This window comes from Zeugodacus cucurbitae, chromosome 4, assembly GCF_028554725.1.
Source record: "Zeugodacus cucurbitae isolate PBARC_wt_2022May chromosome 4, idZeuCucr1.2, whole genome shotgun sequence".
In the NCBI taxonomy this organism is placed as follows: Eukaryota; Metazoa; Arthropoda; class Insecta; order Diptera; family Tephritidae; genus Zeugodacus; species Zeugodacus cucurbitae.
Genome location: NC_071669.1, coordinates 23851579 through 23912526, shown reverse-complemented (window position 1 = coordinate 23912526; position 60948 = coordinate 23851579). Strand labels below are relative to the sequence as shown.

The 60948-nt window shown below is 35.4% G+C and overlaps 1 protein-coding gene across 4 annotated transcripts; it reads right to left on the bottom strand.

The window, feature by feature from the left end:
* Window positions 1-816: 816 nt before the first annotated feature.
* LOC105214770 (protein Teyrha-meyrha) lies at window positions 817-40682 on the bottom strand. 4 transcript variants are annotated; one of them, XM_054229384.1, is made up of 9 exons: window positions 39642-40682; window positions 18732-18971; window positions 17519-17669; window positions 5355-5977; window positions 5091-5252; window positions 4424-4796; window positions 2774-3026; window positions 2350-2644; window positions 817-2024 (listed from the first exon to the last, which is right to left on the bottom strand). In XM_054229384.1, the coding sequence occupies exons 1-9, from the start codon at window positions 39756-39758 to the stop codon at window positions 1815-1817; spliced, it is 2424 nt and encodes an 807-aa protein (XP_054085359.1). In that variant the 5' UTR covers window positions 39759-40682; the 3' UTR covers window positions 817-1814. The 4 variants fall into 4 exon arrangements, with proteins under 4 accessions (XP_054085359.1, XP_011186680.3, XP_054085360.1 ...); XM_011188378.3 differs by having other exon boundaries at window positions 2293-2644; window positions 39642-40681; XM_054229385.1 differs by lacking the exon at window positions 39642-40682 and adding an exon at window positions 19153-19293 and having other exon boundaries at window positions 2293-2644.
* Between the last annotated feature and the right edge of the window lie 20266 nt (window positions 40683-60948).

The following is a 60948-nucleotide window of genomic DNA, read 5'->3' as shown; positions in this document are numbered from 1 at the left end:
AAGAACATTCACTGGTACTATATGTATTTCAAACAATTGAATTAAAACCTTGGAACCGCTGTGGAATTTATATGTTTGTATATAAATGTGTGAATGCTAGGGATGTTCTTATATTCCAAATATATTTTGTTTGTTTAGTGAAGTGTTACATTCAATAAATACCAAGTCAATAAAAAAGTTACGAAAATAGATCATTTGAGTTGAAAAATTTATCGGTTTTTGTGTATGTGATGCACGGGCATTATTAGGGCAGAAGGAGTTGAGTTCGAACTCTTGCATAATGATCCAAGTATAGGTACTTTTTTCAGTAGATGTTTTTAACAGATCACGCGTAAGTGGTGTCAAGCTGTCATGTAATTTTGTTCAGTATTGTTTGGCATTTCACATGGCAAGACTTACGCTTGTACAACGTTTACAAATTGTTCAACTTTATTACGTGCATTCACTTTCTTCAAAGAATGTGTTTCGAACTCTTCTGACACGCTTTGCACTATGGGCTCTTGAAAAGTTCCAAAAAGATCCGACGTTTTCGAGCCAAATTCTGTTCAGCGATGAGGTCCATTTCTGGCTCAATGGGTAAGTAAACAAGGAAAATTGTCGCATTTGGATGGAAGAAGAAGAAGAGACAACGGCTTGTAGTGGTTTGTGGGCCGGTGGAAACATCAGTCTATATTTCTTCAAAAATGAAATGGTGACTGTTACCGCGCCATGATAACCGACTATTTGATGCCTGAAGCTCATGATCTCGGCGACATTTGATTTCAACAAGACGGCGCCACTTCCCACAAATCGTTTCAATCAATTGATTTATTGAGAGAGCACTTCGGTGAGCAGATAATTTCACATTTTTTCCGGTCTATTGACCTCCAAGATTGTGTGATATCATACCGTTAGACTTTTTATGAGGACAATCCCGCTTCGATTCATGCTTTGGAGCAAAACATCACAGTTGAAATACTCGAACGAGTCATCGAAAATTGGACTCAACGGATGAATCATAGTATTTGTCAAGAAAGTATTTATTGGTCGTTCACTAAGTAATTTCATTTGATGACATCAGCTGATCTTATTGAATACATATTTGCATCCAACTTTACATCTAACTGCTTTACCGTTATATTATATATATGAACAATTGATAAAGTAGGCCTTTTTAGGAAAAAAACTTTTTTGGTATAGTTTTAGTTTGGTGCCCTGTTGAAGATGGGTAATTTAAAACAGTATTTTCGGCATATTTAAAGAATAAAAAACCAGTTCAAGCAAGGCGAAAATTATGTGATGTGTATGGAGAAGATGATGCTAATGCCAAAGTTGGTTTGATCTTAATGATCCTCCACTTCCTTGAAGGCCTCTTGAAGCCGATGTGGATAAAAAAATCGTTGATCGGTGTACGTCGTCGAATAACAAATCGAGAGATTGCTGAAAGGTTTAATTAGTCTACTGCGACCGTTCACAATCATAAGGAACGTCAAGGATTAATTCTTCCAGAACGAAATGGGATGTGCTATCACTCCCACCATTTTCTGAAGATTTACTTCCTACTTGAACAATTTTTTGGTTGGGAGTAAATTCACCTCAAATCAGGACGCCAAAAATCACAAGGCAATCTTTCAAAGCAAAAAAATAAAATTATAATATAAGAACATCCCTAATGTTTATACAGACAACTACAGTCAGATCATACGCAATTTTAGATGTATATCGGTACAGTTATCAGTTGAAATCATAGTTATCATACATATTTGACGGGTTCCACGTGTGTTTTCTTATAACGATATATACTATGTATGTGTTTGAGATTGTTGCATAAATTCTTAAAGATTCACCAATTGTTGTGGTGATGGCGATTTTCGTACCTCCTGTTGTTGTTGCTGCTGCTGTTGTTGTTGTTGTAGCAGATTCTGCTGCTGCTGCTGCAAGTCCTTACTCAGCCGATAGCTGCTCATTACATTGGCACAACTTTGATGGAAATATAAATTCCGTCCGCGGAAGAAGGACTCCGTTGCAAAGTCCTTTATACCTGTCTTAAAGAGAAGAGCAGAGAAAATTTGTGATTGCATTACTACCGTAAAAACATACTGAGTGTAAACATTAATATTGTACAATATTTATGAACAAAGTAATATACAGTGGTGAGTATATAAGAAGTTGTGTGTGTGCAATATAGAAATTATAGTAGGGTAAAGAAACAGCAAGTATTTTAGAGATTAGTGCAGCGTTTTCTCATATTAATTTAATTATTATTTTTTTTTTGTTATCAAGACGGAAGACAGAAACTCAAATTATTCGTACCTTACAAATGAAACATTTGTTTTCATCGTCCGGTTTATTATCCGAACTAAATCCCACCTTTAAGTCCATTTGCGTATGCGCCGCTGCCATTAGATTTGCATTGGCGCCACAATTGCCACCGCTAACACCACCGCCGCCGCCACCACCCATACTGTGGGCATTATCTGCTTCCGCTTGTTGATGTTGTTGCTGCTGCTGTTTAGCGCGCAACTCCTCGAAGGTGCTATACTTGGAATTATTGTTGTTGTTATTGTTATTATTAGCTAACTCAATGTTTGGCTCGGTGCTGGTCACTTGCGGTTCCGAACGTGGTCGCTCCTGTTCAACCATCGGCGAGTGATTATCCGAAGTCCTTTAAGAGAACAAAAGTAAAAAACCAAAATATAAATTTAGATATTTATTTTAGTAAACCCGCTAAAAATATTTTTTAATAGTTAAATATCCCCCTCAAAAGATGTTTTTCTTTTAATTGCCTGATTACCTGCTACTAACTACAGTTTCATCGTACTTTCGTTTTTTGCTGCTGCAGAGATTCGTCATTTTAATAGAATCATCGTCATCCACAATGACATCCTCGTCGCTGTCGTTGGCATTGCATGTTTCCATCGCAACATCCTTGCCGTTACAATTTGCGCCGCCCGCAGCACCGCCGCTGGAGCGCTCATCAACGGCGCCACACGAGTCCGCGTTGTAGAAGTGATGAGTTGTCGATGACAGTTCGCTGACATTTTTCACTGTAATTGGTGGTGAGAGGAAGTAAAAAAATTAATCAAATATGTGAGACATATTCAGAACAAAGTTGGATTTATTTGTTTTGCATTAATATTTTTTGTTTCCTGAGAGTTTTGGGTTTACAGGGAGGTTATAATATATAATGCAGCATCGAAGGGCCCAGAAAAAGAATTGAATAAATCACAAAAAAGAATTGAACAAATAAGGAAATTGAGCATGAAACTTGTCCTATATTAACAGGAACTTTCGCCATTTCAGCTTCATCTTCTGAAAATTATGTATTTTTCTTGTATTAATGTTTTTACCGAACAATGGATTTAACTACAAGTCGATTGAATACAATAATATATTATTGCGACTACGAAAGTAAACTGCGCATGATCCAATTATTCTCCAATTTCTTCCCACTCTTATCATCTTTGGAGTAACGGTAAGGATACAAGTATCCATCATCTAAAGAGATTGAATATTTTTTGTTTAATTGTCCGCTGATTAGTCGACTGTTCCAGCCTAAATAGACAGATTTGTGGAACCTGAGATTTTATTATTAAATTCTCAATATTTGATTTTTAAACGATTGGAGGGAGCTGTTTTTAGATATAAATATACGGCTTCTGACAACCAGATCACTCTAGTGTCTTTACAGTGAAGGTTACTGGAATTAAAAAAATTAATTGGAATTAAGAATTAAAGAAAGTCTTCTTGTTTTGACAAGTCACAAATAAACAATCGGCTTTAAAATCTCTTATGTCTCTAAGGATGTCTTCAAAGTTGGTAAGATAATGCCTTGAGCTGTTAGTATTACTAACTTCCTATCTCTGTTAGAGTTTCTAACTCTGTTAGGAGTTCTAACGGGATACTGTTGATTGGTAGACATGCCTGCAGATCGGAAATACCATGCAATGATTACTGCAGAAGCTGTCAAGAAATAGAAGAAGAAGAAATCGTAGAACATCTTCTATGCGGATACAAGGCATTATACAGGAAAATAATGGCAACTATCGATCGCGGTTTTCTCGACGATGTCTCGGTTCAACTTTTGTACAGTTAAAACTTTTGGTATTAAGTAATTTCAACAAGACCACTGATTGGTTCAATGAGGACATGGTAGTGTGAGGGCATATCAGTTCCGGTGGTATCACAATGGGCCTCCTAAGGCATCCACTATATGTACATACCTACTCCCCTACAACATTTCATTTTAAGAGAGGAGGAACATAGTGTAAAAACATCAAATTCAAGGACCCATAGCTTGTCGACTGACGTCAAAAGACAAACCTCTTAATTTATGAACCCTTATATTTCTGATGAAAGGCAATATGATTCGAAAAATATAAAACTATCCTTCTCCATTATTAAATGTAGATTCATATATATGTAACTCTCGAAAGTGACTCACCACTGATATGTCCTTGCGGCGCTGTAATCGTGGACGCTGGATGGTGTTGTGGCTGATTCCACGCTTGCGTTATATTACCGCCACCGCCGCCACTGGTGCTGGTTGCATTCAAATCATCCTCATTACTACTCGTATCCTTATTCATAACACATGCCGTTCGAAATAAGATGCCATCCAGTTTTCCTGGTTGACTATTGCTACTATGCATATTGCTGCCTAATGTCGTATTGACAATGTTGTTGTGGTGACCGTGACTCATGCTGTTCACACTGAGTTGAGAGTGCGTCGTCAATTCGGAGCCGGAGTCGGGCACATCATCATTACAACTCTCAACGTCGACCGTTTCAATTTCTTCTTGCATTTTGGTATCCTCCTGTAAATTGTTTTTTGTTTTTTTTTTTTTTTTTAAGAAATGGAAAAGGAATCTATATTTAGTAAGGATTGTAAGGTATTGTAATATATAAAAACAAAAACAAATTATTCAAAACATTATTTGATAGAGAGATCTCTAATCTTATTATAATATTGTGATCAATTCCTTGGCGAAACCACCGCCTCTCAGAAGCTCTCAATCGGATCCCGAATGGGAACCGTAATTTCGGAAGCCTAGTTTGGTACTCAGCGTCTATTGAAACTATTTGCATAGCCAAACAAGCCAGAAACTCACCTCGGGTGGCATTTTTCCGGCTTCAATCGCATATTTTCGCTTGCATATCGGACAGGAATTACAGAACAGATTCTCCATAAAGTATAAATCGTTGCCATATTTTCGTTTTCGTCCCTTTATTCTCAAACGATTTTGCCTGTTATTGCGTATCCGCTGAAAAGTCTAGATACATATAAAATTGACACTATTTAATATACCGTTAACTTTTAGAAATTTAAATTATATTAATTATTGTATTTAGCACAGTGGCAATACTACACTCACCTCCCAACGATTATGGCTGGTGCGTATGGCATTCTCCTGCGCCGGACATGGCGGCGCAAACATATAGGATGCCTGTAAATTCGTACGTTCCATACCCGAGCTCAGCTTATAGAGTCGGTCTAGTTCGGTTAGAAAGTGTGAATTCCATTCTTCTGCCGAAATTTTTATACCACAGATTGGGCAAATATCCGGCACATGACCCGGCGGCAGATTGAGCACACTCGCTAGTCCACCGCTACTATTGCTGCCACTCGAACTGCCACCGCTGCCAATGCCCACACCAACTCCACCGGCTGTGGTCAAGCCACTGAGACCACTCGCCACACTACGCAAACCCGCACAGCTCACGGGTATACCAAGGCCGCCCATACCGCCCAGACTCGCTGCGGCCAACAGACCACCGTTCGGATGATGGTGATGATGATGTGTGTGATGATGGTGATGGCCGAGATGACTTACTGACGCGGGCGAGGATGTGGTCGACGCCACTGAGGCGGCTACAGCAGCGGCGGCGGCCGCCATGGAAGTGGCCGTTGAAGCTGCTGATGACGCTTTGATGCCAACCATGCCACCACCGCTACTGCTACTGCTGCTGCTGCCACCGCCATTGTTGTTGTGTACATCTGTGGTGAAAGACGAAAGTGTAAAAAATCAGTTGGATTGTGTTTTTTTTTCAAGCGCAATGTTTTTTGTTGTGGTCTGTTACAATTGTGTGTGAGAAGGTGGGTAGTTGAAATTTCGCATTTAAATGTGTGATGAATGGGCAGGAGTTGGTAAATTTTTTCGTGGTTTCGTCGCTCGTTTGTATGCCATGCTGCTGAGGCATGTCAAACGACAGCGCGGACAGTAATGTGTGGGCATTTAATTAAATGTATGTTAAATTGATTTAATTGGCCATTCGACACGTTTGAATGAGTGCAGTTAAGTGGAAAATAATTGAGGTGCAAAGTTATGAAAACATATTTAATAAAATATATTACTGAGCGAAGTTTAAAGCCCCTGTAATTGCAGCATTTGTGGCACAGGTAAGAAAAAATATCCCTGTATGGTCTTTGTCGTAAAATTTAAATTAAATGTAATCTGAAGAAAAGTGAGCTATTATTTGGTACTTTGCTAGTTGATGAAGTACCAATGGAACTAACTTTACTTTTAAATATAACTTAAGATTAGATTTGTAAGCTAGCATGAAAAATTTTTTTCTATGTTTAATGACTCAGTTCATAAAGTAAGCTACTGAAAACTGTGCTGAAACAAACGAAAGCACCCAAGAGAGCAAAATTCTATCTTCATTATACCATGTTTGCGCAGGTTAATTAGATGAGGTGATTAAGTTCAACAAAGTAAATAGTAAAACCTCTAAATGAATAAATTTGATTTTTTTTAATTTTTAATGAAAATATTAAATATTTTCAATGTTCGAGGTGTGTTCAAAAAATAACGGGAATTTGAAATTTTGAGTAATATTGACAATATTTTTTTTATTTTTAATGAAAATATTGAGAATTTACGTTATACGAAGTATGTTCAAAAAAATAACAGGAATTTTTATTTCTTAATATTTATTTATTCGTCTTCATTAATGTTGTCGCATTTAAATGGTCGCCGTTCGATTTATGCACTTATTTTGAACTCGTTTTTGGGGAAGCCCTTAGCTCTTTCAGGTTTGCGCGTAAAACGTCGGGCCTTTAAGGTTCTCATTATTTTTGGAAATAGGAAAAACTCACACGGAGTTATGACTAGGCAGGTCATCGTTACATTGTAGTTTTTGGCCAAGAATTCGCGAACAAGCTACGAAGTGTCAGTTTTTCACAAGTTCATTAAAATACGTCTAATTTTAGTGGCTGCTACAGACAAAGTTAGCAATGAATATAGCTGAAAAATGTATCGTACATCAGGGGCGTATACTGATATATCAATAAAAAAATAAAATAAAATAATAAAAAATACAATTGGTATTTTCAATAATTGGAAATTTTAAAATTCCCGTTATTTTTTGAACATTAATTTTTTAGTTTGAATCTGCCTTTATATACTAAAATAAAATAATATATAACTGATACATTTAACATTTTTAACATATTTCGCAAAATATTTTGGATTACTGTCATTCCTTTACATGACAATTTTCCAAAATTCTCAGTTAATTGATTCACAGTATGTTAACATGTCAAATGCCATTACCTTTTTATATCATACACATATCACCTTTTTTTACATTCATAAAAAAATTAAGCCCTGTTTAGCTCTAAACTATAGATTCCAAAGGTTTGCAAATTATTTATCTGTAAGAGTTAATATCGCTTACAACCACATTTAATTGTGGTTTCGCCAGCATTGTTACTGAAATACAGCTGTAAATTGCACTACTAAGCACCCAACTATACTAAGTCTGTATTTTAGGCTTTGTGGTGTAGTCGTGCATGAACTGTACTTACAAACAAAAAACAAATAAATTTGGTCACTGTTTAACCAACATAATATGAATTGCAGTTGACGGCAGAGTTGCACAAACCTTTTATTCTAATTCATAAGCTTGAAATGACATACAAAACAGTAAATAGTGGTGTGCTTTTTAACAAACATGTACATATGTCTGCTTGTGTATAATTTGCGCAAAAAGTTATTTTATTTTTATTTTCCAACCGTTTCAACTGTTATGAACAGTCACATTCGGACTCATTGGTTGCCCTTAACAGCGACATTTTGTTTTGCGGTTTTCTGCTCAGAAAAGCAGAGCTTTGCTCGTGACAGTTGACACTTTTTTGTGGGTTTTAAAATTATTAAAATAAATCGCTGTTTTTGGTGTTAAAATAACAAAACTTGATCTCTTGGTATTTTCAAAAGAATTTAATTAGACAAAGCTAACTGAAATTATATAATTTATTCATGAATTTGGAATCCCCGCAAAACTAATACGATTGTGTAAGTTGACGTTGAGCAACACCAAAAGTTCCATCAGGATCGGGAAGGACCTCTCCGAGCCGTTCGATACCAAACGAGGTTTCAGACAAGGTGACTCACTATCCTGTGACTTCTTTAACTTGATGCTGGAAAAATTAATACGAGCTGAACATCATTGACATAGTTCAGCTAATAAAAAGACAGCGGCTACGCTGGCTAGGTCATGTTGTCCGAATGGACCAAAACACTTCAGCTTTGAAAGTGTTCGATGGAGTACCCGATGGAGGAAGCCAGATGGCGCCAAACTGCAAAACGGCGGAATGTTTGGCGCGCACTGCTGGATTCGCCTATAACTTGCTAAACGGTTTCAACGCCAATTACATACATACTACAATCAGTTCAACTTTATGTTTTTATAACACAGCCACACAAAAAAAATCGTTATGACCTGGGGGTCTTACTATGTGTACTATATGATTTTGGGGTCCCAGAATCCAAATTTGAGGTCCATGATCTGCATGAGATCAGGGTTTTGACATAACCCCGGAAAACCAATATGGCGGCCAGTGATTTTTAAAAGTCATCGGATTCGCATGGAACTCGCTACTTGTTTAAGGATTACGAATCCGGTGTCGGCTTTTTTTTCAAAATTCAAAATGGTTTACACTTTCAATATTATATAACACACCAAATGTTTTGGAAACACTACCCCTTCGCAGGACCTCAATCCGATTGAACGCTTGTGACCAAATTTTGAACGTGGAATTCGGGAACATGGTAATTACCTCAAGGGAGAAAAATAGATTTTTAATATTTCTTTTTATAATTAAAAAAAACTCCGAATATTTTTGTCTTTTTGTAAATATTGTACTTTAAATAGTCATATCAAAGACTAATTCTAAGTGCTCGTTATGGAAAGCAGCTTTTGCGGTATTTCATATATACTTTTTTGGATTATAATTTGTGACGCCATGAATGGAAGCTGGGGAAAGCTTGGATTTCAATTATTATCACAATTTGACAGTTCGTTTTTTTAATGACGTAACGAAGTTATTTTTCTCTATCAGTAGTGTTTCACCCGACGAATTGTGCTATGTTAATCTTACTATGGGCTTAACTATTTATTTTATTTTTTGCCAATAATATTTGAGAGTTATTAAATATTTAATATATTCTTGAAAAGCTGATATTCGGTAGCTAGATTAATTATTATAATGAGACATATAATTTATTTTTGAAAAACTACTTTTTTGAAAAAAAAAAAACTTTTTCGAAAACCGCTTACAATCACCGAAATTCAAATATTTATAAAATACCCAAAAAAGAGATCACATAAGATTTACTTTCACTAAGCAGAAACAATAAATCGAGTTTATTGGTATTCATTTCAATTCGAATTAAACACCATAAATTATAAAGACTACAAATATACCCCTTCCCTGAACAATAGTAAACACACTTTCATAGATATCCACATACATACATACATATGTATACATGGGTACAAATCGCACATTTTTTCGTATTGTCAAATTCAAAGCAATTAATTACACCAATTCAAACATGTAAAATACGTGTTAAAAGTGACTGAGACGCCACCACTCGCGCCTCATTGATTCCATTCGGCCACTTATAATACTTTCCGCCACAAGCCAAACCAGGAAAATTTATCACCTCCATACTCTTACACACTCGCATGCATATTTGTTGAATCAGTTTTATTTTAAAATAGCTAAAACGATTGCCCCTTGCCATAATCAAATAAAGAAATTTGTCTATAATGGGAAATAGCTGGACTGAAGTCGTAATTCCTGTCGTATCTCCCCCTAACCATTGCTTGGCTATTTACCGCCCGCCACTCGCAACAACTTATGCATATTTGAACACACCCACTAACACACCCGCAGCATAGCGTTGCTTTTGGGGGGGCCAGTAACGCGGGTGTGAGTTTTATAGATTTTCAAAAATGTAATGAAAACAATTTTCAAATTCCAACGGCACACTTTTGTTGGCATTCCAATTGCTGTTTTTGTTGCTTTTGCTGTGCGTTGCCTGAAATTTGGTGGGGAGTAAATTTTTAAAGCCAAATTTACCGCATATTTGCCTCTTGAATGAGCAGACGATTAATTTTTATTACTTTGTTAAATGGCGTTTAACAAGCGTATCCCTCGCTTCGCTACTCTGCTTTCGTAGATTGTTAGTTGTTGTTTTTTGTTTGTTTGTTAGTTGTGCTTATGTCAATACAATAGATGATTGATAGATTATAATATGAAATTTGAAAATATTTCTTTATAAATACAAGGAGGTTTCTCTCTTTTTGAACGTTTCTATATCATAAATTGGTTTTTTATATAAACTCTTTTTAGAACCAATATCTGCGTTCAGGACTTTAATTCCGAAAGTTTCAGGAATTTCGAACGTTTTCTAAGAATTTCACCAAAATATTGGCGTTTCGAAAGGCATTTTTAACATATTTCTAATGCAGTTTTGGTTAGGTTTGGTTATGGGCTGATCTTGACAGTAGTCATGAAGGATCTCACTTGACAACTATTAACGCCGATCATTTGTGATGCCAATAATTCTTAAGTACGGTAAAGGATTGTGATATATTGTTCAATCGCGTTAAGTCCATAACTAATTTAATGGTTGCATAGATTACTAATTTTTATAGTATTTGAAGAGAAATAACAATTTGAGCTTGAAAGCCGAGCTTTAGAGATCTAATACGTTTTTCTTTTGGAAGCCAAATATCTCTTCTTCATGGCCGGACCACCCAAAACTTTGTTTTTGTAGAAAATTGATAAAATGTCAAATGGATTAGCAGGTTGATTTTTTGACTAAAGCTTTATCAATCAAACTTTCTGGAAGTATTTACTTTTAACTCTTTATTATGTGGCATGAAAATGGATGAAATCAAATTATAACCTCCCATACAAAGGTTATGTTGTAAGCTGCTAGAAGTGGTTCAATTCACTAAGGAAAAACATTAGAAACTTTAAATATTATAGTAAAGATGGTAAAGAAGGTAAAGAAGAAAAGCTGCACTAAGATTGTTATAAAAATATACCAAAGGCGTGGCACTGCCCACTTATGGATCAACTCGACCAGTCTCGTTTTAAACTTCCGGTGGACTTTATACCATATATATCGCTTAATATGTGAGATATTTCGTAAAATTAAGTGAGCGTAGGGTCTTACATATAGTAATGTAATTTTGTAGTAAAAATATTTGAATTGATCCAGGAATTCTTCCAACTTCTTTATTCTATATCTAATGATTTTTCTTATATTGGTGGACTTTATGCCGAATATATGGGTCAAATTATGTCTTATCTTAATAAATTTATATAAATAAATTGCCAGGTTACGTCCGACCTTAGCACTTTCTTACTTGTTAAATTTGAAAATAAATACTTTTTTAATTCTCATTTACAATATTATTTGTTAGAGATATTGTACTTTATACACCCATTAATAATAACCAAGTGTACTTATAATATCAAAGAAATATCATATTTAATACAAGGCTTGTCGGCACGCTCGCAAAGAAACGCTATACTTGCAACATTTAACTGTTGCCAAAATCCACCAGAAAACTCAAGTGCCTGGAAGCGGTTGAATGAATGGCTAATTTTGACGGTTGGCAAAAGAAAAGTGAGCAACTCAAAGGGTTGTAAGCAGAGTATAGAGCTAATTTTTTGCAAAGAGTGCAAGCGCAAGTGGCGTTATGAAGCGCCGCTACAATAACAAAACATAATTGCCACGAGCACACTCGAAATGCATAATGGCAATGAAGAAGCGTTTATTTGTGTCGGCTCGACGCATCGCAGCCCACAAGTATGACAGTCACGTGCACTGGCCATACTCATTATATATACAATAAATATGTATAATAAATGTATAAGTATGAATGTATGTATGTATGTTTGTGTGATTTACCATATGTAAATCGTTTGATGTTGACATTTGATGGCCTAATTTAGCTATAAAATGTATGAGCAATGAAATAAAATATTTGTAAATCCTTCAACGAAATTGATGTGGCAAGCCAATTAAAGCATTTCAAAAATTCACGCATTACAGCATCCTCATGCCGCGCACACCCTTTCATACATATACACTTTCATATATAGATACATATGCCTACACCCTGCTATAAATCACTTGCGCTCCCTCCCCAATTTTTTGTACATTGCCACCGCCTGCCTGCTGAAAGGCTTAAATAAACGCATACACACATTCGTACATATATGCCTACACATATTTACAGTTGCACGCATTCACCTTTCCCCCTTTTTGGTGTAACTTTTGACTTTTGACGCTTTCTGCGTGTGGCCACACTTTGAAACTTGTGACTTTTGTCTGCCACGCCGCTCCACACACTCTTCTGCTCTGTCATTGGTCTTTGGCCTTTTCGTGACTTTGTTTATTTGTAGGCGAGCGCTGAGGTTGCAGCAACCGTATGATTGCAGCTTGCATTTGTATAATTTACGGTATTTCATTTTAGTGAGCGTTGCCATATGGTCGCACACTGCCGTCGGCATAGCATAGCATAAACATAACACTCAATGCGTTATTTTATCAAAGTGTTAATTTATTGCACTTCAACATTTATTTTGATAGTTTTGTGTTTGTGATCCAAAAGAATTTAGAAATTGACATTCCAAATCGGGGAGCATAAAAATATGGATGAAGAGAATTAGAAAATACATATTTCTATGTAAATAAATGAATTAATTTGAATTGTTTCCAACCACAATTTTCTTCGGTTTCAGAGCTGAATAAGGAAGGACACTTTTCATTGACGAAGTAAGGTTATATTGAACACATGAGAAAAATTTTTACACTATTGCCAATGTTTTCGCAAGATTTGAATCGTTCTCCAGTTATTGGGCGCAAAGGTAATCTACTTCTCATATATTTGTAATGAAAAATTAATTTCCGGTGTAGTAAAACAGTCGTGGAAAACAAAAATGCTGACTAAAATATTTAGGCAATTCATAAGCTATGTTGTATGTCTTACGTCTTATTTTAATATTCTTAAAAAATACGACACTTGTGAGCACCCTTAATTGTTGTATGTCATATTTTGTCATATTTCTACACTTAATCATAGCGATTTTTGCTGAGGCCAAAACCAGATATATGTACGTATTTTCCAGATATATACAATGTGCGGTATAAATCGGTTGAGAAGTGTTCGGGCAGAAGGGCACGAGGAAAATTGACCACTGACCGACCCAAAAAACCGGTTCTTCACAGAAAACCGACTACCCACTCGTCGACAACACGCAGTATTGTATCAGTCATATTTTAATTTTGCATGTGAAACAACAACAGTGTTGGTATGACAGTCATAAAAAAATATGACAATATGACGATATGACCTTGTGAATGCCCTAAATATAAATGATTATTATAAGGTATTTCCATAGAATAGGAATTTTTCAAAGAATTTGAAATTATTGGCCAGGAAAAACACAGTTTTGATCATATTGCTCATGATTGTTCAGTTGTGGGGCTGATCGTTACGATAAAGGTTATGAAGAATCCCACTTGAACAGCTAAGGAACCCGGTCCTTTGTGAGAAGATCTCATTAGAAAACTCACAAAATTTTGATGGGTGAATGTGAAATAAACAAAGGGAAACTAGAATTTCAAAGCACAATCTGACACTGATCAAATGAAAAAAGGGTTTTGAGTTTCTGATCCGATTTATGATAATGGATGAAACACGACACACTCATACATCCTGAGTCCAATCTAAAGCGCTTGATTTTTTTGGGATTCACATTGAATATATTTTCATATTTTCATATTTTCATTGACTACCTCGAAAAAAGCAAACAACAAACAATATTGCCATCAAGTTCGTCATTGGATAATTTAGACATCGAGATTATACAAAAACGCTTTTTTTAAAGACAACACTCCAACTCATTCAGTTTATGATAGGACTCATAGCTGGAAGGAATATTTGTCACATTTGGTCTCCAGGGACTATTTTTCATTTCAGATTCAAAAGCTGCCTTCATAATAAAAGATCTCATGATGAGGTCAAAATGTAAACAAACGGCTATTTTGACTTCGAAGATTTCAAGACTTTACTTTATACAACCCGATTCGAAACGTTGCAAGACCGTTACAATAATTAAATGTTGCAGATTGAAATTACAGTAGAACTTGGCTAACTTGAATCATTATAATCCACAAAAAACTGAGAGCTACTCAGAAGCTTATTGACTTATCTAGCCGTGCTCGTACAAATAAAAACAATTTATTGTTGGCAATATTTCCACATTATGTATAATATATATAAATAAACTTGAACATTTCAATCCTTTTTATAAGTAAACATTTCCGCCACTAAAAGAGTCCGCAGTCAACGCCGATATCCATATGTTGCCAAATCGCATTACACGAATAGCCGCCATATTGGTTTTCCACCAGCAGTAGCTAAAGCATTATTTTGCATACAAAACCAGCAGTTCACTGAGCATTTGGATTATGAAACCAGTTTGAAATTGTGTAAAATTCCACAATTGAATTCGCTGGCAGCCAACCGTCACGCCGCGGCGGCCACAATTAGCCATGGTGTAAGCATTGAAGCATTGCCAAGCAAGCTTTGTACTCGTATATATTAAATGACCGTCTATTTATTTAAATATAAATGATACGATTTTAATTAGCTTTGGTTTGGCAGCGTAACAGTAATACTTTTTAGGCATACACACGACGCTGTTCGGGCGACAGTTGGTACAAATTGCCGTGAAATAAAATATTGGAAATACTATTTATGCATTGGTTCTACGAGTATGTATGTGTGACATAATAAATATGTGGGATGTGGGCGTGCTATGAATTATGATTGTAAATAATATAGTTTCATACTATAGATGTATGTATGTTCATGTGTGTGTTTGCAATTAAGCTCAAAAATTGGTCACGTTCGCAAATGTTTGACAAACTTTTCTAATTACTCAAATAATATTTTCTATAAACAAATGTTAGTTGAAATAAATCTGTGGTACATGAACTTGTTGTGTTTTAACCACTTTGTGTTGGAACTGGAAGGGTTTGAATAGTTTGTGTGGCACCACAATGAATTTAAAGTCCCATGTTTGCTATTGAGGAAGACTCATGTACCTTAAAACGAAAGCGTGGCGACTTTGCATTGCCAACTGACATTGTTAACTATAGTTTAGCTATTTTCTTATAGAGAATCTTGCTTTAAGAAGATCAGTTGTATGGAAGTAGTGGAACCATTTATTAGTTTAGTTTCTCAATAACTAGCGTTGATCTTCGCTACTTCGATAGCTATAATGTTTAGTTACTTCGTTACTGCTATCTCAGGCAATAGTTGCTATCCCGATAATTTTATATGAGGCAATATTGTCAATAATTATTGCTTATGGCTTACAAATTTCAAATTATTGACAATAAATAATTCTTTTTGGCTTTCCTTGTGAATTAGCTAAATATTTTTTAAACAACAATTTGCTCTAGATTCTAAATAAACAACTAATTAAGAACCTTGTGAACACCTGATGTTTTAATAGGGTATAAAAAATGGAGGTACTGAATTAAAATTAGTTAATACAAGTAAGGGCTAAGTTCGGTTGTGACCGAACATTTTATACTCTCGCAATTTATTTATTTAATTTTATTAATATTATAAAATACACAATTTTACCAACTTATTTCACCCACATATTTTTCATATATATTGTATAAAGTTCATTGAAAGTTGGAAACCCTAATATTAGGTTTGAAGCACCGAGGTGCTCATGTTCTTGGGGCCTTGAAAACCTATGGTCCGATTTCGACGATTTTTCGAAAGGTTCTGTTACACTATAAATGTAGTATTTATGCAAAGTTCTGTTCCAATATCTTCACTAGTGTGTACTTTACATATTAAAATAAACTATTCAGATCGACTTCAAAGTTCTGGTATGTAGGAAGTAGGCGTGGTTGCGAACCGATTCGGCCTATTTACACAACATATCATTGGGATGCAAGGAAAATATTACAAACCAAGTTTCATTGATATTGGTCCAGTAGTTTCGGAGATATGTTTGTTTATCTATAAGTAGGCGGAGCCACACCCACTCAAAATTTTGTATATCAATTTGGATGGAGACTTTCTATACCTTTATAATGCAATTTAATGCTTCGTGTGTTTTCCCCTACTGAATTAAAGTATTTTTAGCAGTTTTCAACATAAACTTTGTATGGGAGGTGGGTGTGGTTATAGTCCGATTTCCTCAATTTTTGGACTGTATAAGGTAGTACCTAAAAGAAACGATTCTATAAAGTTTGGTTGATATAGCTTAAGTAGTTTACGAAATATGTGAAAAAAACTTAGTAGGGGTGGTGCCAAGAAACAAGTGTGCCAACTTTCATCAAGATATATTAGTTTTTACTCAAGTTACAGCTTGCACAGATGGGCGGACGGACGGACAAACAGACATCCGGATTTGAACTCCACTCTTCACCCTGATCACTTTGGAATATATAACCCTATATCTAACTGAACAAAACTATAATACTCTCTTAGCAACTTTGTTGCGAGAGTATAATGATTCTTTGAGGAGTTTTTTTATTGCAGTATTTAACCACATACATATGTATATAATCAGTGAACAGTCCGTGTATTAGCCCGTCAATTGTAAGAAAAAATTAAATACTTTGTTTTTAACAAAATTGTATAAAAAACCGCTGTTACTATTATATGCGTGGATAGTCATACCTAAATATTTATAAATTTAAAAACCTAACATATAATACATCTAAATACATATGTGCACATTAACAGCATGTGAATAAGTATTTACACACGTACACATGTAAATATTATATTCAAGAGGGATGTGCGTTGATTTTTTTGAGTGACGTATCACTCTAAAAATGCATTCAACCGTTAAAATTGCTCAGTATGCTGGAGATCAAAAAATTTAATACAAAATTTGCGTTGTACCTAGTGGAAAAATGTCCAAAATCAAAGTCGAAATATTGCAAACAAGCTGTTGATTTTTATCAAGCCACATTTTTTCTCTCCTCACTGCACTCACTGGGTCGCAATTTTTTTGAACATGCAAATTTCGTATTTTTTTCCTTCTTTATCCCATTTCACATTTCCATCTCACAAGTAAGTAAGTAAATAAGTAATCAAATGCAAATACGCCCACAAATTCTCTAGCGCGCATTAGCTTAGCGTGAGGCAAATGTGAAAAGCATTTGAACTGAAAGTAATACAAACTTACGCCTTAAATCCCTCGGATCGGAGTTGTTGCTGCGCGGACTTTCACCCTTTTCACCGTTGTCGTAATCGTTTGATCCTTCCATCGATTCGTGTGAAGTGCATGTGGGACTCGCCGAGTCTGTGCGAAATGAATCGTTGCCATTGAAGAGATTCTGTGGAAGAGGAATTAAGAAAGTAGATGCTTGATGAAAAGTAATTTTTTGTGCGAAAATACATCACATATCTTAGATAGAGTTTCATATCGTTTTGGGTAATCGAGATAGGAATAAAGCCAGAAGCTATCTAATTTAGTTTAACAAGGTGACTAAACATTTTTTGGACCTTTTGTGGGCGTGGTCTCACATATCGGATCTATATTAGCAACTTTTTTAGAGAACTCTGTGGTTAACTATCTAACGGTCTATCAATTTGAAAATCCATATTTTCTGACATCATTCCGACACCGTCCATTCGTAATACCAACATATTTTGGAAAGGAGCGAATATGTAGGTTGAAAGAGCGGCCAGACTTAAGTGCTTATGTCCTCATTAATTCAACATTTCATTGGATTTGGCAATAATAGCTTTTTGATCTATACAGTCTCAACTGGTATTCACGAAGGAAGTTGCTAAAGTTTCGTCATCCTCCGCTATCTGCCAACACTCTGCTACTAAGTTTTTGAAGGTGAATATCTATGGTTTAAGGGTTCTTCATATTTCCTTTTCCTTAAAATTATTCTTGTCCAACACTTACTATTTTACAAATTTGTGGTACGCTTTGTATTGGTTGTGTTCCAAGACTTTATCTGTTCCTCTAATATACTTTACTTCAAGCAGCCACTGAAGGACTTAATTAAAACTTGATATTTAGGTAACAATACGCTGTGACACTTCGGGCACAGTGGATCGCTTTAATTGTCACTTGACTTTCCACAAGAGAGATAATTGACTTGCTGGTTATTGCAGAAGACCTTGCGCCTTTGATTTGTAATCTTCTAGTTTGGAACTACCTTTCGTTTCAGGTTATGATTCATTGGTGAACATATAAGTTTCTCTGTCGATACTCTGGATAACAGTACAATGGTTTCATTGGTGAATGTGTTAATAAATAATTTCAAAGCGTTTTGCTACAACATACTATAAGTTTAAACCGATTTTGAGCTACTTCGTAACTTTTATGAACAGTCAGAACTGTTTGAAACTACGATTCCTGTGATATTTATTTCAAAACTCACCTGATCCAGTGATATGCCAATATATTTTGGTGGTGAAAACGCCGACGGCAATTGGAAATTCGATAATACCGATGGTTTGCCGAGTCCCCGGTCGCTGGCAAAGTAACTCGCTGGGCCGCCATTCGCCGCCAACATGCCATGGTTGAGCGTCTGTAGCAGGTGGGGATGGAAGCTGTGCAGCAGGTGTGTGCCGTAGCTACCGACAAGTGACATATTGTGCAGATCTTTGGCGTCGGGTAACTGTAAGAAAAAACGAGACACACAAAATGTTACTTTCTTCTTTAGCATGCGGAAATATAATGCAATGCAGATAGATTTTATGAAAATGCAATAAATACTATAAAAAGTAGTCTTGGTTTAGATATATGTACATATGTACATATGTTTGATTGTTAGACTTTTTTTTATGGAATATACATACTTTGGTTATACAAATATATATAGTTTAAGGATTGTAGTTTTTTTTCGTTTATAGCACACTCTTCATCCTTTTGTTACGGTCACTTTGGCGTGTAAATAAACTATCACATTTGATGCATCCGAAAATATGAAAATATTTACAATATTCGAGCAAAATATTTTTGTATGCATGACATAAAGTGTTGTTTATTGGCATTTCTGCTGTGCAGGGTAATGACACGTTAAGCTCGGGTCACTCTTGTCTTGTCTACGTCTCACAAAAAATTACGTTGCTAATATTGCGGCCAAGGATTTGTTGTGGGTCAGTTGGCGACCATTGGCGATTGCTTCAAGTGGAAACTTTATTACATTTGAATGGGTTGAGTTGAATTTTTTTTTATCATTTTATGAGCAAAATCAAATTGTCTAGAAAAGCTGTCAATGTGGCAAGGATAATACCGGGACTTTTAGAGGTTTTATAAATGTAAGCTTCGAAGAAGTTTGATTGTGTTTTGAATAAAAAGTGGTTTAGAAAGTAAAAATAACAAAAAAATAAACAAAAAAAAAAATAAAAAGAAAAAGAAATAATGAAAAAGAAATAAAGGAAAAATAAGAATAAAAAGAAAATAAATGAAAGAAAAAGTAATTCTACAAAATTCCTAATGTAAAGCCCAAACAACCTAATATGAAACTACATTAAGCCTCCCATCTACTCTAGTACTCCACTTTCAAGTGACAGAGCTGTTTCTTAAAGCAAAATTTTCTCATATAAATTTCCACTAAATTACACTTTACATATTCATTTGTCATGTAGTTTAAACAACAACAATGCAAATATTATAACAAATTTCACACATTTTCACAAAATATGTATGTTAATTTGGCAAAGGAAAAAATATTTGACAACTTTTAAAACTAAATCAACAAAGCTGTACACCCCACAGTCGGCACCCCTCACTGTCAACCAGGCCACACGCCGTACACTCGAGGGTGGGTTGAGTGACACACATGTTATGCTGCCGACGCTTCGATTTAGCATAAATGTCGTTATCCTGACTGCGTCATCAGCCTGACGGAGACTCGTAATCACACACACCCACACCCACATATGTATACACTCACATCACATGTGTGTCGTGTGCTTGCCACATATCATTTACACAAATGACGTGTGTAATACTCTTGTAACTCACTCCATTAGCCCTCGTAGGCGGTGGTTTTCGTAATTTATGTGTGTGTTGGATAAGTAGAAAATTTAAATAAACTCGTTCATTGACAAGATTTTTGAAAATTGCTAGACTAAATGTCGCGTAAATGCGCCGTAAATTATGCAAAGATTATTACATAGTTAAATGGCTGAAGGTTATTGGCAAATCCGCGACACATGACTGGTGTAATGCATTGAAAAAAATTTGCAATTTACAATATGTATGTATATGTACATGAATGCATGTATATATCTATTTTACAGCTACAAATCGCGGTTAATCGGTCTTTTTATAATCATAAGGCTATGGCTTATAAAAATATATTATAACTAACAGACTTCAAAATCCAATTTCATACAAATTTAGGCTTATACTCAAGAGCAATAAAGATTTGCCGAGAAAATTCGCATGGATTCAATACATAATTAAAAATCACTTATATGAAAGTCCACAAAATCCATTCCAAAGGTCCATTGATACAGTGCTAGAGCATAAGAGGACAGCAACTCGTTTCCAGCATAATGAAATAGGACGACGGGTGCAATTTCTTGGGAGCACATCCGCTCCGCAGATCCCAGCGATTCCGCTGTGAACCGTCACCCAGCCTAGTCTGATAGTGAAATAGCTTGACGCTATCGATAATGACTTAAGGCATTCCTTAACTAGCATTGAGCATACATTCAGCGAGCTCAGGCCCGTAATTGCCGCTCTGCTATCGTAGTGGATACTCACCTACCTGAAGGGGCTACACATCGGAGCAGTTCATCTACCGCTATCTTAATCGGAGACACCTCTACTTGAAAGAAACTATAGTTGTCAGGCAACCTGTAGCTGAGTATTATGAAAAGTTCTTTATAGAAAACTCCTCATCCAACCTTACCGCACTTTTCAATCCTTCCATGAAAATGCTAGCAGCGCCCCTCTACATGTCACTCGGGAGGTAATTAAATGTATTTAACACACTAATTTTATTCACTTCAAATGGAAATGGTATTTTTCAGTTCCACTGCCGTGATTAATAACACTTTTGGGAATCAAGTAAAGGGTAAATTTTTGACTTAAGTTAGTGGTGGTGGCAACAAGTTGTCATATTAAACGTGGCATATTTTAAATCTAATAACATCATAAAACACTGCCGATATGAACACACTGGTACTGACTATAAAATTTAAAAATTACAAATTTTTTTTGCTCGCAGAAAGTATAATTTTATTGGTTTTTTGGTATTAAATTAAAATGGTAAAAATTATAACATAGTTTTACATAAAAAAAAATACTATGAGAAATACATACATATACAAAAACCAAAAGTAATAATAAAATATCTATTAATCTCTCAAAATTAGTTAATTTTCCTTAACAAATATCCGTTCTCTCTTTTTTTATAATTTCTGAATTCAATTACGGCGCATTGCATCCCTACGGAGTTGTCTAAACTTTATTATACTATCGATGCATTTAATATCTATTGCGGTGCGAACCTCCCTCTTGGTGCAGCAAGTGCGAGAGGTTACACAATATGTGATATCCTCAACCTTTTTGGGATCCAACTGATCCTTAGAAGGACGATGACTTACAAAAAATGTTGGCATGGGCTTGTAACTACGTGCATATTTCACAAGGGCTTCTAACGGGAAAATCATGGAAAGTAAGCTGCGAGTGGCTTCGGACGGAGACTTGAATGAAATAGAGGTGAATTTTTCGGTTGGCACTTTTGTGCCATTCGGACCAATCACGATATAGAGTGGAACGGCATCATTAGGCGGTAATGATATTAGCCAAGGGATCGAAGATGCCTTCGGTGGCGAGGGAACACCAACACTCTGAGGAGTGTTCGTGCGAGTCCCGGCCTCAGTACTTGTACCGTGTGCAGCATTCGAGTTATTAGTTGTTTGAGGTTCTTCGCTACCATTTACCGCACGGGTCGAATTTGTATAACAGGAACGGCTTGTACTTGGTTCGACATTCAATTGATTAGCTGGGTTGGGCGATGCCATAGTGGCCAGCACCTGATACACCGCTGTAGAGCAGCCACTATCGATGGCGGCAATAAAATCACTCCACCAAGCTGTATTTTGGCTACTTCCCTGAGACGGATTCTTACTTTCCTCCAATATTTTCTGCGCTAATACATGGTTAGCTTTAAGCGCCATTTGAAGTTTCGGGTTGACTAGTTTAATCGTTTCGTTCGGTAGTTCGTAATACTTTACCAACCAACTGTTTATGAATGGTATTATTTCCTCTGGATTTCTTGCATTGGTGATCAAATCATTTTCGGCTTGGAGTTGAGCATCGGCAATTATCGGTAGCATTTCCATTTTTATTTCTTTTTTTTATATTTCGCACAATATATTTTTACTCTTTACTTTCGCACTTACGTCTGTCACCTGCGGATGTGAAGTTCACTGTGAGTATAGCTCGGTGAAGACATCAGATTTTATAGGTCTGTCGTTGAACGAAGCAAGCTCTGAGGTTAATTCACAGGTAACATGGATGAATGCGTAGTCGTTTATTCAATAGTAGGGTATAATAACAACAACAAAATAGTACATTTTAATCCCTTTTCTTTGTGCGTTCTTCAACTATTAGCCTTAGCGATACACCCATCATCAACACCACCTAACAATAGTTTTCAAACCCTTTACTGATATTCCTCAATATCTCTCTATATTAACAAGGGAGATTGACCTTGCGTAAAATACAATTAAGCTAACACACCTTTTGGATTGAAGTCTGAACAACGTCTGAGACGTGTTTTTGGTTCGTGCTCAATCTTACGTTGTAATAATTGCTAATATTCTTAAAACTAGGACTGTCATCTGCCTAAGGAAATAATTATCGTATTATTATTTTTTCATAGACTATATGGTAATGAAGAAGTTCTATGGCATATAAGATATACATATGTATATGTATAGATAATATCTAAAAACTTTATTTAAGAACTCTGAGAAATTTATATTTTTTTCGCTGAAGCAGAGCACGAAGTTTCTATTATTTTCATATTAATATAAACACTAAAATCATTAATTACACATAATCAATAAAACATAATAACATTATAGTCTGAGTATATGTAGATTGAAACCATAATTAAATTATAAGAGTTTTGGAAGTAATGACAGCAAAGTTTTGACACTGTAGGTTGAATTTGTGGAAACGTTGTTGAATTATTTTTTTAGCAGAAAAGTAGAGTGTAAGTTTTTCAACAGTTTTCTCATTAATATGATTTCACGTAAATATTATAATTTCCAATAGATTCTGTAATGCTGACATAATCCTTACAGCTAATAAAGTATCAATGGAAAGTACTTTTCAAAATCTCAATTTTATTTGAAATAAAATAAGAAAATTTTAAATACAATTTGACTAAATACATTTTATCTAAATTTTTCATTTAATTATACATTTGTATTTTATTTATCTATGTTATATTATTGCAAGGTAACAAAATAAAGTTAGTATTTAAATGTAATAAAAACGATGGAAACAAATATGACAAACATGATTTCGGACTCTAGATGCATTGTATTACTGCTTTGAAGAACTCTAAGAAAAATCTCATAATTTATTATTCTGCCCTTATATATTTATCTAATACTTTTTCCATCAATAAAATATTTAAAAGTTTTCTTTTAGACATGACAATGTTAATTTCAGAAATGTGTATGAAACCTATGAGATCAAGACGGAACATTGAGACAGATTATCAGATTATATAACTTCTTATCGGGAGAATAAGAAAAACACTGGATGAACTAGATTTCGAGATATAATCCTAATTTCCTTATGAAATAAGCAAGCAAACAAGGAAAAACGGCAAAATACAATGATACTTTTTTATTTAAAATTAGGTTTACAAAGTAGTTACGTCACAAAAATTTAAAAAAATGTAACTGGCGTTGCTACTTTCTGCTGGGAACTCTGATCTTTTGAGACGAAATCTCGGTCTCCAATCCCAAAACCATCAAAAATAAAATAAAAAAATTTAAAAAATAATAAAAAAGTTGCAAAAAAAAATTTAAAAATTTGGGGGGCCTTATACCAATTTCTACCGCATTATACTTTTCTTTTCTCTTCTTTTATTAATGGCAACACATATCGTTCTTGAACGCAACCAGCCTATTATAACTTTTCATAAGAGTATATAAATCACGCGACTAATCTTACAACTCGACATTAATGAGTAAACACAAAAAAGACTTGCACATACATACATATGAAGAAGGTAAAATTGCCATTATAAAATATGCATGTACGTACGCATGTGTGTGCCATTATAACATCTTAACTTTGCAAGATAACAGCGAACGCCTCGTGAACACATGTTTGTGGGAAAAGGTTAGGTAAACTTAGTCACATGCTCCAACTAAGTGCACACTCCCTTAGATTGTTGAAAGTGGCTTGTGAGACCTTAATGTCATTTTGCCTATACCTATTCTTATTCTCATTTAAAAGAAGTATTTCTTTAGTTCCTGCGGAAGTTGCAAGAAAACAATGGAAAATATTTACTTTTAGCCTACAAAAACTTAATGAAGTGCTGAGACTGGACTACTTGGCAAAGGCTTGAATAAAATCGCACGCGTGATATTATTTTTTAATTAACGTAAAATTTATTCAAGAAGCTCTCTTCGTGGTGAGTTTGAGTTCCCATTATTTATGGGGTTTTAAGTTAGTAAAGAGTAACTTACATAATATATTTGCATACATAAATATAAAAATATATATTTTTTATAATAATGAAAGGAGTTATATTGTAACTTTAGTTTAATTTACATTAAGCAAAAAAAATCTAAGGAACATCAAATTTTTATTAATTTAATACATTATTATTTACAATTATTTGACTCAATGTCATTAATATAGACTATATTTTTATACTCTCGCAACCTGTTGCACAGAGTATCATAGTTTTGTTCACATAACGGTTGTTTGTTTCACCAAGAAATATAAGAGTTAGATATGGGGTTATACATACATAAATGATCAGGATGACGAGTAGATTTGAAATCCGGATGTCTGTCCGTCCGTCTGTCCGTCTGTCCGTGCAAGCGATAACTTGAGTAAAAATTAAGATATCTTAATGAAACTTGGAACACATGTTCCTTGGCACCCTGAGGAGGTTGCTTTCGAAAATGGGCAAAATCGGTCCACTGCCACGCCCACAAAATGGAGGAAACCGAAAACCTATACAGTGTCATAACTAAGCCATAAATAAAGCTATGAAAATGAAATTTGGAACATAGGATCCCATTAGGGAGGGGCACATTTGGATGTAATTTTTTTGGAAAAGTGGGCGTGACCCCGCCCTCAAATAAGTTTTTTTGTATATAACTCGCAAACCAATAAAGCTATATAAGCCAAACTTTCTGCAGTCGTTTCTTTTAGCCACTTCTTAATACAGTCAAAAAATGAAAGACATCGGATAATAACCACGCCCACCTCCCATACAAAAGTTAGGTTGAAAATTACGAAAAGTGGGTTAACTCCCTAACGAAAAACGCCAGAAACACCAAATTTTACATAAGAAATTGCAGAAGAAAGCTGCACTGAGATTTTTTTACAAAATGGAAAATGGGCGTGGCGTCGCTCACTTATGGGTCAAAAACCATATCTCAAGAACTATTCGACCGATTTCAATGAAATTCGGTATATAACACTTTCTTGACACCCTGATGGGCGAAATCGGTTCACAACTACGTCTACTTCCCATATAACCCAATTTTGAATTCCATCTGATTCGTTCACTTTATAATGTATTCATAAGGAACCAATGAAGCTAGCGGAATAAAACTTTACACAAATACTGTATTTGAGCTGTGACATCACTTGTGGAAAAATTGTCAAAATCGGACCATGACTTTTCAAGGCCCCTGATATCAAACATGAAGAACTCAGTGCCTAAGGTTAATTTTTCACCGAAAATATAGGTAAATCCCTCAGATATTTTAATGTAATTCATTCCCTCTGAATTTTTTTCTTATAACAGTTTCTCTCTGTACCTGAAATGGTAAAAATCGGGTCATAACTTCCCCCAGATCCTATATACCTAATTATAAGTAATATTAAATTAAGTGATCGTATAGTCTTCGATACATTGAATCTTGGTGGTGAAAACGAGTGAAATCGGTTTAGGAATTACCTCAGTCCCCATATACTATTTATGATGATTTTCGTTATTCTATTGAACTTTATGCCGAATATATGGGTCGAATTGTGTTGTCTTTATAAAATTACATCAATAAATTGCGAGAGTATAAAATGTTCGGTTACACCCGAACTTAGCCCTTCCTTACTTGTTATTGTTGTAGTTTGATTCAAAATAATTTCAGAGTGATTAATTCATTTCGAAAATTCAAAATAATGTATTTATTTTTGTTGTTGTGGTATGCAAGTACAGTTGTTGAAAAATACTTAAGAACGATGAGTTGAGGATCATATATGCACATCTTTAATCGAGTTACTGTATTCACTGTCATCAAAATTCATTAATTTGGTTTTAACCTGTGAAGTATTTAAGTATAATATAGGGTGGCTGATGAAAGCCGCTACCAAAAAAAATATTAATTAAATATTTTTTTTTCTAATTAATGAATCTGGTTTTTTATTTTGCAGATTGACTTTTACATTTAACAAAAATGGATAACTGGGACACTGAAACAAGAATTTGGATTGTCCGCCGCTATCCGGAGTCCGTAGTTTCGGTTCAAAGAAGGTTCGGCAATCCTCCGAGCAGATGGACCATAATGAGACTTGTAAACAATTTTGCCGAGCATGGGACAGTCAATAGAAGACCTTACCATCGAAACCCCTTCAGTTCGAACGGAGGAAACAATCGCTGCTGTAGCTGCTGCCATACAAAAGAAAAAAAGGTAATATGCCGCACATGCATCAACGAGCAGGGGGGAACATTAAATTCCATTATTTTTATAACTAATTAAGCTATATTTAATAAAATTGAATGAGCAATGAAAAAAAAAATATTTGAGTTTCTTAATGTAGCGTAGCAAAATTCATCAGCCAGGAGCATTAATTTTTAGTAAGAAATTTTCTTAATTAACAATTCTGGTTTTGTACATAATTATATACATTTTATTCTCTTTGATACGCCAACTGATAAGTTATTATAAAATAAAGTGTATTAAATATTCCTGACTGCAACTTACTTTGTTTTATGGAATATGCACTCAACAAAGTACATTTTGATCCTACAGTCGAATGCGGAAGATAATTGATTAGTGATTTGGAGATTTAAACAAGCATACTACGGCTTGCAAAAAAAAGACTTTTGAAAAAATTTCGGTAACTTTTTATGTACTGGGAGTCGTTGAGAGAAGACTTAAGTCCATTATACCATTTTCGAAGCGACTTAAAAATGCACTTACGCAAAGTATTATAAATGGATAGATCAATTGTTTCAAAATTCACGATAGATATTTTGCTACACTAAAATACGTTAGAAAATACAGTTTTCTGTATTTCAGTTACTATTTCAAAATGTTTTCAAACCAAAAAAGCAATTTATGATTTTGAAAATGCATGTCACAAAACGAATATATTGACCCATGTCTGGCAGTGGGAATTTCTTCAGTGAAATTAGGCATACATATGTATTTATATTGAACAAAAGAAGTCGAAATAAAGTACTACAATTTATCGCCAAACAAACTAAAGATTCATTTGATTGAATGATTTGGAAGTCAAAAAAAGTTCGGAACTTTGCATACACCTGCAAATACATTCATATATGGGCATCATGTTAGTTTCACAGTTGCACAACATAGTTGACTTGTTCCACAATTTCTTTCTGCCACACTTCAGTCACCCCCGTGATTTATTAATTCGCTGATTAATTGCGTAATTCTACAATAAATCGCCAATTAATTACTGCGCGGCTTGTCAATGAGTGTCGCGCTCTGGCCGGCAGCATTTTTCCGGGCACTCATTTCGAAATACTCTCAAGTTTGTATGCAAGCATGCAAAAGTCATTTATCTATTTGCTAACAATAAACAAGTGGTAATATGGACATTTACCGCTATGTATTCCACTCATAATTCACCATGCAAAGCATGGACGCAGGTGTTCGCCGTCGACATCTCACCACCTTAGAACAACAACCGCTCAACACATTGTTGTTTACGATAAATTTTTATTTTATTACACGAACATGAGCACGAACATTGCTTTGATTTACAACGATAAACACTGATTTTGCATGGATAACCCACCAACCACCCCGCGGGCATTTCTTGTTTGTTGTTTGCTTATGTAAAAAATACTGGCATACTACTAGCCGCGCTCCGCCTGGTGTGTATAATCAGCTAGCTACTTTTCTTTGTGTATTTTAATATTAGGCATTAAAGTGATTTGTGCACATCCATTGAAATGAAAACCAACCCCTGATCAGCGCATATTATCTCTTATAACTCTGCCCACTCTGCGCTCTGGTGCGGCGGCTATGAGGACTACAATTGATACTTGCGTGGGTCAGCTGCGTGTATGCTGGTAGGGGTGTTGGTGTTGTTGTTTATGGAGATGCTCCGACTTCAGCTGGTTGAAGTTGGAATTTGCATAAGACTTTGTTTGCTTTTTACACTCAACTTGTCGCTTTATCATAATCTGTTGTAAGACTTTGCTTCAACAAACCAACAAAAAATCCTTTATTTGCATTGCATTAAAGGAATTAAAGGGCTTCCCCAAAAAAAACGAGATATTTGAATTTTTAATAAATAATACAATGAATGTACACCAACTTTAGTTTTTTGCATTATCTTCATAACATTTACATAATGTATTAAAGAATTAAGGCACAAAGTATTATAGTTTTTTCAGTATCACTCGAAAATATTAATTTTTTCCGATATACAGACCAGGTTCCATATTAAATAGTTAGAACATTTAATGGCAAGTATGATCATACTGTTCTCACTTGTAAATATGTATTTAATATATATGGTATGGTCATCAATTATATTGTAACTTAAATCGGTATAGTAAGAAAATATATGTTTGTTAAAATTTTGAAGCCCCTGGCTAAGAAGAAGTGTTTATTTACTTCCCGAATCAGATTTTTTCTTTTGAGTATGTAAATTTACTATGCAATTAAAATAATATATGAGTTTTTATTTGAGGTTTATATTAAGTAAATTACAGTATTATATATTTTTGCCACTTTTACAAAAGGTTTCAAAGCATAAAAATTGTACTAAGCAAACAATAACTCTGAAAATTTCCATAAAGCTTGAAACAGAGTTTAACTTCAATCATTCAAAATCAAAAATTTCGGGCTATATTCCACCGCGCTCGGCTTAAATGTGATATAAGAGTTTCATACTAATTTAGGGTTGCTAAAATCGCAAATGATAGTAAAAAATTCTTAACACGTAAGATTTTTGTTTTAACCTTGTTCTCTATCATCTCAACGTCCCTGAGGTTAGTTAGTTGTAATTTCGGTTGACAAAAGAAAACACGTGTTTTAGTTTTGAGCTTTTTATGTCAACAGTATCAAAATGTCTGAGGTATAGAAACGGGGTTTAAACCTAATTCGCAGAAGAGGACAACTACTAAAATGAGAAAATATTTTGGCTGTGCTGTTGGCTTTAAGGATCGGGAGGGGGCTCCTACTTGTGTTGTCAACTTGTGCAGCAAATCTAAGTAACTGGTTACATGGTAAACGATCTATACTTTTTGCGGTTTCAATGATTTGGCGAGAACTATCTAACCATTTCAACGACTTCTACTTTTTTGACAAAAGTGCCTGGGGTTTCAAGGAAAAACAAGCATTATATTGAATCTCCAGAGATTCCTTCCTCACGGATAGGGTTTCCTAGGTCAAGCTTCCTCAGAAAATTGGGAAGAAGATTTGGGATATTATGATGAAGGAGACCTGAGGAGTGCAGAAAAAACGGACGGTAAGTAAGAGACCTTCACTTGTCCTAGGGATAATCTGAGCTATTGGTTTCTAAACTACAACAGTGGAATTGGCTTCATCAAATAAAATATGTACGTGAAATATCGTCCTTAAAATCGTAATTAGCGCACCTCAAATACTTCCACAGATCTCTTAGCATATCAATAGCAAATTTTTTCTACAGATTTGTTGAGTAGTGTTACCTTCTCAACGAAATATGGTTAAAAGTTACTCCACCCTAATGTGCACATATTTTAGAGATTTTCTAGGATAACATACAAACAAACATTCTGATTTCTAAATTTATGTAATTGTTATTTATGTATTTAGAAATAAAAGAGTACATCCATTTACAAACATACCGTATGAGTATGTATGCACACTTGAAAGCAGATTTTGTGCAAAAATTTCCGCAACAGCTTGTCAATACACTTACATTAGCTACAATAACAATAACCACTTGTAACCTTAACAATAAAACTTCTGTTGGACATATAATTGCGGTCATAATTTACAGCGAAACAATGCACCGATAGTGAGCCGAGTACCAATTACCTTCTAATAAAATCATTTGTTAAATACGCGCGTGACTCTATGCAGTGGAAAGCAATTGTACTAAGCATTTACTTGCATATATGTACATATACTAGGTACCTTTGTAGCATATTAGACGTTGTAGGTGTGCTTGCATGTAGAAATGTGTCCTGTAGGAAAAATCTCCAACTGACCCAAAAATAATTATTCTTCCCAGTGGTTAATTTTCTCTAAATTTGGACTAAAAAATATATATCGGGTGAGAATTGTACGTAACCGAAATTAACATTATCCTCCAAGTTTCCTCAATAGTTGTGAGGACACGTGAAATTATAAAATCTGTCTAAAGAGCATGTTATATACATATTTTATTTTGTTTAATTTTATTGTCCGATTTGCGCAGCAGAAAGTATTGAACTAAAGGAAAGCACTGAAGAAAGGCATATCCATATTGATATTATACATAAGCTGTCATCGATTGGCTAACTGCTATAGACAAGCCAATCGAACAAACTTTCCAAATTTCCATACAAACTCCATGCTCTCATTTACATTTACGTCAATACTTCGAGAATTTAATGGTGTATGCTTTGCTTTTTAAATAATCCGAGAAAAAGAAATTAGAAAAACAGTGGAGCTTCTCTAACTCGAATCACTGTAATCCACAAAACTTCGAGTTATAGAATTTTTCATTAAAAAATAAAATTTTTTAAAAAGCTTTAAAATATAGATTTATACACTGTTTTTATTTATTTACTACGATAAAAGTTTTATGTACATATGTACGTTAAAACATGTATTCTGTAACTTTGTTGGTTGCACTTTGCTATTGTTTGGTCTGTATCCCGACGATTTATGAAATCTATAAGTGTAATATAATATTTTTTGTTCGCTTCCATACGAATATAGGGACATATTTAATATTCTGCGTCGATAGTAAAATTTTATTTTTTGTATTATGCCCTGGTCGAAAAGTTCAATTTATGGAAGGAAATTTCTATGAAATTTGACTTCTATTGCCAATTCAAAAGTTCGAGTTATGGAAATCTTCGAGTTATAGAAGTTCGAATTATGGAAGTTCCACTGCAGTTAAATATTGATCTGGATGGTCAGACAATACCAGTTATTTTTGACATCAGATATCCAGGAACTCTTTGACGTATTTCAAGCAACTTGGTACGATATCAAATCATTTAAGCCCCTTGGTTGGTGATCAACTGCAAGTTAAGTTAATATATAATATATCTGAAATTTCATTCTGGAACATTCTTCCAAAGTCTTATTCTTGTGCATAATTTTAAAATTGTCTTACCCTTGATTGGTAATTAATTTGTGGACTGACTAATTAAAAAACCATAAAAAATCATTTTAGCAGAAAACTCCAATATATACAATTATTGTAATAATAAGTATGCACTTATGCTCTTACAAATGTTGTATGTGCGTAAAAAAATAATAATCAGTCTTAAGAACAATTTAATTGGTAACATAAACAAAATAACGCAAAAACACTACAACAAACAGCATTCATCTAAAATATTACTGCTGTACGCCAAATGCAGCTAATACGAGTAGCAAGTGGCAGCAGCGTGGTCAGCGGCCACTCCGCACTTCTCCCTCCCGTATAAACGCAGTAGTAAAGTAAACGTGTCCCCAACACTTAACACACAACACCAACACAAGCGGCGGCTGCAATGCACGCCAGTTAGTCAGTTGGCTGAGTTAAGTTATTACAATGAATTATTGCATTAATTTGAGCCACTGCCGTGGAATGTGGAAAACGCTGCTCTGGAATCCGAATGTACATACACATACATACATATGCACATATGTGGTTGTAAGCAAAAGGTGCGCGCTAACGCAAATGCTTATGTGCACAGCAAGGCAATTATTTCATACATAGTTGTACGTATGTATGTGTGTGTGAGCTTGCAAGTGCGCAAAAATCCTCTAAATATTACTTATTCCATATTTTTTGCGAAGCGGTCGTAGTTGCGTTATTAAATTAAAATAAAAGCTATTGCGCAAAATATTTCATATGTGAGTGCGGCGGACGGGGTATATGTATGTATGTAGGTGTACAGCGCGAACCGTAGGCATCATAATTTTTGGCGTATACCCCCTGTTGCGGTGACGACGGCAAAAATGTCATGCGAGCTCACATATTTCGTGCTAGAAAGGTAAATCACAAATATTTACAACTTTCATTTAATTTGGCAAATTTTTGTGGCTGTGCTGGTGTTGCCACATAGTATGTTGTATGTGAAAGAACACCCAGCACTAGCGTATGTTCTAACGTAGCTCTAACTTGGTGGCATTGCGAAATTGTTGCGCAAAGGGATGATGATTTTCTTATACAAGTTGTTGTTATACAGTTGTTGTTGTTGCTTTAACCTTAGTGTAATTGTATGTTGCATATGAGAATTGATGACGACATTATGCTCGCGTCACCATTAAGTCATTTGACATTTTTAATATGTTGCACGGCTAGTAATAACCAAACCCTCACATCCCCTTGCCTTGCTTTGTGCCTGTTTGCGGTGTAAGTTGCGGTTCAACAAACGGTCGGAGACTATTCGTTACACTTTGGCCATTATTAATTTTTATTATTTCGACTTACAAATGAATAAATCAATTTATACCAAAGCAAATATTTTCTGTGCATGCGTGTGGATTGTTTACTTGCTTTAGAAAAATTATTATTGCTTAGCAGCGGTGAAATGTAAGTGGGAGTATGTATATGAGAAAACAAATATGCATACTTCATGCTAAAGGTTTGGCCGAGTTTCTTCTTCGAGTCTTTTGATATTAGCCGATAAATGGTGTGTTCTAAGATATTTAAGTGCTCTCCAAAATACTGATGATTTTTTTGATGTTCCTTTGTTGTCAGCTACTTTATTGCCCCATGTCCTAAATTTTGCTGGAATTATTGAGTAATAGTAACACGGTCAATAAGATCTCTGAACTATAAAGTAGGCGTCCCGTGACTTTATTCGAGGAAATCTTTCATCTGAAGTTTATGAAGGAAGCAAGTCGGATTATAACGATATTCTTTCACTTACATTGGTTATGAAAAAAAACTCAAAAGAAGAAGATGGGAGAATTTTCTGCAATATTTCCGATGAAATTGAAAAGAAATACAATAATTGAAAAAGAATAACAATAAGCGAAGATGTGGAACTTATGGTTATCGAGTGAGGGATCTGGAGGCCAGACTTAAAGATTCTTTTGCTCTGGGGAACTACGTTACTGTTGGCAACTACAAAATTGAAGAAATGAAAGACTTTCTTTATATTGTAACCAGTATAAAAAATACCCACAATCTAAGTCTGGATATTAAGCGCAAAATAACTCCTGCCAACAGGTGCTATTTTGGGATAGGTAGGCAATTGAGAAGCAAATTCCACTTTCGATGATTTCAAGATTTCCGTACGGCGCTCAAATATATATCACGAACCGAGATCCGTAAGGTCTATGGAGACGACCACATGGGCAATGAGAATTGATGAAGATGAAACCATGAACTGTGTGAACTTTATGGTGACACGGATATAGTTAAGAGCTTACAAATGCAATTAATGCGTTGTTTAGGGTATATTGTACACACGGAAGACGATGCTCTAGCAATTCGAGACTATGGACAACGGAAGCAATGGAAACAGATCAAAGAGGCAACTGGCGAAGTTTTGTGTACTCTGCCTATACCGACCAACGGTTGTAGTACCAAAGAAGAAGAAAAGTTTATTAGACATACTCTCCCAGATGTATAAAATTTTTTAAATTAGTTCACATGATATCGAAGTTGGTCATTTGATAAAGACGGTTAGTTACTTAAAATTTCATGGAACTTTTCACAAAAGGAATTATGTTATGCCATAAATGAGCCTTTGCCAAGCCGATTTTACGTATTTTTTGATTATGCGCCATAAAGTAAAAGTGTCTGTTGAATTATTGAGAATATAGTTTTAAATAAAAAGTCTGAAATAAAATTATAAACCTTTTTTATTATTTGTACATTTCGGCAAGTTTATTTTTTTTCAAAACAGTTAATTTTTTTACTCCTCCGCTTTGTTGCATATTTTCTATAAATTCATGTGAAACGATCATAAAACGTCGAATTGAGTTGAGTAGCATGCGCCTGGGACGTTGCAAGTACAGTAGTTTATTTGCCCCAATAAATCACCACACCCATTCAATGAGCGCTTCGACTCGCACGCTTCTATATTGAATGTATTAAAACGCCTTAGTATTCAAGTTCGACGAAAGATTTAAAAAACTAAAACAATGCACTTCTTAAAAGAACACACAAAAAAATAAAAACAATTTAGTTGGTAGCACTTTACTTATACTGGTGAGTTGAGGCTAATACATAAGCTGACAACGCTGCACAGTGGTTTAGTTTGAACAAGTCGATGTTAAAATTTTAATTATTTAAACTAGTGTGCAACTCTCCTATAATATTACTATTAAATTTGTTAGTTGACACCAAACTTGGGTAAAAACCTGTAAGGTTAAAATCTTACTGGATGATAGCTGTAGAAGCTGTATGGAGGAGGACGAGGTGGGATCATCTCATCACTTTTTTCTGGAATGTCCCGCCTTTATGAGATCAAGAATAGCATCTCGGATCTCACTTTTTCGAACAACCGAACGTAAGAGTGGATATAAAAGTGAAAAATATCTGCAGAATTGTAGTAGGTGCAGGGTGCTTTGTCGAATCCTAATACATAGTAAAGCAGGGATCCTGGCTTCTCAATGGACTTGTTTCCCTTATGGGAACAGCCTTACAACCTACATACCTACCTAGGTTAATGTTGTCTATCGACGCACCTATGTTTTTGGGGCCGTTACATTGAATTCACAGCGGTAAAAATATTAATTCTCGATTATTTTTTTTTTGTGAAATCTAAAAATGCGATTTCATGAATAAAAATCTCCTATGTTTATAATGGTTTTATTGGTAAAATATTGATTTGCATACACGGTTGTGCTTAAATTACTTCGGTTGAATTATAAATATCAAAAATATTTAATTTTAGTCAAGCATTAGAAAAATATTGAAAGAACGTAATTTTCGATTCTTGATTTTCGCCAAATTATTCTAAGTGGTTTTAAATATTCAACAAAACCTATTTTAAATTAAATTTTGGATCCAAAACGGAGTTTATTGGATTAATTAAATTTGAGAACGCATCAAATAAAAAGTTTTGTAAATGAAAAACTAATTTTGTAATGTAAAGTTTTGGAATCCTGACGAAAATTCCCACTAACAACTTCAAAATTTAAAGCAAATGTAAAAGATAAAATTCCTTCTTGAATTTTAGCCTCTCAAAGAGTATTGGATTAATTAAATTTGAGAACGCATCAAATAAAAAGTTTTGTAAATGAAAAACTAATTTTGTAATGTAAAGTTTTAGAATCCTGACGAAAATTCCCACTAACAACTTCAAAATTTAAAGCAAATGTAAAAGGTAAAATTCCTTCTTGAATTTTAGCCTCTCAAAGGAAATTTCAGTAATGAAAGCTCCAAAATTCACTTTTAAAGCAAAATATTCAAAACTAATTTTATCAGCTGATTCGCACGCATCACACCACTGTACGTTTGTTGTCACTGTCGCAAAGACAGTTGTTATGTGCTGTTGCCACTACTGTTGACGCTGCGGCTGCTCCACATCGCGCCGCTCTGTATTTGTGACCCATTGTGTGCAGATTTGCCTGACGATTTATGATTGCTGCAATGCCAATGCTGCTTACCAAACTCTGACTATTCATTACTGTTGTTGTTGTTATTATTGTTGTTGCCAGCTACTGGTTGTCCTCCGAACAGCAGTTATGCTAAGAAGGTGCGATAGGTGCTCACTTGGAACGCAACTCCACTCAAGGCAGTTGAGGCTTGTTTGTCGTCTTCTTGTGCACTGTGCACCGTTTGTCGGTTAGTCTGTCATTGTAAACATGAGCGATGATTTTGACGCTGATGCTACAAATGATGAAAAATATTCGCTTTGATCACGGTTGGCCGCTGTGTTGTTGGCCGCCGCCGCCGATATTTGGTGTATTGACACGAATGTCAGAATGCTAAGAAAATGAGTAGTGCGACAGCTTTAGCTCTGCGGAGTTGAGTTCGCCTCCAACCGGGTGAAGTTATGTTAAACATGCGAACAATATGTCCAGTATCGCAAAGATATCTTCAGACAAGACGGCCGCTTTAGAGTTGTTGCAAGCACTTGAGTTAGACCTTTATTGACGGATCAGTGCGGGTGTTACGTAAACATTCTTTGCACATTTCGAAATAAATATGAATAAGTTGAGAATTTGGCTCACCACTTATTTTAAAGTAGTTATTCTTCTGCTTAGTCTTCTGTGACTACTTTCAAGGGACCTCAATAGAATTTGTGCCAAATGTTGCCACATGTGTGCAATTACATTAATTAATAATAATTTAACAGTTCTTGTTGGCTGTCTTGCGCTTAACGTCAACCAGTTTGCCACCACTTTTCGCCATATTTAGTGTAACTGTTTAATTTCCTTTGGAAATTCTTGTTACTAGTAAGTGTTCGCTTGAGAAAAGAGTCACATGCAGTTGCCAGTCAATCGATCAGTAAATATGTGCTCGTGTGTAATTATGTTCGGTTGCTTGTTTGAATGATCCATCAGCGATCAATTTGCACGAATTGCAGCTGTCGTTAACTGGCATTTGCCATAATTTATGTTCAACTCAACATTTGCGAGAGAGAATTATTTGTTGTTAGCGCGTTCGTAGTTGCCAATTGAAGCGTTGTTTTTATGTAGCGAGGTACGAGTATATAATATATATATATATATAGTATATATAAGTTTATATCTTTGAATCTTTATTTAATCAACTTAACTTCACTTAGTATTTTTATTCTTTTAAATTTTAATTTGTTTATTATTTATTGAAAAATTTGTCGTTTGGGGAACCAACTCTTCAAAAATCAATTTACGAAGCTTAATTTGCCTATAAGTGGACACATTACATCTGATAGGAAGAAAAATAATTATCTAAAATTCAAAGTCGAATGAATATTAAATATTGCTCAACTAATTTTATTTGTGATCCAGTTAGGCTCATGAAAATATTAAATATTTAAATTAATGTAAAATTATTTTTTCCATATTTGTTCGGACTAAAAATATATTAAAGTTAAATGCTTTATTTATCTTTTTGTATTTCCTTATATTATTTATAGATGGTATCTATAGACCAAAATTTAAGAAGTGGACAATCGAACAAATAACTGGTACAAATTATATAGAATGGTATAAGTAAATGGAAAATGAAGTATCACTGAAATGAGTTTTTCAAAATTAAATTCACTATGATAAATAATCACTTTAATCGATTTTTTTGGAACCGAGTGTACTATTTTATGCCATATTTTATATGAGTTTTCAAATTATTCACCGGATAGTCATATACCGTGAGGCCTTATCCTTGAGTTTAAACTTGGAAATTGGCTACACAATTCTAAATCGTTGTAAGCGCTGGATCATATCCTCAAAATTGAAAGTGGAATCTTTCGGATTAGAAATATTATTTAAAGGGTGTTTTTAGCCAGCTGGCTTTCAAGAAGAAATGAACGCATATAATTTAATGTTAATGGTCAAAAATTTAGCTTCATTAAACATATAAGAGAGTTTGTCTTTTCGATCACTTTGTACAGCAAATTGCAGTAAGTCACCAAAAAACGTTGTTCCGAAGTAAGCTTCTTCATTATGAAATGACAAACTAAAGTGAGTATAAATTAAGTAATAGCTGTCAAAAAGAAGAAACAATTATTGTCACATTTAAAACCAGACATCTGAAAAAAACATCCACTTAACATAGGAAATAATCTTTGCAATTTTGTGAGTGGTTAAAGAATAAGTCCCATACAATACAGTTTTCGCAGAATGTAGCATTAAATTTCTTCGCCGACTAAAAAAATAAGATTTGAGTATTTTTAAGTAGTTTACAATACAAACATTTACTGGTGATGAGAGTCATTTAATACGGAATATTTCAATTTAAGTTTCAATTGAAGTTTAACAAATCTTGTATTAAATCAAAAATACTATTCCGATAAAAAAGGTCACAAACTTGAATTAGAAAATTCTGAAATAGGAGAATGATGATTGAGTGATCAAGCTTGAATCTTGTTTTGAGAGTTTATTATTTATGTTAGACTATGGTAGTCAATTTTCTATGGATTATATAAAACACAAAAAAGTCAGAGAACTTAAATTATGTCTTCTTTGACAGAAAGTGGTACCCGAACGACTAATGATTCGTTAAAATTAGATTATTGTAGATAAGTGCTTTTCTTAGGTAAGGTTGTTGTGATGCCATATAAAGAGTGTTTTGATTCTTCTTATAAACATTTTTTCCTCCGTAAGTTTTAATCAACCTGGAGAATTCATCAAGTTTAAGTAAATTTTTATTCGAACATTTTTTAATCAGCAATAAACGCGAAGTAATGAAATTGCATATCAGAAATGCCGTTAAACTTTACTTTGATTACAAAACTCAAATTTAAATGATATCAAATTTTAAATTTTCATTTTAATCACTTTTAATTTGAAAGAAATCATTAAAATTTAGTTACAATTTATGTGAGTCTAGTCTAAATGAGCTTTGTTGATAATACTAAAATTATTTCTTCATAATATTACATTTTTGTAATCATCATTTTATGATTGTTTTCCTTTTCTTTAAATAAATATTAATATATTTTTACAATTTTTAGGACTATTTATAATCTGTTTAGTTCATATATTCCATAAAATCGTGAATTGATTTCTATTTAATAATTCACATTTTGTGTTTTTTATTAAAATTTTTCTGTACATGCACTTACTCTAGGTGGGAAAGGCCGTTGGCCCCTCAAAGCCTCATGCAAACCGGAGGCAGCCTCCGAAAGTACGACTAAAGCTTGTGACGGCAAATGGCTGCTACCAAAAGCGTTGCTTTCCATACTACACGCCTATAGGCGTCGGCAAACGCTCGCACCGAACAAAGCAAACAACTGTTGTTATTAATTTATTATAAAATGACACTATTGCACTTATTGTTTGCACTCTTTTGAAAGTGTAATTGATTTTTAGATTGATCAAATATTTAGATTTTTTATTTATAATAATAATTAATTATTTAGTGAATTCAAATCACGGTACTGATAATGTTCAACAGTATGCACATTTTACTAATTTATTGTTACACAATGAAACATACATTTGTTTGATGTTTAAATTGCTATACCAAATGCAAGTTGGTAATTGGCATCAACACATTTATTTACTTAATTATAATTTCACTAATTTATTAATTAATATCTACATTTATTTTTTTATTTTGTGTTATTATTGCAATTAATTTAATTAATTTTTTAAATATTTTTGTTTATTTTTTATTGGCACAATCATAGAATTCGCGTGTATTATGTTAATTGGAAGCGCTCACGAACGAACTGTCGCCGTAGGTGTCTGCTGGTTGACGTTTAGTTTGGCGACGTGCATGAATTTAATTACTACTGAACAACTGCTGCTGCCACTAAACACTGCATCGAACTTACTGCAGCGCAGTTAATTAATTTCATTTTATGTATTTTTTTTTCTTTAGTTACCATATATGCCAGAGTACATACACATGTGTAACTAGGTATTTATGTATATGTAATTATGTGTGTGTATGCATTTATGACAAACTTTTTTTGTACACCCCACCTATCACATACATTTATTAGCTATTTACTTAACGTTTCTTTAATTTCTACTTGTTTTTGTGCACTCAATACGTTTTCACCGTCCGCACGTACTCGTCTTGTATACTCCGTATGTTGGCGACACCCGCGTTAACGCGATTTCTGCGCTAAACTGAATTGCCGCAAAACACTTGCGGCCACAAAAGCACAGTCAAACCTGTTTCAAATCCTTACTACATTGTTATTGTTGCTGTTGCTGTGTTAGCTGGTTATGTGGCCGGGGCCATACTTGCGCACTGCGCCCATTTACAAATCGCATAAGCCAAGCGAATGCAGGGGTGTTCGGCTACGCCTCTTTAGCGCAGCGGGGAAATGAACGTTTCTGATTGGCTGTTGGACTGCTAGGCTATTGGAGTGCTGGTGTGTGTGTGTGTGCATGTGTGCCTAAGTGACGGCAGTGAGGCCAGTTGGTTATATGGACTCGCTCACACTCGTTGTGCTTTCACTTCAGGCACACACATACACACATATAAGTAAGTATTATATCCCTATACATTTGTATATACAAATAAATATATACACATTGTGTGCCTATCAGTTTTATAGCGCATGGTTGACCTTATTTTGTGGGTGTGTGTGCGTGTGCTTATTCATGTGTACTAGATTGCAGCTCCGTCAGGCACCAGTTGGGTTCCCATATGTTTCGCTTCATTTACTTTTCATGATTTTACGAGCATTGTATGCGAGACTTTTGTTTGTTTACTTCTTATTATTGTTGTTGTTGTATTAGTTGCCTTCAAATGTTGTTTTTGTTGTTCTGCAGTTCCTGTTGCTGTTGTAATTCAGTGAAGCGTGCACACATATGTATGTGAAATTGCCCTCTTTCACCCCCAAATTTGGCAATTTGCATTTAATGTTTACACTGACTGTCAGTTGTTTCTTCAAAATGTTTGTTTGTCGGTTTGCCGTGATGTATCTACATGTGTCCATATGTCAATTTGCACGTCTGTTTATCTACTTAAGTGTGCTTGGTTCGAGAGATATTGAACTTTTGTTCTGACTGTGTGTTCAACTCATTTATTCAGCTGTCTAGCGTTTGTCCTACGAATACTTAATTACTTTTGAGCAGAGTGAATAGAGAAAAATCTTTTTAATTCATTGTAGGAATGATCATATAATGCAATTTACTTCAGAAATCCTATTTTGAGGAACTAGAGAAGACAGAATCGACAAAATGTATAGATAGTTCGAATTATCTTCTATCGTAATTGAATAATTTGAGTGATTACTGGTCATTTCCTTGGGGTTATAGTTGGTCAAAATATATTCACAGTTTTTTTAAGCGGTCAAAGTGAAATGTTCTAAAAAAAAACTTAATGTTTCGTAAAATACTGAACCAATTTATGAAATAATATGGTACTTTTTTGACTGTGGTTAAGCGACCTTTCTTATGCATATTTATATAAATATTTCAGAAAAAAACACTTAAATAAATAAAATATATATTTGAATTAGAAGAAAAATGCATTTAAAAAAGTAGAAGTAAAATTTCAAAAATTGTGCCAGTAATTTTTTAAATACATATATATTTTTTAAATTTATTTTCAAATTCCAAATTTTGGACCTTTATAACATGTGTCAGCTTGAGAGAAAAATTTTTTACAACACTGAACATTATAGATTTTATACGTATTTTGGATTTTTAGTAACTGTATCCTGCAATTAATAATATTTTTTTACAAACATTTTTTCGAACTTCGATGAACAAAAAGAAAAGAAAGGAAGGAAAAAAAGGAAATTTGGAGGCTAACTTCGAAATTCGGAGAGTACGTGTTTTTTACTTAATTTACAATCTCCCGAAATCGGAAATTTACTATGAGTAAATGGTGAATTTCATTTGTATATTTTATTTGATTTCAGCATTTTTGTTCAATTCATGCAGTATTCGGAAAAAAAAAAATTATTTGTAAATCTTCAATTCTTTTACTGTCTTTAATAAAATATTCTATTTAAGAAATATGGAATTTAGTTGCTTTAACATCTTAAAACTTATTTCAAATACTTTTGATATAAAATCTACTTATATATTGGATATACATATATGTATGTATTCATAAAGTTATATCAAACATTTTATAAACATACATACATATATTTTCACCACTGTTCTGTAAATACTCTACGTAGACAAAGGAATAAAGAAAGAATTCCATTCCATTTCAACACCCCAATGGGCATGGAAAACCATAATGGCACACCATAACGACAATAACAACAACAATGTACGATATTTATACAACAATAACGTTTACTTGTCATAGTATAGATTTCAGTAGCTGCTTAAGTGTGTTAACATGAAGATAACTAAATAAAGTATCTCGATGCTTGCTTGCGACAATTGGTCAGCCAATTGTGCAGGCATGCAACCAGATGTCTGCAACTTATTATATACTTAGCTGGCAGCAAACAGCAAGCAATGGAAGACAGGCGGCAAAGCATGAGCAGAAGTGGAATTGAGCAGAAGTGAAGCATTTGTTAAAATGAAAGAATGCCAGAAAGTTACTAAAAGGAGATATTGAAGGAAAATGAGGAAAAAAATCGTGTTGAAACAGCAACGGTATGAGATATTTCACCAACAAGGCGGAGCAAAAGTGAGAAAAAAGTTGAAATTTAGCGAAAAAATACTTGCGTCTAAATTAAATAAAATCAACAACGAAAATGGTTGCAAAGTAATTTTACAAGCATGCAGTGTAGTACGAGTGCAGAAAAGTGGCGATACAACTGCCACACCTTGTTAACACACCCATTAAATATGTACATATGTATGTACATACAAGCGAGCGCAAATATTGGCTAACAGCCAACAACGCCTAGTTAGAGCCGCCACAGTTTACTTTTTAATTAGGTTTTGTGAGTAAATTTTCTTTGCTGCGGCATGCATACTATGTATCCGAGTTTAGGCCAGTTCAGGTGCTGGTGTTGCTTAGTTGAGTTTACTTTGTTGCCAAGTCTCACATAAGCATTGCGCATTGGCTTATATGGCACAGACACAGTGCAACTTCATAATTCTTGTTGCTGCAGCAACATAAGAAAGACCGAAAGACATTTCATTTTGTAAAAAGAAAGCACTTCATCTGCGGCAAACTTACTTGTAGAACTTGCTACTGTTTTTTAGTTTAGTTTTCTTCAACTCCTGAGCTCTTAAACTGCTCATATATGTATATACATAGTTTGGTATATAGTGCGTTGTTCCCCTTTTGGTGCACTCACGCTCAGTCTCTCTCTCTCTCTCTCTCTCTCTTACAACGAATTCCAGCAATTACTTATTAGTGCAAACAAAGCGACTTTCATTGTGGCGCATGCTCCCTAATTTCGGGTATTCTTATATACCAGCTGTAGTCTACACAGCGCTTGCTGCCTATCACGAATTTCAGTTGTACTGCAGAGTTCTTTTTCTTGCTGCATACACACATATTTCTTTCATATTTACCGTTTACCAAATACTGTCTTTAATGTACCTAAGCTCGTACTCGTATATAGTGAACTGTACGCAATTCCCTTTACTTTTGTGTGTAGACATGCCCGCCTCTTGCTCCTTTGCTATTTGCCTTGGTGGCTTCGTGTAACTCACGAACTGTCCAGCCAGTCTGCCAGCAGTAAGTCGCTTATGTACCAGTGCATTTGCCTAGTAGATTTTTCATTTTATTTATGTTGTTGCAAGCGCACACAAAGCAGCGAGTAGCTTCACAATGCCTGGCACCTACTACAACATCGCCGCCTACACATACACGCACACGTATACATATACAGATAGTTACAAATCTCTGTACATACATAAATACTCGTATGTATAAAGTATAAAGTACATGACACACCACGGCGTATACGTGTTGTGTAACTATGGCAGCTGGAGTATACTCGTAGTAAGTATCAGCAAATTAAATACTTGCTTTGTTTAGTTTCTTTTTTATAAATTATATGCTCAGTTGATTTTTTTGTTATTACGCTAGTGGTTGTGTATTCATTTATTTTGCTACGTTTTCGCTCACTACTTTTCTATATTTGCTTGGTTCATACTAAGCTTATATATACAAATATATGTACTTATGTATATGTGTACATATCTACAGCGCTTGTGTGTTGAAGCTTGTCAAAAAAGTGGCAGCTAATTTATGGAGTGTCCATGAGTGCTTGCAGTTGGCCAAATGATAGAAGACGAAAAATAAAGTAAAATGTAGTAAAGATATGAGCAAAAGTCCAGTGAGTTCTTTTGAAGTCGAGTTCGTTATGGCAGTTTGTGTGCACATCTGCTCAACTTAAAGATTAAGTGTAAAGAAAGAACTTTGTATGCTTTTATATGTACAAATAGATGTATGCTTTAGGCGTCATGAAGAAAACTTTTTGCCGTATACTGATGATTTCTTTACCGTAAAAGAGATTTTTTTGGAATGTTTGAAAATCGTTTCGTAAAAATTGAGCTATATCTTTATCTTTATCATGATTTATATATAATTCTTTTGTTCGTTTATATGCCACTGCTACTTTGTTTAAAATCCTAATAGCTTGATCATGCAGGACAACGTCTGTCGGATCCACTAGTAGCATTTATAATTGAAATTGAATTCAAGAATTGATTGTTTTAAGTTGAAAATCTCGTAATGTCTGGCGAAAAGTTTTAACGAAGATGCTTCTTTCATTTTATTTCTTATTTTTATGCAAAGAAACTTACCAAAAACATATTAATTTAATTTTTCTTTATCCATACTTATCCATGTTGAATACTTGTAGAGCTGGAAAGTCTGCACTCCAATCAGTCTTGAGTTCTTTATTCAAAGAAATAAAAATGATTTTGTATTATATTTCAATACTAACATTCTATACGATGTTTTTGTTTTTGGTTAAAACAGAATTGAAGTATTTTGAAATTTTGAATGTTGGCTACCAATTGTGGTTCATAAGGGGATAGGGATCCATACCTTTGGCAACTTTATCCGATCTTGAAGACATATCGACATAAAGAAATCGTGTTTGGACGATCTTAAAAGCGACACTATATTAGAACAAGGAGACGGTGGATTTGTTAATTCTATAGCCACTGATAAGGTTTAATCCATAAATATTTAAAATAATGCTGAGTATAACCAGTTTATTTAGGGATATTTTTAGTAAATAGGCATAACGAACTTGGGAGCGGAAATGTACATTTGTTATATTTTTATGATATACAGCTCTGACCTAATTTGCATCTACGAATCGTACATGAATCACAACAAAATCGTTATATTTCAGAATCGGAGGGTGACTGTTGATCAAAAGTGGTTCAGTAACAAAAACATAAGGCGAAAATGGTCGTAGTCGAAATGCGGTGAGAAGGCCCAAACGGTAACCAACAAGGATTCACGGCCAGGAAGATTGTGTATGGTGTGTTTGGCAGAGTGTACTTTACTTAGACCAACTCTTCTAGTACCAAACTTATTTCGAACCTAAGCTATCAACTATAGGACCGTCTGAAGGAATTATTTGCCCATAAGTGGCCAATTTTCGAGAATTTGAAAGGTTCTTTTGCATCCACCTTCTAGTCCAGACCTGGCACCAAGTGGTTACTACCAGTTTCTGTCTATGGAGAATGTTGTTGTCTGTAAAAAATCGCTTCCAAATCTTGAATTCAGCGCATTCACAAATATTTCTCTAGTTCTTCATATTTAATAGACTCTAATTGCAAGCAAGCAAATGTGATCGATAATATATTATGGAATAAAAATTTTATTCATTTTTAATCTCGTTTGCTTAAAATATGAATATCTAACAAATATGAAATATTTAAAAAAATTAAAAATATATATTTTTTCTCAAATATGTTCCTAACAGCTTGCATTCATACCGACTCCCCTAGTCAATCCCTCCCTAAGTGTTTTTGCAACCGACGAATTGTAAAACCAAATCCTCAACTAATTTCCCTCTACAAAGATTTGCATAATTTGGCAGAGTGTCAGCGTTTGTTTGAATATTTGAAATGTTTGCAAACTCCATTGGGCAGTCGCATTTGTTTCACTTGCGATTTATGTTTGCATTAATGGCATTGTAGCCAAGCTGCACACCTAACGCTTTCGAAATCCCATCCACTGCTGCTTGCATTTAATATTGACGCTGAGTGTTTTGCATTCTCGATTATGTTTGACTTGCGGATGATACGCCATTTGATATTCCGAAAGTTAACGAACTCGAAATAATGCGTTTGAAATTTAAAAAACGTGATTGCATAATTTTTCTATTGCGAGGGGAAGTTGATTATTGCGGAATTTTTTTGTTGTTGAATGACTGGCGATGGTGTTAAAATATTAGGATAACAATTTCATTTATTAATTGGAGTTGTTTTATTTTGTTTAATTTAATTGCATTTGGAAATTTCAATATTGAAAACTTTTGCAGAGAAAGAACAATTATAGATAAAAAGACCGAGCGTCTTAACCGGAACAGACCCGGATCACTGTCTAGCAAAGGACTGTCAAATCTTCAACATTCTTAAAAACGTTTGATCTACAACAACAACAACAACAACATATGAATGTCCGACTCTAATGCTATTGGAAGTTGGGAACGTATATTATTTACTCGACTTTGACCGTTGACTGAATCTGAAAAGTTGGACGATTAAGCATCGGAAGAATTGCTGAAGTCAGATTAAAATCTTACTGAAATAATATTTCAACGGATACATTTGTAACCTATATGCAGGATCACAACTAAAAATTAAAAACATTAAAAAGATAAATAAACCGAAAACTTCAATATATTTGACATTATGGTTTGTAGCTGCAGATCATGGCGGATTAATTTTAATTTCTGAAAGAATGAATAAGTAATCAGTAAGGTATTCAAACTAAAATTTTTAGTCTACTCTAGAAGCTTGATGTATTTTTAGGGATTTTAGTTTTTATTGAGTTTTATAATGTCAGAAATTTATACAAAACATCGCTTTAAATAAATCTCTCTTTATAAATCTTTATTTATTCACGGGAATAACTTACTACATTTGCTATTTTGTCCGAATGGACGAAAACACTCCAGCTCAGAAAGTGTTCGATGCAGTACCTGCCGGAGGAAGCCGAGGAAGGGGACCAGCGACCTGGTTACACTTGGAATCTCCAAAGGCGCCGAACTGCGAAGGAAAGAGAGGAGTGGCGCGCTCTCATCGATTCGGCTATAACCGGCTAAACGGTTGAACGCCAATCACATACATACTCAACATTAATGCAAAGGAAGAAAAAAATTAAAAAAAAAAACGAAATTTAGGTACCGTTATTTTTAGAATACACCTCTTATGTACATATGTATATTTATAAACGCTAATTAAGTCTCTAATACAACTCTCGTAAATGTCAAAATATCTGATTAGTGTAATTAAATTTGAGTACCATTAGCTATCGATATACTTCAAGCACGTCTTCTCTTTTGACAAAGAAATAAAAATAAAACTCGCATGTGAAAACTGAATGTCCAATACTTTTGCGTATGTGTGCTGTCAATGAAATTTTCATTAAGTTGACATAAATTTTCTCAGTCGATAAATCCGTTGTGTACACGCGCATTGTGCAGAAATTATGACTTTTATGTACGAACATATGCAACCATTTTTATTTGCAATGTTTTTTATTATTGTTATTTGTAATTCTTTTTTTGCGAAATGAAAATGAAAAATGTGCGCGACTTACTGCGAATCAAATTAAAAACGCAGCTGGGCAAACGGTCATTGATTTCGATTGACAAACACAATACAAGAGCCATACGCCGACAGTAATCGACCGCTAGCCACAGTCTGGCCGACAAGTCTGGTCATCTTAATTGCAGCGAATGCCCAAAAGTACACCGCTACAACAATACAACAAATGGTGGGCTATTCGGCCTGCTTGGCCGCTCGCTATGGAATACAAAGCGCAGTTGACATGAATTAAAAATGGCTTAAACAACAAACACACATATACATATGTATGCAGGCGAACATAAAAAAGTTGGAGAAAAACAGTAAAAAACGAATACGTTTACAACATACAACATGCAAGTACAACACAAAATGACCACCGATCACAACATGATGAGTAACCAAAAATGGTGTTTATTAAACGACAACTGGCACACTGTGATTTATGATGTTTGCTCGCGATACACGTGTGTACAACCACATACATACATATACTCATGTACAAAGATTGGTTATGTATAAGTTAAGCGAAAAAATAAAAAAAAATTTAAACTTATTGTTTGTTCACTTTTAATCGACATTTTGGAACATCTGGTAATTACATAAAAATCCACAAAGTAATATTAAATATTTGAAATTGTTTATGTTTACAGTGACATACATATATTCATATGTACATATATATAAAGATATACATAAATATAAAACATATAAAAAAGATATTAAAGAGAAATCTAACCAAAACTACTTGTTGTTAAATCCAGGTTTGCCTCCGGCAAATATAAAATAAATTGTTCGCATGGATCTCTTTCTGAACTATCGGGTATTTCTGAAAGAATTTTTAACACTCGATATCTTTCATATTTTAACCCAATATTAATCATTTAAAATTTTAAGTGTACATTTCTATATACAGCTGTTGTCAGCTAATTAGCATAGACACTTAGTATCATATAAATAATCTTTTTCCACTAAAACATCATCATACTTTTTCGCTCACACGCTGAACTCAATTTTGGACGGTTTTCAATTATAAACCTGCCAATATTGCTGTAATTTCACGTTCAATATTCAAGTTCATCAATCGTCGCTAGCTTGTTGCCATAGACCATAGATTTTACGTAGCTCCATAGGAAATAGTCTAACGCACGACCGAGGCAGTCAATTGACTGGTCATTTCGTGAGATAACACGTTCACCAAACTTGGTTTTCAATAAATCGATTGTGACATTCGCTGTGGGGTTTGTGATGCCGTCCTGTTGGTAATACATTTTGTTCTAGTCCATATCATCCAATTCGGGTCAAAAATATTCGGTTATCATTGAGCGGTAGCTATTCCCATTCACAGTAACGTGCCGGTCTTGAACATAACGGGAGAAGTACGGCCCAATGACGGCCCCAGCCCATAAACTGCACCAAACTATAATTTTTTCGGGATGCAACTCATATTCATAGAGTACGTTCTGACCAATAACGCATATTATGCTTATTGACGTAGCCATTCCGACAGAAATGAACCATATCGCTGTACATGTTTTTCCATGAAATTCCGTATAATTTTCAAGTTGTTGCTCAGCCCAATTCACGAATATATGACATTTCTGCGGGTCAAGCTGATTCAGCTTTTGCATCAATTTGATCTTTAAGGATGTAGGCCAAGATCTTTTCGCAAAATTCGCCACAACGACGTCGCAGAGATGCCCAACGCTTGAGAACGACGTGTGAGAAGCTGATTTGGGTCCTCCTCAATTGATGCGCTAGCGGCATTAATATTCTCGAAACTCTGGCACGGGAACATTTGGTACTATGCCTGTGAATTCAATTTCCACTAGACGCTCAATTGTTGATCTGACTGGACCATTTTGGTCCAGTGTGTATGTATTGTGTGTGAATTGGGCCCAAATGTCAGTCCAAAAGACCTTATTTCCAAAAAAAACTCTACATTATATAGCTGAAAACTTCTTGAGAGCGAGCGTTACAGAGACAAAATGTTTTGAAGCTATTGTGCCTGGTTCACCAAAATACCACATTCTATCTTAAAATAAAGAGAATTAAGAAAAGTGTGAAGTTAGATGTGGTTTCCACGATTGTATATTTAAGTACAATACGAGTAACTAACATTCCACAGTGTAAAAATCGAGAAAATCAAATAATCAATCAAAAGTAATAACTCCCATATATCGGTGTTATTCTAAATAATGCTTCTCTAAATAATGATGCCAGGAATATTAAATTAAATTCGAAAATTATTAGATATTATATTTTAAATGTCGCGGAAGAATAATACCATAAAATATCTTCTTCCCATAGAACTCAAACTAAAAATACTGTGAATGATCTGTGGCATCACTTGTGAAAAAATTTTCAAAATCGGACCATAACTTTTCAATGCCCCGGATATCGAATATGAAGAACTCAGTGCCTTGTTGTAACTTAAAAGTGTTGCAGTTATCGGATTTTGTTCAAATATGCTCCTTTTCGTTCGATAATCTGTTTCCATCTAGACGGCAACTTCATAATACCCCCTCGTAGAAGCCCCCCTCCTTATTTGCGAGGAACTCGGACAGTCACTTTTCACAAGCCTTTTTGAGTTCAACTTTACTCCACGAAGGGCGTTCGCCATGGACAGGAACATGCGGTAATCACTTGGCGTTATGTCCGGGTTATATGGTGGATGCTATAAAACCTCTCATCCGAGCTCTCGTAGCTTCTGACGAGTCATCAACAAAGTGTGTGGTCTGGCGTTGTCCTTGTGGAACACTACACCCTTCCAGTTGGCCAATTCTGGACGCTTCTGGTCGATCGTCTGCCTCAAGCGGTCCAGTTGTTCACAGTAGATGGTAGAATTAAGCGTCTGGCCATATGGGAGCAACTCGTAGTGTATTATTCCCTTCCAATTCCACCAAACACACAGCAAAACCTTCCTGGCCGTCAATCCCGGCTTGGCCTCTGTTTGGCACGATTCACCGGCCTTCGACCACGACCGTTTCGGCTTGATATTGTCGTATGTGATCCATTTTTCGCATTTACGTTTTAGCAGCATATCGCAGGCGTTGATTCGGCCCAGAAGGTTTTTTTTGCGTCAAATCATGCGGCACTCAAACATTAAGCTTTTTTGTGTATCCAGCCCTCTGCAGATGGTTTAAAATGGGAGATATTTGCCAATATAACATGTGAAATATCTTAGCCAAATTAAGTGAGCATATAATATTAGATATAATGTATGAGTGAAATTGGTTCAGGAATTACCTCAGCTTACATATATGGGGCATTCTCTGGAAAAAAAGCCACTTGAAAAATAAAGTTCTTTATTTCCTTTGGCAATTATATATCTTATAGTACATGTAAAACCTAAAATAAAACATATGGTTTTAGGTCTGTGTAACGCGGGGTTGCCATATTATAAGGGGCCAAAGTTTTTTGTAAAAAAATGTTCGAACCGCCATAACTTTAAAACTAATGAACAGATTTTAAAACAACATGTGACTTTTTTGTACAGAATTTCTCAAATTTTGAAACTGTATATCGTAAAAATTTTTAAAATTAATATTTCATAGCAAAAAATTAAAAAAATTTTTTTTTGGAATTTTTAACATCTTATGCCCCTCTCGATTTTTTTCGAAAATATCTTAAAATGTTCCTTATTTCATCACCTTTTTACCCCCCAAAGGGAATTTTGGGACAGCAATATTTGTATGAGCTACAAATAAAAAACCAACTCAGAACATGATGAAAAATCATTGATTTATGCACTATTATTATCAGAATTTAGCGTAACCCAGGATTAACGACGTGGACGTAGCAGACATTTAATCCCTTTTTGTTTTTTTTTTTTTTTAATATTTTTAATTTTTTTAATTTTTTTGTATTTTTCAAATTTTTAATTTTTTTTTTGTTTTTGTTTTTTATTTAAAATTATAATTAAAAAAAAAGCAAAAACCAAAAAAACAAACAAAAAAAAATTAAAAATTTGAATCATCATATATAGATTTTCGTTTTTCTATTGGACTTTATGCCGAATATATGGGTTAAATTGTGTTATTTTAATAAAATTACATCAATAAATTGCGAGAGTATAAAATGTTCGGTTGCACCCGATCCTTACTTGTTTAACATTAACTTTGCTCTAAAAATGGGTCTATATATAGAAGTAAGATAGATTTATGTATATACAATATATACAATGACAATATTATCACATAATATTACAGAAATTTAAGTCCCATAAATTTTTCATTTTGTAACACGTGTTGTCACCTCACCAAATGCAGGTCGAATTAATCTCTGTTACACACTGAAACACACTGAATAAAATGCTAAATGGCCACCCATTAAAATTAAAATGAATAATTTACTTTTAATTAGCTGTGCACATAATGCTCGAAGAGAGAGGGAGATATATGTACATATGTATTACACCTATTTATACTATATACTACAATAACAAAAATATGTATCTACATCTATATTTACGTTCATACGATTTCATAATTTCAATGAGTTAACATCCAACGTATCGCGCTGAAAAAAATATTTGAAACAATTCAGGGGTGTGGGATTTAGTAATATATTTAAAAAGTTGTGATGTGTGGTGAAATTATAACTAATTGCGTGTCATTTGCGCCACTTGTGCTTCCGCAATCTGAATATTTTTGGACGATGGGTGTTTTATGAATTGAGCCGAGCCGAAGCTGAAAATGTTTGTAACTACACATTTACATGCCTGTAAATATTTACAAACACAAACACGAACAAATGTAGTCGACATCCAACGGTATCGCTAAGTGAAGCGGAATACCATGAAATTCCCAAAAATGATTTTATTAATTAGAGATATGCTAATTCATAATATTAAAATAAAATAAATAAACAAAAATTGATATTTATGGTTTTGAATAAGGTATGCCGCAATTATATGGTGGTTGTTGTACGTTTAATTATCAAAACTAAATATTTGAAAATATTTAACTAATTGTTATTTATAAAATTTTTGAATAAATTAAACATTGAAGTGGTTGATGAAATAACGGTATGTAACAGTGTCGTTCAAAACTATGAAAGAGCATCAACTCTCGCAACGTAACGAGTGGAAGTGGAAGTGGGCGTGAGGGTGGATTTAAAAACAGAGAAAGAGAGCGAATGGAATGAAAGAGGGCTTGAATGCTATATATAGTGACGTTCGATCGTTGGTTTTACGAGTTTCAAGGTGGTCACATGGTGACTTGTGGTAATACGTACTCTGTGCTGGACGAAGAATAACTTGACAAAAGTCCTATCCTGCATCAGATATTATGTATGAAAAAGCTGTTGGCACGATGCCAACGGTGCCGTATTTGCTCACTCCGGAAACTTCATCACAGTAGAGGCTAACGCAGTTAAAGGCAATTCTATAGAGTCTCCAATCGTAACCGTCGATGAAACTTGGACCTTGTGAACCTGCTGTGCTATTGGCCACCGTTTTCAGGACTCCGAGCTCAGGGCTTTCAGTTACAGAACTCTACTATGCCTAATTATTGCACCGGTTACATAACGAGATGAACAAAAAAGTTCATATATGTTACTCCTGCTTCATTCAATTTATTTTCCAGATAGATTTGGCCTCGTACGACCACGACTTGCAGACATCCAGAAGGATTAAAGGACTTAGAGCATCTCTGGTTAAAAGGAAGGAAAAATACATTTTTATTTTCTATGTTAATATTTAATGTATCTTAACTGCCCTCATAAATGCATTTTTATATGGTTTTTCTGTTATTCACCATTTATCCAATTGTTGCCAAGTTTTTTTCAAAAATATATAATAATATATTATAGGTATATGAGATCCACACCATTATACTGGGTAAGACACGTATAACAAGTTATATTTCTGAGTTACAACTAACAAACAACAAACTGACATAATTTACAATAGAGATTTCACGCGCAATTTACTTACCATTAAATGAAAAAAGGGGTTTCTGAATATTAGAATATTATTTTAAATGACCCATTAGTACTTTTGTAAGGATCAAGGGAAATAATTATTTATATTTATGAACATGAATGTGGACATGCTATGATTGGTAAAAGATAGAAAATAGTAACGGACTTATATAAGTAAGCCTTGCTACTTATCTTTAAGTGCATCACTGGAAAATATAACTGTTTGTCAAAACACAGGAATACATATTTTGTAATGGATTTTAATGACATTTAATGGACTTAATGTGACAGAATCAACCCTTTCTTCGCTATGGTTGTGATATAAAAGCAAAACAAGAGGAAGCAATTCTATAAATATTTGTTTTGGTAAATAGGATGAAGTTAGAGTATACTCGATTATTTTGATTATTATGATTATGAATCATTTCAAATCAAAAACTAAAGTTAGATGCCAATTAGAGTACAGAAAACAATATGGGAGTATGATGTTCTCCAACAACACGGTACATAATTTTTCATTCATGGAAATATTTCTTCTCTAATGAGATTCTAACTTAAATTCTTAAGTTTTGAATTTTTTAGTTGCTTTGTGTAACCAGTGAAAGCTCTCTTGAGCGGAAACTCACCGTCGAGCCATTTTTTTGTCCAAGAGAGGGTAATTTGTTCCAAAAATTTAAGTTTTAAGTTTAAGTTAAGGTACATGAAAAAATATCCGCTCAAGGGAGGTGTCCGTCTAATAGAGGTGTCCGAAGCTGAGGTGTCTCTGTACTTATATTTTATTTTATTTAATAATTAAACAATGTGAAATGTTAGAGGATATGTTTCCATCTATCTTAGCGATTACAAGAGAGTAAATATATTGTTTACAGTTTTTACTGTAATTATCATTTTCCGGACTATATACCCTCATTGGACTTTTTAAGATCGAATGTTTATTTCATCCTTTGACTCTTTCATTGGAATATGGAACATCTGAGGCCTTGAAACACTTGTAACACGAGTCGTACCACAAAATTACTATGGGGTATTGTTGAAGATGGACAGGCCAAAAACCTTCTAGGTTTGAGCAAAAGAGAACTAAGCAGTGTCATAGGGGTCATAAGGGGGCATTTAACTCTGAGAGGTCACCTGCAGAGACTTGCTATAGCAGAATCGACAGAATGCACGGAGGATGACGAGACGCTAGAGCACTATCTTTGCGAATACCCAGTATTCAGTCGATTAAGACTGTAACCTAAGAGAAATTGGGCAGCTGCGATGGAAGTTTCGTCAAATCCACCGAGTTGTTTAGGTGACGCTTATCGATTATAGCTGAATTAATTAAAAATTATGCGGTGTAATACTTAACTATATATATATATATATATTTGGCGTAGGAACCGCTTTAAGCGATTATAGCCGAATCCACCAGAGCGCGCCACTCATTCCTCCTTTTTGCTTTTTGGCGCCAATTGGAAACACCAAGTGAAGCCAGGTCACTTTGCACTTGGTCTTTCCACCGGAGTGGAGGTCGTCCTCTTCCGCGGCTTCCTCCAGCGGGTACTGCATCGAATACTTTCAGAGCTGGAGTGTTTTCTTCCATCCGTACAACATGACCTAGCCAGCGTAGCCGCTGTCTTTTTATTCGCTGAACTATGTCAATGTCGTCGTATAAATCGTACAGCTCATCGTTCCATCGCCTGCGGTATTCGCCGTTGCCAATGTTTAGAGGACCAAAAATCTTGCGCAAAACCTTTCTCTCGAAAACCCCAAGAGTCGTCTCATCGGATGTTGTCATCGTCCACGCTTCAGCGCCATACATCAGGACGGGAATAATGAGCGACTTATAGAGTTTGATTTTGGTTCGTCGAGAGAGGACTTTACTTTTCAATTGCCTACTCAGTCCAAAGTAGCACCTGTTGGCAAGAGTGATTCTGCGTTGGATTTCAAGGCTGACATTGTTGGTGTTGTTAATGCTGGTTCCCAGATAAACGAAATTATCTACAACTTCAAAGTTATGACTGTCAACAGTGACGTGGGAGCCAAGACGCGAGTGCGCCGACTGTTTGTTTGATGACAGGAGATATTTCGTCTTGTCCTCATTCACCACCAGACCCATACGCTTCGCTTCTTTATCTAGTCTGGAAAACGCAGAACAAACGGCGCGGTTGTTGCTTCCGATGATATCAATATCATCGGCATACGCCAGGAGCTGTACACTCTTGTAGAAGATTGTACCCTCTCTATTTAGTTCTGCAGCTCGTATTATTTTTTCCAGCAATAGATTGAAGAAGTCGCACGATAGTGAGTCACCCTGTCTGAAGCCTCGTTTGGTATCGAACGGCTCGGAGAGGTCCTTCCCGATCCTGACGGAGCTTTTGGTGTTGCTCAACGTCAGCTTACATAGCCGTATTAGTTTTGCAGGGATACCAAATTCAGACATCGCGGCATAAAGGCAGCTCCTTTTCGTGCTATCGAAGGCAGCTTTAAAATCGATAAAAAGATGGTGAGTATCGATTCTTCTCTCTCGGGTCTTTTCCAAGATTTGGCGCATGGTGAATATCTGGTCCATTGTGGATTTTCCAGGTCTAAAGCCACACTGATAAGGTCCAATCAGTTCGTTGACGGTGGGCTTTAGTCTTTCACACAATACGCTCGACAAAACCTTATATGCGATATTGAGGAGACTTATACCACGGTAGTTGGCGCAGATTGTGGGGTCTCCCTTCTTATGGATTGGGCAGAGCACACTAAGATTCCAATCGTCAGGCATGCTTTCTTCCGACCATATTCTACAAAGAAGCTGATGCATGCACCTTATCAGTTCTTCGCCGCCGTATTTGAATAGCTCGGCCGGTAATCCATCGGCCCCCGCCGCTTTGTTGTTCTTCAAGCGGGTAATTGCTATTCGAATTTCTTCATGGTCGGGTAATGGAACATCTATTCCATCGTCATCGATTGGGGAATCGGGTTCGCCATCTCCTGGTGTTGTACTTTCACTGCCATTGAGCAGGTCGGAGAAGTGTTCCCTCCATAATCCCAGTGTGCTCTGGACATCCGCTACCAGATTACCTTCTCGGTCCCTACATGATAATGCTCCGGTCTTGAAACCTTCTGTTAATCGCCTCATCTTTTCATAAAATTTTCGAGCATTACCCATGTCGGCCAGCTTTTCAAGCTTTTCATACTCACGCATTTCGGCCTCTTTCTTTTTACGTCTGCAAATGCGTCTCGCTTCCCTCTTCAGTTCTCGATATCTATCCCACCCCGAACGTGTTGTGGTCGATCGCAACGTTGCGAGGTAGGCAGTCTGTTTTCTCTCCACTGCGGAACGACAATTCTCATCGTACCAACTGGTTTTTTGGCGTTGCCGTAGACCAATTGTTTCGGCTGCAGCGGTATGCAATGAGTTTGAGATGCCGTTCCACAGCTCCCTTATATCGAGATGCTGATGAGTGCTCTCAGAGAGCAGGAGTGCAAGTCGAGTAGAAAATCGTTCGGCTGTCGGTTGTGATTGCAGCTTTTCGACGGCGAACCTTCCTTGTGTTTGTTGACGGGCGTTCTTTGCTGCACAGAGGCGAGTGCGTATCTTTGCTGCTACTAGATAATGGTCCGAGTCAATGTTTGGTCCTCGGAGCGTACGCACGTCTAAAACACTGGAGACATGTCTTCCGTCTATCACAACGTGATCGATTTGGTTGCGCGTGTTTCGATCAGGGGACAGCCACGTTGCTTGATGAATTTTTTTATGCTGGAATCTGGTACTACAGACAACCATATTTCGGGCCCCAGCGAAGTCGATCAGCCTCAGGCCGTTTGGCGATGTTTCGTCATGGAGGCTGAATTTTCCGACTGTTGTGCCAAAGACACCTTCTTTACCCACCCTGGCGTTAAAATCGCCAAGCACGATTTTGACATCGTGGCGGGGGCAGCGCTCATAGGTGCGTTCTAGGCGCTCATAGAAAGCGTCTTTGGTCACATCGTCCTTCTCTTCCGTTGGGGCGTGGGCGCAAATCAGCGATATGTTGAAGAACCTCGCTTTTATGCGGATTGTGGCTAGACGTTCATCCACCGGGGTGAATGCCAGGACTCGGCGACGGAGTCTCTCTCCCACCACAAATCCAACACCAAATTTGCGCTCCTTTATATGGCCGCTGTAGTAGATGTCACAAGGACCCACCTTCTTCCGTCCTTGTCCCGTCCATCGCACTTCTTGGACGGCGGTGATGTCAGCCTTTAGTTGTATGAGGACATCAACCAGCTGGGCAGAGGCACCTTCCCAATTAAGAGTCCGGACATTCCAGGTGCATGCCCTCAAATCATGATCCTTAGTACGTTTGCAGGGGTCGTCATCAAAAGGGGGGTTTCTCATCCGAGGCTCGGTGTTTGTTTTCATTGGGGAGATTTTTTTATGTGGTGGGTCCCAAGCCCTACGCACAACCGCACAAGCGGGCTTCGCCTTCTCACTTTAGCTCGCCTCCAAACGGATGTCTGTTAGCTACCCAGGGGATACTTGGTCTAAAACCGGAAGTCGTGAGCTGCTTGAGTCATATGCAAAAGAATCGTTCCTGGCCACTCCCAAGTGAATGGCAATCAGAAACTTTCCTCACTTGCGTGAACTTCTACATATGACCCCATCCCCCATACTTAACTATATCTTACTATTATCACACAAAATTTTTGTAGGCGAGAGACGTCAAAGAGTCTAAATGACATGCCTACATATACATATGCATTAATATAAACATATTTATTGTACATCATTTCAACACAGCTTGGCAAACTGCCTACTACACATTTTCCTTGTCCTTTCCACTGAATGTACAACTGTTTCGGTTATGTGAAGAGCTGAGAGAAAATCTCCTTGACCAATATTTGTGCAAACCCACAATTTTGGCGAGTGACATTTTAAGCCCAGCAGCGGTTAAAAGTTCAAGAAGTTTTGGGATTAAACACACACACACTCTCACACAAATACTGTAAATTATATTTTCTCTATTGGCACTTAGGTAAATGCTTTGCAACGAGCCTGACACTAGTCAATAGTTTCGTACTAGTTGGTTTGTTATTGGGGTGGAGATAATGGCCTTGCAAAGTGTGTTTGTGTGCTGTGCTGGCGGGTGCTTGCTGTTGACATTAAAGCAAACTGTTTATTAAGCAACGATGACTTCGATAACTTTCACTTCGACCACAAATGACAATAAATTACCGCAAAAGGATAATATGCTGCTGGCCAATTCCGGCTGCAAATACGATAACCACAACGCAGAGGAGGAAGTGTGGTAATCTTGAGGATTTTGAAATTGCATGGATTTAAGTTCCGGGTTGTACATATCTCCGTGTGTGCGTGTGTGTAGTTGTGCTATAAATACTTGTCGCAGTTTATTTTGATGTTGTTGTCAATTAGTGTGTCAATTAGTTAGCTTAAGTGGTGTGTTTGGCTTGTGATAAACAACAGTTTTGGCACAATTAATACTGCCTGAGAAAGAGAAATGGTTGTTTTAAGCTTACTGCAATTTGATTGTCTATGCTGATTTTGGAGATTGGGTCGAAGGTATTCGACTAATGGGCTGTTATAAATTAATATCGGATAATATAAATAGAATAAGAGTTTAGCAATTATATTGTATATATAGATTACCATTGCAATTAAGCACCTAGAAATATACAATTTATTAAGTTAATCAGGAAGCTATACTTTAACAATAGTCATTGGTATCGATTGGTTATTTGTGAACAAAATGTAATTTGTCATTATTATTTATCTGAATCTTTATTATTGTTACTTTCGCTTTACGACTTTGTTCACTAATTTTAAAGAGAATTGCTACACATGTTGTTGAAGTTTCAAGGTAATATAGCAATTATTTCAAGAGATCTCAACGAAGGCACAAGAAAAAGAAGGTTAAATTTGGGAATTTTCATTGCTGAAAAAATTACAGTTTCATCAGGATGAAGAGATCCTTCACCATTTTACTGTTTAGCAACCACACTTCGAGAAACGAAGAAACAAGTTTTGTTGATTGAAATAGGAGATAGAAAGAGTCTGACATCATGCGGCCACACTTAGACGTCATTAGGCCGCTTGTGTTTCCCAGAGGTACCCTAATAAGCATTATCTATACAATGCGGCCGATTTGACGCAATTTCTGTGTTTTTATACTCTCGCAACAAAAGTTGCTAGTTTTGTTCACATAACGGTTGTTTGTAAGCCATAAAACTAAACGAGTTAGATATAGGGTTATGCATATCAAAATGGTCAGCGTGACGAGACGAGTCAAAATCCGACAGTCTGTCTGTCCGTCCGTCCGTCCGTGCAACGGATAACTTGAGTAAAAATATAGATATCTTAATGAAACTTGGAACACTAGTTCCTTGGGACCGTGAGAGGATTGCAAAAATCGGACCACTGCCACGGACACAAAATGGCGAAAACCGAAAACACATAAAGTGTCATAACTAAGCCATAAATTAAGTTATAAAAATTTGGTACAAATGATCGTCCTAGTAATGGCCATATGGAGGATGGGATCATGTGTAGAAGTTCACGCAAGTGAGGAAAGTTTTTGATTGTCATTCACTTGGGAGTGACCAGAAACGATTCTTCTCCACATGGTTCAAGCAGCTTACGATTTCCGGTTTTAGACCAAGTATCCTCTGGGTAGCCAACAGACATCCGTTTGAAGGCGAGCTAAAGTGAGAAGGCGAAGCCCGCTTATGCGGTTGTGCGTAGGGCTTGGGTCCCACCACATAAAAACGAAGTACTAATGAAAAATCGACGAAAGCCTCGGATGAGACACCCCCTTTTGATGACGACCCCTGCAAACGTTTAAAGGATAATGATTTAAGGGCATGCACTTG

Coding starts and splice junctions, on each gene's coding strand:
- LOC105214770 (XM_011188378.3), bottom strand. CDS start 39,758: ATGGAAAGCAACGCTTTTGGTAGCAGCCATTTGCCGTCACAAGCTTTA. Junction 18,972..39,641: donor AACGGCCTTTCCCACCTAGA/GTAAGTGCATGT, acceptor TTTTTCTTACAG/TTACCCGACGCCAAAGATCT. Junction 2,645..2,773: donor GAAACTGTAGTTAGTAGCAG/GTAATCAGGCAA, acceptor GTTCTCTTAAAG/GACTTCGGATAATCACTCGC.